Source organism: Lemur catta, chromosome 10 (assembly GCF_020740605.2).
Source record: "Lemur catta isolate mLemCat1 chromosome 10, mLemCat1.pri, whole genome shotgun sequence".
Taxonomy (NCBI): domain Eukaryota; kingdom Metazoa; phylum Chordata; class Mammalia; order Primates; family Lemuridae; genus Lemur; species Lemur catta.
The window spans coordinates 1,712,169-1,773,116 of record NC_059137.1 but is presented as its reverse complement, the minus strand read 5'-3'; the positions used below and the strand labels follow the sequence as shown (position 1 = coordinate 1,773,116).

General features: G+C 59.4%; 2 protein-coding genes across 2 annotated transcripts; both read left to right on the top strand.

The window, feature by feature from the left end:
• Nucleotides 1–974: 974 nt before the first annotated feature.
• Nucleotides 975–35,566, top strand: QSOX2 (quiescin sulfhydryl oxidase 2). The gene is made up of 12 exons (XM_045563171.1): nucleotides 975–1,518; nucleotides 16,076–16,176; nucleotides 18,021–18,069; nucleotides 18,756–18,861; nucleotides 19,011–19,101; nucleotides 21,512–21,657; nucleotides 23,136–23,270; nucleotides 23,466–23,595; nucleotides 25,517–25,639; nucleotides 27,105–27,255; nucleotides 30,048–30,236; nucleotides 32,807–35,566. Exons 1-12 carry the CDS (start codon nucleotides 975–977, stop codon nucleotides 33,352–33,354), a joined length of 2,313 nt encoding a protein of 770 aa, XP_045419127.1. The 3' UTR covers nucleotides 33,355–35,566.
• Nucleotides 35,567–38,873: 3,307 nt separating this feature from the next.
• LHX3 (LIM homeobox 3) lies at nucleotides 38,874–44,794 on the top strand. Its single transcript, XM_045562320.1, has 6 exons — nucleotides 38,874–39,116; nucleotides 41,124–41,295; nucleotides 41,980–42,182; nucleotides 42,762–42,913; nucleotides 43,125–43,293; nucleotides 43,973–44,794. Exons 1-6 carry the CDS (start codon nucleotides 39,023–39,025, stop codon nucleotides 44,389–44,391), a joined length of 1,209 nt encoding a protein of 402 aa, XP_045418276.1. The 5' UTR covers nucleotides 38,874–39,022; the 3' UTR covers nucleotides 44,392–44,794.
• The last annotated feature ends 16,154 nt before the right edge of the window (nucleotides 44,795–60,948 follow it).

The following is a 60,948-nucleotide window of genomic DNA, read 5'->3' as shown; positions in this document are numbered from 1 at the left end:
ATCACATTCTCTGTGGCCTAGATGGGGAGGCCCCTCGGTCTGGCCCCCGGCTCCCTCCCTCAGCTCCCTCTGCCCAGGCAGCTCAGCTCCAGACAGACTGGGCTCCTGCTGTTCCTCCAGCAGTCAGCACCCTTCAGCCTCAGGGCCTTTGCACGTGGTGTTCCTCTGCCCGGGCCACCTCTTCTCCACTCACAGGTCACCTTCCCAGGGAGACCTCTGGACCCTCTGGTGTGCAACAGCCCCTCCCCACCGCCTGCGCCCCGCCCTGCTCTGTGGCTTTTGTAGGTGTATTGGCCGCCTTACCGTTGACGTGTTTCAGGTCTGTCCCCCAGATGCAGACCCGAGGGTACCTGGGGCTTGGTTTTGTCCTTGCTTTGTCTCCCGGGCTTCGCATGGAGCAGAAGCCAGGAAATGTGAGTGAAGGAGGGAAGAAAAGGGAGTAACCACCTCCCGGGAGCACAGGGCGGTCTGGAACTTGAGAACCTGAGCTTCAGGCCAATGGAGAGCCATCGCCGGCTCATGTCACTCGCATCCATTCCTGTTCTTGCTTGTTTTGGTCACACAGTTGTGAGAAAATCTTGATGTGTATAAAAATTAGGAATTGCAACTAAAACGCCAGGTCTCGTACTCAATTAAGCAAAAAAGTCGCACGGAACTTCCTTTCCTAGGTTTGCATAGAAACGAATGAATCTTGCAGCCAAAGTAGACTCAAACGTCTAACACATCCGGCTTTGCGTGGATGTGTTGCTACATTTTCTCAGAGTAAAATCGCGTATTAGAAAGTCAAGGTCAAGGTTGCAGCCTCTCTGGAGCCCCAGGTGGGGCGGACAGGTAAAACACAGGACGCCCCTTACCTGGATTCCAGGTAAGAGATTAAGTCTGAGACTGTCCCATTAAATTTGCATTTCAGGAATGGGACAGACTTGGACTGAAAAAACCACTCGCTGCTTGTCTGGAAGTCACATCTGACCTGGATGGGAGACCCCAGCCGGCTCCCGGAGACGGCCTGCCGCGCGTGGGCGGGGCCTGCCGCGCGTGGGCGGGGCCTGCCGCGCGTGGGCGGGGCCTGCCGCGCGTGGGCGGGGCCTGCCGCGCGTGGGCGGGGCTCGAGCGGAGTCTGCCCCCCGCGTGGGCGGGGCCGAGCGCGCGCGCTGCGCGCGACGGCGGTTGCCAGGGTGAAAGGTCAGCGCGCCGGCGACACTTCCAACATGGCGGCGGCGCGCAGCCCGGGAGGCCGAGCGGGGCCCGTGCCCCGAGCCTGGCGCCCGGCCCCGCCGCGGGCCCGGCTGCCGCGGCTGCTCGTGCTGCTGGCGGCGGCGACGGCGGGGCCGGGCGGCGGCGGCGCGGCGCGGCTGTACCGCGCGGGCGAGGACGCCGTGTGGGTGCTGGACAGCGGCAGCGTGCGCGGGGCCACCGCCAACAGCTCGGCCGCGTGGCTCCTGCAGTTCTACTCGTCGTGGTGCGGCCACTGCATCGGCTACGCGCCCACCTGGCGGGCCCTGGCCGCGGACGTGCGAGGTGAGGCGCGGGTCCCGCCGCCCCCCAGCCCCGTGGCCTCGCACCGCCCCGCCCCTGCGCCCCGAGGCGCCGCTCGGCCGACTGGCTTTTCCAGGGGAGGGGCTGGGCCAGAGGCTCCCCGGGTGTCCCCAGGTAATTCCCCATTGGATCTGGCGAGTTGGGCTGTCTCAAGTCAAAACGAAAAGAATCCTCCTCCCCAGCCCCACTCCGCAGTTAGGGGCGGGGAAGCCCTCCCGCACCCTCCCAGCTCTCCAGACGCCCGCGTTTGAGCCCCCAAGTGCTTCATTAACCTGCTGGGCCCCCTACCTCGGCTGCTTCCGGACACACATTTGGCTGCACGTTCACCCCCCTTCCCAGTGACTTCATCTCAGTGTCTGGAGTCCCCGCTCCTGTCCCGCAGCCATAGCCGCCTTTTCCCCTTTAAATCTTCGTCCTCCTCTTCCTGGTTTGGACAGCTGACCGCATGACGGATGCTGAAAGTGAGCCCACCGCTTAGAAATGCAAACCCTGCAGAGACTTCCCTGTAACTGCAAAAAAAGACTTACAAAGCATTTCATTGGTGGGTTCCTTGTTCACAGACACAGGTTTTGAGAAAACGGTGGTTCACTAAACTACTGGTAAAGTTCCCACACTTTATTGTTGTTTAGCACGTGCCTAGTGCCGCACATTGTTAATCAGTCGCTGAGTTATTCTCCTGCTCTAAAGGGTACAGTTGCAGTGGGTGTGGGCATTTGCAGCATCCCACACCGTAGGTCCTTTAAAATGGTATTTAAATCTCTGAAGTAGGAGCTCGTCTGGGCAAGAGTGAGGTTTGGCAGGACTGTGTTGCTAGTGTTGCGCTAACCTCTAATTACATGTTTCAGTGGGCAAGAGTGGTAACAAATTGCTACTCTTTCTTCCTGCACCTTTGTTTTCATGTCTTTTATCCAACTTTGTTGTATTTTCCTTATATCCAGACAGGTTTATAAAGAAACTTTTCTTCAAGTCTAAATAGTGCTTATTTATGTACTTGTAAAGTATTATATCAGAGTACTGGGCTTTTTGATTCTATTGGGTTTGTTTTCCTTGGTCTACTGTTTTCTTAAGTTCCTGGTGTTCCTCACTGGTCAGAACTGAGGTCGGAGACTGGAAGAAATGGACAGAAAACTCTCTAGTGGGTTTTTGGGTTTTTTGTAGACTTTGCTTTTAGAGAAAACAAGCAATTCAGTGATACAGAGAACTTTTCAGTTGTTATTTGGTGGCAGAAACGTAGATATGTACATTAAAATGCAGGTGGCCCAGGCAAGACTGTGGCATTATTTGTGCATTTGGTTTTGATTTTTTTCAGTTTAGTATCTGAAGTATAAAAATTGTAAACCAGATTCAAATATTGGAAACTATTTTGTCTTTGAACCAGCAGGGAGGCAGCCTTGAAAATTGCCCCTGGAGGCCCGGCACAGTGGCTCAGGCCTGTAATCGTAGCACTCTGGGAGGCTGAGGTGGGCGGATTGTTTGAGCTCAGGAGTTCGAGACCAGCCTGAGCAAGAGTGAGATCCCGTCTCTACTAAAAAAAAAAAGAAAGAAAGAAAATAGAAATTAGCTGGACAACTAAAACTATATAGAAAAAATTAGCTAGGCATGGTGGCACGTGCCTGTAGTCCCAGCTACTCGGGAGGCTGAGGCAGGAGGATCACTTGAGCCCAGGTGTTTGAGGTTGCTGTGAGCTAGGCTGATGTCACGGCACTCTAGTCCGGGCAACAACATGAGACTCCGTTTCAAAGAAAAAAAAAAAGAAAAGAAAATTTCCGCTGGAACTTGGAAGGAAGGTTATTTTTGAAAGTGAAACAGTAAAGTCCATACCTAATGGTGTGATTAATTTAACTAAAAAGGGTTACTTTAAAAGGGCTGGCCTGCTTCCAAGTTGAGGCAGGAAGAGTGGCCTGGGCCTAAGGCTGAAAGGGGATGTGGCTGAGAGTAAAAGACAGCTGTGACCAGATGGGCTGCAGCGCACCCAGGCAGAGGGTCCCAAGAGCCAGGCTGTGCCAGTGAGGCTGGCTGAGGCAGAGGCGTGGTGGAAAGGGGCCCAGAGCCCTCAGTGCTGAGGAATGTCTTGCTCAGGGTCCCCACAGCTCTTTGTGAGGCTGGGGTTCTCAAAGTAGGGGTCACCTCAGGACTGTTAGAGATGCTTGTCTCATGGTGCCCGAGCCCAGGCCTGCTGGGTCAGAAACCCGGCGGGTAGAGCCCAGTATCCCGGCAGCACAAGCTCCAAAGTTGGAGGATCCCTGCTCTAAGGGACACCAACCCTGCAAGACACTGCAAGAAAGAGCCCTTGGCCAAAGGAGATGGGAAGTGGGGCGCACGAACTCCACCTCATGGGTGTACAACACAGATGAGAACCTTAAAATTGCAGAATTTGTTAGTAAAGGAGCCTGTTAACTCAGACCTTTGCCTCCTACGTGCTTGTCCGCAGGACTCTTTGTGCCTAATTTCAGCAGATTCCTCATGGAATGTGGGGAAGGGCTCTCACTGTGAAGATGGGGCAGCCCCTCTGCTTGGCACTGGACTGTCCCACAGGGAACAGGGTGCCCCTCTCCCACGGCAGTGCAGTCGTCTGATCCTCCCACAGTCATCATTCCCAGTTAGCACTTTGGTCCTGATCAGTCACCTGTGAATCAGGTCATCCTGCCATTCCTTTGGGGCATGCAGACCTTGGATTGGACCCTCAAGGGCCTCTTCCTGTCCTCCCCTCAAAATAGTGTCCAGCCAGCTTCCCTTATGCATCCCCCTCCCAGTCTCTGCAGCAGCAGAGCTTCTAGAAAGAGGGGGTCATGGTGCAGCTCTGTCCCCAGCCTAGATGCCGATAGCGGGGTGAGCCTGAGCTACCACATCCCTGCCCCTCCTCTGTAGCCTCCTACCTGGAAGGGGCAGAACGGGCACTGGGTGGGGGTCCTCCCTGGCTCCTCGGGGCTCTCTACTCACAGCTTAAGGGCACCTTCATTTTCCTAAAAGATGTGGATTGAACTTTCTTTAGCTCTCTGCTGGCTTTTTCAGATTTTGGAAAATAAATGTTTTTCCTTATAAGAAGGTGGCTTATCAAACAAAAGGTCTCCTGTTTGGTGTAGGCAGATGTCATCCTAGTGTTTGTGTGGATTGGCTCAGGCCTGTCACTTCTAAGCAGTTTGTGAAACAGAGCCCTGCTGTGTTCCTGAAAATGGTTTGGCCAGTGTGCTGGAGCAGTGACATACCTGTGGCCTGAGGCCACACTTTGATCTCTTCACCACCGAAATCTCTGAAATCGCAGGGCCTCGAGTGGACAAAAGCAGTGTGCCCTTGTGCCCTAATGGTACAGCTTGTGTTCCGTGGCTCTCTGTGGCAGAGCTGAGGGTCCAGGGGCCGCCAGACACTCGATGGACTCAGGAGGCGGGCGGAGAGGGCAGAGGGAAGGAGTCGGGCAGTGGTGGCCGCCTCTTATACAGCCCCTGCTGTCACGGCCACATGGTTATTTTACGGAAAGGAGGATGTGTCCCCCAGCTGGGGCCCCCAGGGTGTGGCCTCCCTGAGTAGCCGCCCTCAGTGCCTCTGAGGCTCTGCTGGGACCCAGCTGCTCACATGTCATCAAAGTGAGGACCAGCAGGGTTTGCTGAGAAAGGCCTTAGAGACCATGTCCAGGGGACTGTCACCATGGTGTAGTGCTGCAGTGGAGTGACCCAGGGCGTAAACACTGCCGAGGTTACCTGACGGAAGATGAGTTGGGGGACGCAGTCATTGTCTAAGCTGCTCTCTTGTCTCTGTCATCGTGATGCTTCGACATTTGAGTGACGAGAGATGACATCATTGGGAATGCTGTTTACCCCTAAGCACCCTTGAATGCTGAGGACCATCTGCAGTTCCGATTCAACAAAACTGGGCTAAATGCTGGAATGAAGAGGCACAGGGCCCCAGACCCACCCACGGTAGCAAGACAAGGCTGAAACAGCGGCCTGGGTTTTCTCAGACCAGCCCTTGGTGACTCTCAGACACTTTGTATTAGGTCTCCTGGTTGCTATGTGGGTTTAATTTCTACCCAGGCCTGTTATCCCAAATTTGTGGCTGGAACTTATCTAAGAAGACGTTTGCTCAGCCAGGAGGGGGCCTGCACCTGGCAGGAATGTTCTCCAGCGGCTGGAATGTGGGATTGGAGACCCCGACCATGCCCTGACTTCATGAGGGTGAAGAGGCCATGATGGACTCTGTATCTTAAACACAGCACTGTAGTCGCATTCGTGTAAACCTTGGAGGTTAATTAATCTTTACTGTAATCATTTTCCAGAACTAATTGATGCCTGGCCATAAATTGGACTTTTATAGACTTCTTCATTAGAACATGACAAGTAATGGCAAAGGATTTAATCTTGTAGGTTCAGTAATAGTTATTTGACAAGTAAATTTGAAATAAATTTTAGTCTACTCTGTATAGAAGCTTAATTATTTCACAAGTATTTTTAAGCCTGTGGTACTAAAATAGCCACACTCCTGAGCGGAAGTGAGAAACAGGCACGTGGTTCGCTCTCTGCTTCCCTTTCGGGCCCTAGTGGCCCTTTTCCGGGACTCTGCATGCCTCCCGGCTGGCGCTGCCTCACCCAGTGTGCGCGGGCGGCCCCTCAGGGCTGCAGAAGCAGGCAGTTTGCATTCAGTTTAGAGGTTTCTTTCCTTTGTCAGCTCAGACCCAGGCAGGTGGGAAAGGCAGGAGAAGGGGAGGGTACTAGTTGAATGAGGCAAATGCCCTGAAGCTAAAGCTTTTAAATGTTTTGCATTTTATTTGATAAAATAGACTGTCGTATCTTTTGTGTGGCTGTGAATACCGTCCATCTGCCAGGGTCCTTGCAGGGACTGCTGGTGCCTGCTCAGCTGCTGGGGGCGGCCCGGGTAACTGAAATTCTCCCTCATCCACCGGCCTTCCCGATGCGCACAGGCTGGCGTTCTTTCAAAGACAGACAAAGGCCTGGTGAGGTGCCACTTCACCAGGGCTGTATTTTGTTGGGAGTGTAGCTTTGCAGGTGACTTGTTGATTCACAGGAATCTGAAGAAGCTGGGGCAGTCGGCGCCTCTGCCCGTGCGCACCGGTGGAGCCGGACTGTCCTCTTCTTCCTGCCGGTGTGTTCCGGCCAGAACTTGATGTCTGCTTTGCATGAACTCATGCACCCATTGGAATTGTACCAGCTCATTCCCTGCCCCAAGCTCTGTGGTAGGCCCAAGAACAGCAGCAAACAAAACACTTCAGAGGGAGGAGCAGGCTATAAACAAAAACAAATAAAATGAGCAAGTTAACGATAGATTGTAAGTCCTAAAAAAATAAACAGCCTGATGGGACAGAAACTGGATTGGCACAGGGCGGTGGAGGATGGTCTCCGGGGGACAGTGTCCCAGACTGGGAGGATGGGGTGCGGCTGAGGGAAGGCCCCGTGCAGGAACAGCACAGGCAGGGCCCCGAGGCAGCAGGACCACTGTGTCCGGAGGCTTTTTTTTTTTTTTTTTTTTTTTAGAGATGGGGTCTCACTATGTTGCCCAGGCTGGCCTTGAACTCCTGGACTCAAGTGATCCTGCAGCCTCAGCTTCCTGAGTAGCTGGGACTACAGGCGTGAGCCACCACATCTGGTTAAAAGGCCTTTGAAAGGGCCCCTGTGGCTCAAGGTGGTGAATGGGGAGGTTCCTGACGGGCAGGCGTAGGCATGTGCTGGCTCTGGGCTCCTGGGCCTCTGTAGGCAGCGCTCACTTCTCCCTGCGCAGCAAGAAGCCACAGCACAGTTTTAAGCAGGAGGCCTGGTTTCTGTGTAAAAATTCTCTGGCTGCTCTCTGGAGACCCGAGGGCTGGAAACCAGCGGAGGACCAGTTGGGCCAGTTGGGCCTCCATGAGTGATGCAGGGCACCCCCAGCAGCTGCGGCTGTGATGGGACTGAGGGAGGGGGCCGCCCAGCTTGCCAAGGGCTGGGATTTGGGGGGTGAAGAAAAGAAACATAGTAACACTTGCCTTTTGATGTCAGGTTTGTGAGGGTTTCCCCAGTGAACACAAGGGAAGACTGCTTTTCCCTGTTTAGGTTGTGTAGTGTTGGGCAGAACTTACCAAAGGCCACATCCTGTCTCCTAGGAGCATGAGAGAGCGCAGGGCAGTGGACGCTCACCCAGGATGTTGGGCGGCCTGGTCACCCTGGCCAGTCAGTGCCCCCTTCTGGCCAGTGTTCATCTACATCCTGCCGTTAAGGAAAGAATAGTTAAGACTCGGGAATGACAGCAAGGTGGGTTTCCTGTCCTCTCGGTGCCATGTTGGAGCATCGTCTCACACGCCCACCCGAGGGCTGGTTGTCCAGGAGGATGGTCGTGCGTCTGCCCTTGGTGTCACTGCAGGGGGAGGGCCCGGGCTCTGAGGTCACAGGGGAACTCTCAGACCTTTTGTGTGAGAGGTGCAGACAGCCCCTGTCCCGTGGAAGAGGGAACCCCAAAGGTTGTGGCTTTCTCACCCTGTGGGACATCAGCCAGCGGTGGCCCCGGCAGGCCACGTGGCTCCACTCTCCAGCACTCTTTTACCGGCCTCACCATCTGGCAGTCCCGTCAGCTGCCGGTTGAAGAGCATCCTTGACACGTGTTCATTCTGCATTTGTATGAGAATCATGCTTTTAGCTTTTTGAAAATTATGCTTTGACACTGGCATAGAACAGACTGAAAGTGTGGACCCTCACGCTGGCGTTTTACCTGCTGGAGAAGTCACAGGTGGTCCAGTGCAGGTTCCTTTCACAGCCTGCAGGCTGTTTGCCGGCGACTGTGGCCTGCCCAGTCTGCACCCCAGTTTTGGCTCTGTTCCCCACTATGCTGAAGGCGTCATATTGGTTAAGACTGAGGGAAAGCTAAGGTGTTTTTTTGTGTGTGTGATTTTGCTTTTTGGGTTTTTTTTTGAAACACAGTCTCATTCTGTCACCCAGGCTGAAGTACAGTGGTGTCATCCTAACTCACTGAAACCTCGAACTCCTGGGCTCATGGGATCCTCCTGCCTTGGCCTCCCAACAAGGGGGGACTACAGGCTCTTGCGCCGTGCCCAGCTTATTTTTCTAATATTGGTAGAGACGGGTCTTGTTCTTGCTCAGGCTGGTCTTGAACTCCGGACCTCAAGCTCCCACCTCGGCCTCCCAGAGTGCTAGGGTTACAGGCATGAGCCATGTGCCTGGCCTCGTTTTCCTTTTTAAGCTGGCAGCTGCACCCATTGGATGCCTGGTGAGGCTGAAGGAGAAGAATCCAAATTGGTGACTGGAGTCTGCACTGCGTGTGCTTTCCTGGCCCAGCAGCATCTGTGGCCCAGACCACGAACTTCCCTGGGGGCCTGTGCATCACCCCCTCTCTCCTTGGGCAGCAGCTCCCCCACGGAGGAGCACTGTCTCCATGGTTCTCAGGGGTGCAGAGGCAGAGGATCAGGAGTTTGGGGAGGGATGCCTGGGATGGCAGAGGCAGCAGGTGGCCGGAGAAGACATGCAGAGTCTGGCCTGGGGGTAGGGGGTGGCTGGAAGAGGTCAGGGGGTTGACTTTGTGGTGGGTCGGCCGCCCTCAACCTCTGGCCTGACTGCCAGTGACATAGGAGAGGGAGGGAAAAGGCTGCCACTCTGCCAGTTACTGTGGCTGTGAGCGCTGCTTGTGACGGAAATGCTCTGAGCAGCCCCGTACCTGTGAGGCCGGGCAGTGCTGTTGGTTGAAACGTTAATATCAGGAAATGACCCACAGGGCGCTCAGCTGGTGAGGACTGTTCCTCTTTGTGTGCCCAGAGTCTCTGGCGTCAGACCAGAGAAGAGCGGTCTCAGCCTTGCGCACCATCCGGCCACGCTGTGCCTAGAGCCACCAGAGCTCTGTGGGTGGCTGTGCTAGGGCCAGGTGGTGACCCTGTTACAGTATCCCTGACACAGAGCTGGAGTCACCATGAGTTTCACCTGTGTGTGTGTGTGTGTGTGTGTGTGTGTGTGTGTGTGCACCTTTGTGTGCACGCATGTTGGGCCCAGCCCTGCCCTGTCGGCTGCAAGAGGACTTTTTCACAGCCTTGTACCGCCAGCACCTCGCGAACACCACTGCAGGCTTGATGGCGTCCGTAGCTTTTTCTGAAACAACAGTGGCAACTTCGGTGGTGGAATCCTCCCAGACTCCCATGGTGTTCTCTCAGCCGGGGTTCTCCTCCATAGCGCTGACAGTCCTGTCCACGAGCACCGTGTGTGATGTAGGTCCTTAAATGTCCTTATGACCCCATGACCTGGAGGCTGAATTAGAGACACTGTGTTTGGGGGCAAGTAGACCAACGACACCTTTGGTACTAAACCCACAGGGTTCTGAGTGGCCAGGGACAATTCCGATATCAAAAGAACTGTGGAAGGCAGTCCCTGACTGGCAAGGCTCTTCCTGACTCCAGGGACAAAGCGGCAGTGGAACCACTCCAGAAAAGGCGCTCTTGTCCCACCTTCTCGTTTTGCAGCTGGCAGACTGGCAGCTGCTGTCTGTCTTTCCCTCCAAGGCTTGGGGATTAGCAGCTTTGTAGAGAAGGGGTGGTGACCGTAAACCCAACAGTGTGGGCACAAAAGGGCAGAGGTATCCCTTCCTGCCTTAAACCCCGGGGGCTCGCTTCTCTCCCTTACTAATAAATGCTCTTTGTGGCCTTTTTTTTCCTGAATAGGGCACTTTCATCTGCATTAGAAACCTGTTAGGCAGGTACCTTTCTCCTCAGTGACTTTCTTCGGGCCATCTGGGAACCTGTCTGCTGCCTCCTGGTCAGCAGAGGCTGCGTCTCCTGTTATCTTGACATTTTTAAAAGCAAACGTCTTTCTAAAATTGTCAGACCATCCTTTGCTGGCATGAAATGCTCTGGCTTTAGAGCCTTTGTCTTCCTTTTGCTTTAAGTTGTCGTATAGTGACTTCACTTTTTCTTGAGAGTCCATAGAGATGCCTTTCTCACGGCAATCCTGCACTCACGTAAAAGCTGCGTTTGCAACACGAGGTATAAAGGTATTTTGCAAAAAGTGCAAGGTTTTCATGCCTGCTGGCGTAGCTGCAGCGGTGGCTTCACGAATTTCCTTTTTTTTTTTTTTTTTTTTTTTACGATGGTCCTCAGACTGGATTTATTTATCTTGAAATGGTGGCAACTGCAGACCTTGGTCTACGGCATGTATCGAGCAATTCTGCTTGCTCTCGGGATGTCAGGACTTTTCTCTGCTTCTCGGGAGCACTTCCAGCATCATTGGTAGCACCTTGTATGCGTCCCGTAGTTAATTTTAGGTTTATGGCGTTATGAAAAATACCCAAGAACCAGGAGAAGTCCCCTGTCACTGTGATGTGCGGTTTACTGGAGGGACAAACTGCCCGCAGGGGTGATTAGCGTCACACAGTGTTTCAAGCAGGTACTTGCAGCACTTGAGGTCACAACGGCAGCGACAGGAGGTGGCTGTGGAATCATCACACTAGGACAGTGCGCGCTACAGGCCATTTTATGCAGCTATGTGTGGTTTAATACCGCGTCTTTATATTTGTTTACGTTTCTCACGACGGAATGGTACCCTGTGTGGTCTGTAAGTGTGTGCGTAAGTTTTGATAACTTTTAACTTTTTATAATAGATTTGTGCGTATTTTATGGTAGTAAATGATAAAATAGACTAGTATCTGCATATATTTTATGCAAATATTCATGACATATCTTTTTCTTAACTTTTTTTGAGATTTCTAGGCTATGTGGTTCATCTGAGAGTTTTTTCAAATTGTTGCATATCTCCAAAAATTTTTTCAATACAGTTACTGAAAAAAATGCTCATATAAGTGGCCCCAGGCAGTTTAAACTGGTGGTGTTCAAGGTGACCCTTTGACGGATGTGATGAGACAAAGGGGCTAGGAGGTAAGGAGGGTCCCCCCTCACACCAAAAGTCCTCCTCGATAGGTTCTTGGAAACTACACCTTTAAGCAAAATGACAAGCAGCAGGTCCTCGAATAATGTCGTTTCCTTCAACATAGTTTCCCTGTAACGTTGATGAGGGAAACAAATTGGTTTCCTCAAACCTCGTTCACCTAAAGCTGCAGTTTCCGTGAACTTACCCCAGTGTTGAGGGAGGACTTCCTGCGGCTTTCCGCGCCTCCCCGCTTGTTGGAAGCTAGAGAGTGGGGGGTCCCAGAGCCAGGGCTCACCTTGGCGGGGACGGGTGCAGAGGGGCGGAAGGCTGGGGCTGAGGCACAGCTGTGCCCTCACCCGTGTGGGGACTTGGAGCTCAGTGTGGTCATCTGCAAAACAGGAGTGGCGACACTCACACCGCAGGCTTTGATGGGACGTTCACGTGGGACAGTGAGGGTCAAAGAGTGTCCTAGACGTGCTGCAAGGAGGTCACGCACAGCCCTCGCTAGTGGACAGCGTGGTGCTGGGCCAGGAGCGATCAGAAAGGAGATGCGCAGTGGGACAGGCTGTGCCCTTTTGCTGGGTTGCTTTTCTCCACCCCATGAGTGTTGCCAGAACCTTCCATGCTCAGGGAGGGGCACTGAGCTGATCCCAGTGGACTCCTCCCTTCTGAGGGCAGGACCTCGCAGACAGAGCGTGCAACACATAATTTGTTTCCCCAAAGAATTTATTTTCTACATGTTTAAGAAGGCAGAATGCCACGTGGAGGCTTTTAAAAGGAGTGGGCGAAACGACTTATTTACTCTGCGTGTGTCTAGGGTGCAGAGGGCGTGTGTTTGGGCTGCAGTGCCTGAAGTGACCTGGATGACAAGGAGGTCTCCCCTTGGCGGCAGCAAGACGGGGGTGGGGGGGTGGGGGTGGGTGGGCAGGGGAGGATATTCCGCAGTGCGCTGTGAGTCAGGTGCTTCTGTGATGACGTTGCTGTCCTCGCTGGGGTGCGTGTTGTGTGGAGGTGCAGGCTTCGGAACCAGCACGCAGACGGCGAACGTTGGGAATGTCCCTTGGCCTCTGCTGCCTTCAGCCTCCTGTGTTTGTACCAGGTGCACTCCCACAGTAATTTGGTAAGAATGCTTTGTAAACTGTAAAGTGCTTTGTCTGTTTACCTTCTTTGGAAGCCAGACTGCAGGGAGCTTTCCTCACCAGTGAAAGTGACTAGGCCTGGGCAGGGGTCCGGAGGTGGCATTTATGTCGACATTGATGGGAGCGCAGCCAGGACAGATCAGAGGGCAGAAAGCTCCACCAAGGCGCCGCAGCGGCCCTGGGTGCAGGCGGCCGAGGCATGGAGGGCGGTGAGCCGCGGGGTGGGGCGGGTGCTGGATCTGGCCAATGAGGCTGCACGGGACGTGGTGTTGCTCCAGCACGCGGGCACCTTCCAGCTGGGCTTGGGATTTTAAGACACGTGCTGAAATCTTGATTTGAATGTTTGCTTTTTCATCATGGAAGAATAATAGGTGGACACAATGAGCAGGCGTTTGGTCCCCGGGAACTGGAAGCCTAGTTGGAAGACAGAGCCTGTGAAGGGTCCGTGACAGGTGTGCTTGTGCCTTGATGTGATGGGGCTATGTCGGCAGACCCGAATGTTGACAGTCACGTATTTCTGGGCAGCGCCCTACAGTGGGCGGGATGGGTGGGGTGTGGCCACAGGATTGGGGAGCAATGACGAGGCCTCGCTCTGCTCCAGGCCCGCGGCACCGAGTCTGGGGCGGAGGTGTGGGGCAGCAGGTCGAGCTCTCCTTTCTCACAGAGTCAGCTTTTCGGCACCTGGGACTCCTCATTCCGGGGTCGTGACGTTGTTCGCGCAGAGCCGGCGGCCGTTCCTGTCAGCCACATTTGAAACTAACACACTCACCTTTTCTCTGGTGGCTGTGCTGGGTTCCGAGGGTTATTTCAAACAAGTGGTACCACTTGGCCTTGGTTCAGACTGTCCAACACTTTTTTGCCTGTGACATTTGGGCACAACACACAGGTGACCAGCGAAGTACAAATGTGTGGTGCACGGTGTCAGCGAGTACACAGGACAATGGAGGTTTTTTTATTTTTGTTTTTGTAGGTAGCACATACATAAGAAAAGTCTGAAAAACAAAGTAGGACCAATTCCCACCATGAAAACTGAACCCTAGTGAACATCTTTGAATGTTCTTCCCATCCTTTTGTCCCTGTTTGTAGTTTGGCTTGATCGTGTCACGTAGTGGGGACTGTTGTAGGTACAGCCTTGGCTCTCGGCGCAGTTGCTCATTTTCCTATGTGCTGTGGGCACAAGGGTGCTTTTTTCCTTGTTTAACGTGTGGAGTGAAAGCCCGTCATGGAAGTTCGCAGTGGTCGGGAGGAAACTGCACGCAGCCGTGAGCCGGGTGGGAGGCAGCAGCAAAAGAGGCTTTGCCCGGATGCGCCGAGGGGACGGGCTTGTGCTCGCAGCCAGCGGTGATGCAGCCCGAGCCGAGCGCGGGAGAAGGCGCAGCCCAGAGCTGCCAAGACAGCACTGCCGCTGGAGATCCGTTCTGTTGCTGCGTCCTCTGCGAGCGTGAGCTGCTCTTCCTACGCGGTGGCCTGTGTGTCAGGACAGTCCGAGGTGTTTCTTCCACCTGTCCACAGTGGCCTCAGGCCGTGAACTGTTTGACGTCACCAACGTAAGTGGGAACAATAGTTGGTCATTGTTTGTGAAAGACGTTTCTTCTTCTTTTTAATTAGGGAAGAAAAAGGCTTAGGTGGTGTGTTCGGTTGACACATAGCAGTCGCTGACTTACTGACACCCACCAGCCTAGCGTCCCGTGATGCTGCGTCCTCGCCTTCCAGGCGTGTTTTTAGCACAACCTCTGACGTCTTGGATCATAGCTGACACTCAAAAAGCAAACTCATTTGTACTCTTTGTACTTGATTTTTAGCGAAATCACTGATTAGACCCATGTTAACGGATCAGAGCACAAGATGAGGAAGAGCCTTGTCAGCGCCTCAGGGACAGGCGGATGAGCTTCCCATTCAGAGCCCCCGGCTGCCCACCAGGAGGCTGTGCTGGAAGGTCATCGGGTGGCACACCTGGGTCTCACCAGCGCACCGGCCTCTCCCACGGCGCTTGTGTCTGCTCTGCTGCTCTGTGACCCCGGAGAGGTCACCAGGCCGAGCGCCAGGCCCTCATGCCATCGTGCCGCCTCAGGCCATCTGCACGTGGTCCCAGGGCCCGGGAGAGACACCGGTGGGCGAGGAGCCACCTGCATTCGGGTCTAACGTCCAGGAGAAAGGGCACAGATCTTTCAGAAAGAAACCCTGGCCGGTTACATTGGGGGTGCTGGCGACTAAAGCTCGAGTCACGCGCTCCCCTTTCCCATGGGGACCACACTGCTGGGTCGCTGGGAGGCAGGTCTCTCCCTACAGAAGTGTCCCGGCTACAAGTGCGCAGCGGTGAGAGATGGCACCTCGTGTTTGGCTGCAGCCTGGCGAGTCAGTGCGTGTAGGTTGCGGTTGTTAAGAAGGGAGCCAGATGCACTTCACCAGCCCCCCAGGGGGAAGCGCCCACGCCACCTGCAGCGGCTCACCAAGGCAAGAAGACGCAAGTCTAGATCCAGGTGCCAGTTCACAGAAGATCCAGGGCCGGGGATGCCCTCAGCAAAACCCGGCATGGGAGAGAGCAGGACAGGGGAGCTGGGTCTACCAGTGCGAGCCGGGCGGGGGCGGTGAAAGGCCAACCCACCAGCAGCGAATGGCCTGATTGGGGTCCGACTCAAACACACTGCAAATGGAAATGAGATAGGGACAGTTTAATCCTGACTAGATCTCTGAGCTGCTGAGCAGCATGTGGCTGGCCGTGACGATGGCTATGACGATGGCCGTGCAGTGGTGTTGGGAAAAAGTCTTCATCTCTTAGAGAGACACAGGGTCCGTTTCACGAGGAAACAAAGTGCTATCTGAGATTTACTTGCGGATCATTCTGGAAGTGGTTGGAGATTTCAAGCTGTGAGCTGATAATTGCTGACACTGAGATGAGGGACACGGGGCGGGGGGTGTTCTATTTTGATCTCTGTTTATATGTTGGAAATTTTCCATAATCAAAACTTTAGAAACTTCCTTTTCATCTCCTGAGAGTGGCACACGTGTTCCAGGGTTGTGGGGGGCGTCTTGGGATAGTAGCAGAAACCACTTCCCACGTGTGTTCACAACAGTGTCTTTGGGGGCTGGGCCGGAGCTGCCTGGGCCCGCTCTCCTGGACTGAGCACGTGGGAATGTTCTAGCTACGCGGCCTGGACCGTGTCCGACTAATCCGCACGTGCTTGCCGCTGTCGCCGACCAGGGGCCGCTGGCAGCCGCTTCTGTTGCCAGCACTTTCGTCCCTCAGGGTGTTGCGTAATTAGGAGGTGGAGCCTCCCGAGCTGCCAGCGATGTGCAGGCCCAGCACAAAGCAGTTCGCTGGTACCTGGTGGAAGGTGGTGGAAGGTGCGTCGTCCTGTGGGTTGAAATCTCGTTCCTCTTGGCGGGCTCCACACGGAAGTACCGTGTCTCGTGAAAGGGCCTAACGCAGGACATGAGGGGAGGCACGTGGGCTGATTTCTCACGGGGCAGCGGCCCGGGGTCTGGGGTGGGGTCGCTTGGTTCTGGGCCACAGGGGAGGCCCGTGCCCACCACGCTGAAAGTCACGCTCTTGCTTTTCAGACTGGGCCCCCGCCATCCGCGTGGCTGCTCTGGACTGTGCGGAGGAGAAGAACCAGGACGTGTGCCGCGCCTACGACGTCCACTTCTACCCCACCTTCCGGGTGAGCCTTGGGCCGTGACCTCTGACCCGGCCCTGCCTCTTGCCACCGGGGGCTCCTTTCAGGTTGAAATTCACCATATTTGTAGTCTAGATTTTTAGCATCTCTTGCTGGCTCTGTGAAACTTATTTATTTGTCACAGGTCACCCTTTTGTTGCACCCTGTTGAGTGTAGAAGTCTCCTGCGGCACCGTCCGCCCACACGGCCCTCGCTCCTGCTCGGGGAGGCGAAGGCGGGCTGCGTGCAGGCGTCAGGCGTGGCCCGTGTAATGCTGGGCGTCTCCTCAGAAGACACACACACGCACACGCACACACACGCGCGTGCACACACTCACACGCGTGGTCCCTCAGGGCAGAGCAGGGCAAGTTAGACACCCAGCGTGAGTGTCCCCAGCTGCAGCATCTGTCCCCGCAGACAAGTCTGCACCCATTTCTTCCACTAGGGGGCAGAGGCCAACGTGCCCCTGTTGCAGGTCACGTACATAGCATGTGTGCGTGTGCACGTGTGTACAGCCACGTGCCTGCAGAGAACACATCACAGTGACATTGGCCTCTCCAGACACATGTGGTACCTTGTGGAGGTCATTTCTCGGGAAGCTTTGTGATCCCTAAACTTTTCCAGCCCTGACGTCTGTGCTTTGTGCAGTTTCCTGACCAGGTGGCTTTTTCCCTCTGTCTGGGTTGGTTGTGGTCAGGTGACGGCACCTGTGGCCCTGCCATCTGACTGGCGCCAGGCTGGGTGGCGTGTGCCCGGCCCCCCGAGGACCTCTGCTGGTCTTGTGTCTCTGGTTCTCTTGCTTGTGCTGCCCGCGTGAGCGCATCGGGACCAAGTCCGTCTGTCTTTGCTGCAGCGTCACATGCAGCTCGTGTGTAAGCTTTGGGGTCGTCTTTCTTTTGCTTCATACGACATTGCCCAGGTTCACCGTGATGTTGAGTGTTGCGAGGGTCATTGGACCTGTGCCCTGTGTCCCTCGGGGGAGCGATGCCCGTCTTGTTGCCGGGTGCGGACTCTGCCAGGCTGGTGCTGCCTTGAACGGCGCCACTGCGGACACGCCCAGCACGGGAGGAGCCCCTCTGGGTGGGCCTGGGGGAGAAGCTGCAGGGCTGGAGACCCCGGCCTGGGCACGACCGCCTGCAGCGTGGGTGGTGTCGGGTGGCTTCGTGTTCGCCACGGAGTGGGGACAGCACAAGACACGTGGTGGTTTCATGGGCATTCCCTGGTGACCTGTGGTGGCCCGCACGCCTGTGCGTGGAAGCCATGGGCGTCACTGTCTGTGAACTGTGTGTGGCTGTCATTGCCATCCCCACGGGCGTCTTCTGTGCTTTCTCACTGATCTACAGACGCTCTTTGCATGTTCTCAATATCAGACTCTTCTTCAGCTGTGCGTGTCGGGCGTACCCCACCCAGTCGCGGCGTCTTGCCACTGTCCGCAGCGTGGGTGCGTTTTCATCTGCGCAGATACCCCCGTGTCTCTCCACCTCTCCATGTCCTTGTGTTGCCACAGCTGACCACTGGGACACGTGTGATACCGAGAGTCAGGAAAGGGTCATCGTCTATGACTCCAGCCCCTTTCAGGGTCTCGCTGCTGGCCCTGCCAGGTCAGAGATGTGTATGGCAAAGCCCTGCCTGGCACGGCCCTCGGCCCACTCCTGCGTCGCCAGGAGGCACCAGTGTCCACAGAGACGCTGGGCACTCGTGTGTTTGTCATCGGTTCATGGAAACTCTCTGGAGGAAGTCGACTAAAGCTTCTCTCTAAGATGATGGTCATTTTGTTGCTTAAATATTAAACATATACACAGACACCCACACAAGGCTATTTCTTATTTGTTTTGTGTTTTTCCTCTTAGTATTTTAAAGCATTTACAAAGGAGTTTACAACTGGAGAAAATTTTAAAGGTAAGGACATAGCGTTATATTTCAATCTCTTAGATTCACTTCATAAACCTATTAAAATAAAAATGGCCTCAGTAGACCAGAAAGCTCGCTGGCCAGGTCTCCCCGGCCCACGCCGGCGCGTGTGCGTTGGCGCTGCCCTTCCCACCTGTCTGTCCTTTGAGAGTTCAAACAGTAATAGCTTCAATGACAATTTTTTATTTTGTGTTTTATCTTGCTTGGCAAATGTGGTAGTGAAATTTTTTTAAGTGAATTTTTTAATTGAAAAAACATTTGGAGAAGCACGTGGATTATACACGGGTGGCCGATGAGTTTTTACAAACAAGCCTGGCTAGGTGAGCAGACCCCCCCAGGGCAGCACCACAGAGGTGGTCTTTCTGTGCCTGCTGGTGTGGGTGGACCCCCGAGCCTGGCCCCTCCGTGCGTGTGTGTGCGTCCTCCTGTCACTGTCCGCAGCCCACTCGCGCTCACTCCCTGCTGTGCAGTCTCCCCGGTCCCCCTGTGTGAATCCACCGCTATTTGTCCCATGCCTGCCGAGGGCCTTGTCACACCCAGCTGGGACTACCGAGGACGGTGCTGCCAGCCTGCCCCTGTGGTCTTTGGGCCCTGGGTGGGGCAGGGCTGGCAGTCCTGGGTTGGCATCTGCTCATGAGGGCAGACGCAGCTGTGACCGTGGCGTGTTTCCCCAGGACCCAACAGAGAGCTGCAGACGGTCAGACACACGATGATCGACTTCCTGCAGAACCACACAGAGGGGAGCTGGCCTCCGGCGTGCCCGCCTCTGGACCCAGTTCCGTGAGTAGCTCCATAAGAAAGGTGGTGTGTTGTGACTCGAATTCAGTGTTGCAAAATCCAGGTTTGCACTTAGTGATATGGCCCCTGGCATACAGTGGCCAGCTTGCTGCTGTCGAAAGCACTAAAAGCCTCTTTTTTTCTCTTAAAAGGCCCAGTGACATTCTCTCTCTCATTGACAACCGTGGTGGCCGTTATGTGGCTATTTTGTTTGAAAGCAACAGCTCCTACCTTGGACGAGAGGTACTGCATCTTATCTAGTTGCTGCTACCTGGCACAGCAGGGCTGGGGGCCACATCACACTCCCGGGAGTAGCAACCGCTGTGGCATCGTTTGTTTAGTTCTCATTAGTTATTGGAATCATAGTTTGTGTCACTCAACTAAGTCAACTGGCTTATAGAAGAGAATGCTGTTGGCAGATTAAGTTATTAGTAGATTAAGTTCGCCTTGGAGGACAAACCTTGGTAGGATTTGGAAGTGCGGTCTGACCCTAAGTTTGAAACTGAGAGAGCTTTGCAAAAAAGCGGGTTTTCTTGGCATGCTGGATCTTACCTTGAGGTCGTTCTTTATTTCTTACACATTATTGCCAAGATTTTTTTCTTTGCTATATTCTGAACTCCATACATTTTTTGCCAAATCCAAAATTCAGGAAAACATTGTGTCGTGAAACGTTGTGCGTCCATATCACACGCACGGTGCTGGAGCCTTTGCCTTTGGCCCAGTCTCAGTCACATCCAGGGGCCAGACCCGAGTGTGAACCTGGTCAGTGCCCACCGTCTCCTTGGAGACGAGAGAGGTCTCACCTGCCCACATGCACACTCAGCCCTGACCCCGACTCATCCGACTCTGACTCCTCCTACCCCCCTCCTCCCCGTCCTCCCCGTCCCCCTCCTCCCTGCGACTTGACAGGAGCACCCTGGCTGCCCTCCCGCCACCTCACTGCCCCTCCCTGTCCAAGTTTGGCAGTGACATCCTGCCACCATCTCTGTGTGTGGCCAGGATTCTCTGTGGAGGGGCCGAGGAGCCACTAGAGCATGTCATCCTCAGAGTCCCAAGGCCTCCTAGTGTGCTTGCTGTCCCCGGCAAAGCCACCCCCGTGCACACACACATGCACACGAAGACCAGAAGCAGAGCCTCCTCCACCATCCACGCTGCCTGTTGGCACATTCAGGGCAGCCAGACTCTGCCCACCAAGGGGGGTGCCCTTCAGCACAGGCCGATTCCTGGGGTGGCCTAGACCAGTGGCACGAGCATGCTGATCAACTTTTAGCCACCACGTGCGGTTCGGAAGAGGCACAGTCTGCTTGGAGCATACCCAGTTCACACTTCAGCCAGGGCCCTCGATCCAAGAAATGGCTGGTTTTGCTGACACCAAAGAGAAGTAAAGAGAACTGGGCTCTGTATCTGAACGTGGTGCCGGGTCACACAGCATTTGTTCTAGAGCCTGAGATGCCACTCCTGTGGTCTCTGCCATGGAGACCCCCATGGCAGCACCGTCTGCCTCAGCAGGACAGACAGGCACAGCTCACTCAGGGAAGGACAGACGCCCTGAGGCCTGCTGCGCCCGGCTGCACGCGGGGCTGTGTTGCCCCCGGGGGAGGGGACGCTGGCCTTCCAAATGCGGGTACTTGCCTGCCTGACCTCACAGCCGAGCCTTCAAGGCCGTTGGGGCGTAGCTGACGGGTGGTGAAGGTACTTACTTGACTAATGTGAATTTTGTGGAGGTTACACTGGTTTAAAAAAGTAAAAAGTTCATTGATACATGTTTTCTTCAGTAGCCTGTAAAGTTGCTAAATGAGATCGTAGTTTCTGCCCATGGGTCTGCGTCTTGTTCAGTTGCCTTAAAGTGCAATAAAAGACACTTTATTAAGATGCAAATGATGGTCTTGCTGGTAGAAGGGTAAATGTAGATTTATTCCAAACCATGTGGTGTATAATTTCTGTGAGCATCGTGCTTTTGTGCTTTCGTTAACACTGAAGATGGAATCACCTTTGACACTAAGCCCATTGTTTCCTGCGGAGGAAGTCTCTTTCGTGGTGCATTGCATGTTGCCTGGTGTGGGCCGACAGTGATCCCCTCGCAGCACACTCTTCTCTTGATGATTTTTGTTTCATTTTTTAAGAGGCAGAGTCTCGCTCTGTCATCTAGGCTAGAGTGCAGTGGCATCATCACAGCTCACTCCAGCCTCAAACTCCTGGGCTCAAGCGATCCTCCTGCCTCAGCCTCCCGAGTAGCTGGGACTACATGTGCCACCATGCCTGGCTAATTGTTCTTATTATTTTTTTAGAGATGGGGTCTTGCTGTGTTACCCAGGCTGGTCTTGAACTCCTGGGCACAAGGGATCCTCCTGCTTCAGCCTTCCAAGTAGATGCAACTATAGGTGTCAGCCACCACATCAGGCTATTTTTTTTGGGGGGGGATGGGGGTCTCACTGTGTTGCCCAGGCTGGGCTTGAACTCCTGGCCTCAAGTGATCCTCCCTCCTCAGCCTCCCAAAGTGCTGGGATTACAGACATGAGCCACCGCCCTCGGCCTCTCTTGATGATTTAATGTGTGTGAAGGGTTGCCTATGAGGTGTATGTCTACACATTGTGGTATTTTCTGAGAAAACAGCCATTCTCAGTGAAAGTAATGTGATTTTCTCATTACACAGGTGATTTTAGACTTGATTCCGTATGAAAACATCATGGTGACCAGAGCACTGGATGGGGAGAAAGCACTTCTGCAGAAACTTGGTGTTTCTTCTGTTCCTTCCTGTTACTTGATTCACCCGAATGGGTCACATGGATTAATTAACATGTAAGTGTTAGTTGGCAACTTCTGAGGGACCCACGAACCTCGTACAGTGTTGGGTCGTAGGGCAGAGACTCAGAGTGGACGGGGCCAGCCTGGCCCTGCCACGCGCCCACCCTGGGCGGATTTCAGCCCTGGCTCCTGGCTCTTGGGTGTTATTAATCGTTGTCAAACCCTTCTCTGTGCATGCCAGGCTCTGGGCCCAAGGTCGGTCTGGGTCTGCTGGTGGCTGGTAAACTCCCCTGTCCCCGACCTGCAGAACAAGAGCTGGGGACCAGCAGAAGCCCTCGAGTGCCCTCTGCCTCTGCAGCGAGTGCCTGCATGCCCCTAAGAGAAGCCCAGCTGAAAAGCAGACAACGTGAATAGAGTTGGAAAAAGCAGAGTAGATGAGAAAGTTAACTAACATCCTGAGGCTGAAGGGGAAACCTGTGGCAGCGGCTCTGGTCCTGTCCTCCTCACTGCCCTGCCCTGGGCTGCCCCCTGCCCCCGGCCCAAGGCCCCGTCACTAGCAGCTTCTAGCATGTGCTCATTAGTGAGTCACAATGTCCGGCACCTTCTAGGTGCAGGGGATGCTGCAGAGGGAGGACAGGATATGTTTCCTACTTCATGGGGCTTCGAGTTCAGCATCTTCCAAGATTGGCTAGGGCCGTGAGGGAGCCCTACGCAGAGGCCCTGAACACACCGTAGTTGCCTAGGTAGATTTCTATTAAGAAAGAAAATGCTGGGATTCAGGGCAACCGAGGAGGTCAGTGAGCTCGTTGGGTGTCTGAGCCCTGGGAACACGGCCCAGCAGCAGGGTGGCCCCTCCAGGCAGAAGCACGGCGCTGCCCTCAGCAGCTACCTTGAGCGGCTGCCGGCTGTTTAGCATTAAAGTGTCGTATGTACAACTTCTTAACATAAAGTAATATTTTACAGATATTTTACTATTTTTACAAATGACACTACCACATGCTCTCTTTGGAAATTACAACAAGCTCTGAGTTTCGGAGGAAGTGCTCAGTGATGGTGTGACCACGTCCTCAGGCCACCGCCACCCTCTCCAAGCAGGGCCAGCACTGCAGGAAGCTCAGGGACCTGGCGTGGGCGGGGGGGGTGCCCGCAGGCCCCGACTTCCAGATGCCCACTCAGAGCCGGCAGATTGTGGGTGAGCCGGCGAAGGCTCTTAGGCATGTCGGAAATCACAGTCGGAATAAAGCTGATCTTGGCAGATGCTCAGACCAGCTTTGCGAAACGTCTTAAGGTCCCCACCAGGCATAAATGAATCGTAGGACTTATTACAAGTGGGCCAGCGATTATCTGTGGATTTGGTTTGGGGCGTCTCACCCTCTCAGGTGGGAGCTCGGCCCCCAGGGTCCAGGCTGTGGCATCACCCACCCAGTGGGAAAGTGCTGGGGAGGGAGTCGGGGGAGCTTTCCCAAGTATGGGGGGCAGCCCTGATGTTGTGACTCGGCGATGCTTCCCCATGGCCCTCTCCTTTCATGCAGCGTGAAGCCTCTCCGATCGTTCTTTTCCTCGTATTTGAAGTCACTGCCAGATGTGAGGAAAAAGTCCCTTTTCTTGCCGGAAAAGCCAAACAAAGAAGAAAATTCTGAAACGGTAGTTTGGAGAGAATTTGACAAGCAAGTATTCCTCCTGGACTGGCGCTCGGGGGCTGAAGGTAGACGCAGGGCTGTGTGTGTGCAGGGCGGCTGGCTCCCCTCCAGCGAGCCCCAGGCCACGCGGAGACCCCTGCGGCCCTGGGAGTCCTGCAGGGGGCGGGGGGGGGGGGTGCGGTGTCGAGGGTGGGTGGCGCCTGACTCTGCCGCTTCTCCTAGGTCCAAGCTGTACACGGCTGACCTGGAGTCGGGCCTGCACTACCTGCTGAGGGTGGAGCTGGCGGCCCACAAGTCTCTGGCGGGAGCGGAGCTGAAGACACTCAAGGACTTTGTCACTGTCGTCGCCAGGGTGCGGGCTGTTCTCGTCTTGGCTGGGTGCGGGCGTTGGGCTCTGTGAGGAGCACCCATCTGGGAACACTTGTCTTTTGATGGGGGAATCGGCCGATCTCAGTCAGACACTCTGGACTTTTCTTTCAGCTGCTCGAGCCTGCACTTCGGTTCAGCCAGCATTTCCCGAGCACTGGGGCTGGGGAATTGCAGCTTTCGGGTAGACAGTGGGCATGTAGAGGGGGAAGGGCTTGGGCAGGGGCCGAAGGTGCAGTGTGGGCACCGTTCGAAAGGCTCAGCTCTGGCTGCCTGGAGAGGGCACGGCAGGAGGCTGTGGCCGTCCCCTGCTGGGGGCTGGATGGACCTCGCCTCAGCAGCCTCTTCAGGGGCCCATGGGCAGGGCAGGAGACAGAAGCAGAGGCCCCGGCAACCCAGGTTCAGGGAGTGGTCTGGGGGCTCCACCCTTGGGACCATCACCACACAGATGTGGTGTCTGAAACTGCTGACTGGGTCACCAAGGAGGGCAGAGATGTGGCCCAACGGGGCTCAGGCCCTGCCGTGCCCAGGGTCGGCTGAAGAGAATCGGCCAGGGAGATGGTTAGGGGCGCCTTGTCGAGCCCAGGCTGTGGCCTTGTGCACGCTGACCCCGGACAGCCCAGCCCCAGGCCCGTCCCCGAGCCCTGGTTGCAGGAGGAAGCATCTTGCCTAGTGGTCACCAGGTATAATGCTGTGACCTACATTACTTGTGTCGTCTAAAAGATAAGGGGGCTACATTTTAAAAGATTTCTCTGGCCAGAAGTAAGGCCCCTTATAGAATAATGTATATTCAACACTTTGGGCTGTCAGAGTTTACTTCTGCGGTGGGATTTTTGAAGCATGAAGGGGGTGAATTTGTGTCTCAAGGAGTCGTGTGGTGTTGCGGACGCTTTTCCCCCACGGTGTCGCTGAGAATCCAGAAATCTCCAGCTGGCTGCTTTCCTTCAAGAAAGTGCCCTGCTGGTCTGCCCGTCACGTTAGCGCTGGGCGGCGTGGCCCTGGCGACAGCCGCCGGCTGTCAGCAAGTCAGGGCCGCCGCTCTGCCCTCCCTCCCGCCCTCGCTGTGGCTGCGACCTCCAGGTCTCACGCACGGCGCAGGGGGCTCCGTAAGGCAAGGTAGCGACAAACTGTTCTTAGTGATGTTTCTGAAGTTTGCTGAAACATCTGAAGGTACATTTTTTAGAGGGTAGTGGAGGAATTGGTAAAAAATAAATAAATAAAAAATAAGACGGTAAATTTCGTGCTGGTGGCTTGGGGGTGGTGCTTTGGAGCGTAGGTGGGGACCCTGACTGAGCAGAGAGTGTGCTGATTTGAGTCGGGCTGTTTTAACGTCATCAGTAAGAGTTTAGCTCAGGTTTTAAGTTCTTTTGGCAGCCTCTATTTGTACGTTTAATGAGGCAGCTTCTACTCGGGTTGCTTATTAAAGGAGGACAGGACCCGGGTGTCTAGCTGGATGCTCCTCCCGGCTGTGTGGTGCCGGTCAGCCGCCCAGGCCGCCCGGTCACGCGCCACGGCGGTGCAGTGAGGGCCAGGGGAGCGGGCGGGGCGGGAGGGCAGAGGCAGCCATCCCTTGCCAGCTTGATACTGAGTCACACACTGGGACCGGTGGCCTGTCACTGTGCAGTGGCTGCCTGGCGGGAGCAGGCGGTGGGGCTGGGCGGGGGCACGGGCGGGCACAGGAGGGACGCTGCCTGACACCGGCCCCGCAGCACCTTGGGCGTCCCACCTGTCGTCAGGAACCCTGGTTCTTACAGAGGCCTCGTTCTCCGTCAGCCGCGGGCCAATGGGATCCACATCCCTGGAGCTGCTGCGTGGTGGGGGGGCAGGCACAGGGCCTTGGGGAGCGCTTGGGCTGCAGATGGCACTTCCCCCAGACGGTCTCTCACGGCGGGTCCTTCCTCGTCCAGCTGTTTCCAGGCCGACCGCCGGTCAGGAAGCTGCTGGAGATGCTGCAGGAGTGGCTGGCCAACCTCCCCCTGGACAAGATCCCTTACAACGCTGTGCTCGACCTGGTCAACAACAAGATGCGGGTGAGCCCCACACCCTGCCCAAAGGTTGGGCCCTCGAGCGCTGCGCTGTCCCCTCACCTGACTTGCTTCCTTCTGCCTGCCTGGTGCTCAGGAAGAGGAAAGCCACACTTTGCACGTGGACGGTCACCGTGGCTTTGCTGTCAGTGCTCTGTGGCCTGTAGCACAGGGCCCCTCCTTACCTTCCGTGGCTGAGCCCAGCAGTTCATCCGCTGCTGTCTCCAGACAGCTTTGTATCCACCCTCATCTGTCTGACGTGGCAGCATCATGCTGGGACTTTAGGGACAGTTCACCAGGCCAGGCGTGGTGGCTCACGCCTGTAGTCCCAGCTACTAGGGAGGCTGAGGTGGGAGGATCACTTGAGCCTAGGAGGTCCAGGCTGCAGTGAGCTAGGATCGCGCCACAGCACTCCAGCCCGGGTGACAGAGCAAAACCCTGTCTCAGAAAGGAAAGGCAGGATCTGGGGCTGATGGGACTGAGGACAGGTCCTGTGCGGCAGGACAGTTCACCAAGTGTTCTGGGACAGCCTGTCCTATGGAGGTAATTTTCGGAAGCAGCGTAGCACTAGGGTTTTGTTTTTCCGTTTTAGTAAGCCCATCTAAGTTTCATACCTCAAAATGACTGAAAACGTTTTATTCAGGGAGTGTGGCAGCCCTGCTGGAGCTGCCACCAGAGGCCAGGTGCCAGCAGGTGACTGTTTTCCTTCAAGGCCTGGGCACTGCCTCCTGCCGGTCCCCACAGTCCTAAGGAAGCAGCCCCTGGAGTTGAACAGCAGGAGGCAAACCTGGCGTTCTGTCTGCCGGAACGTTCTGGGGCAGCACACTGACCCCAGCGTGGGCAGGTTGCCAGGAACCCTGGTCAGGGCGGCTGCTGTGTGAGGTTCTGTCGGCTCCGCCACTGGCTCCCGGCGGCTGAGGAGCTTGTGGTGCCTTCACTCCGAGCTCCAGGTCACAGTGCCGTGGGGTCTCCCTCGCCACAGCAGGTCCCGGGCTCTCGAGCCCTCAGAGCGGAAGGCTGGCAGAGCGGGAGGGTGAGGCCACGGCCCCGTGCGGGCGGAGGAGCCTCTGACTGCAGCGATGGCGTCTCCTGGCCGTGCCCGCCCTGGGCGAGGGCTGCTGAAGGTTGAGATTTTGGCTAGTTAGTTGCCTTTTCTCTTGGGACTTGCACTGTAACTAAATCTAATTTAACAGAAAAGGTGCTCTCTTTGTGTTTAATGCTGCTGTTTGTCAAGGCACAGACGGACCCTCCCGCCCAGAGAGTGGAGGACTTAGGCTGCATCTCCAGGGTTTGAGAGCCCACTCTGCTCTCAAGTTTGCTTTGTGTTGAGTTTAAGTTTATGCGTGATTTGCATAGATCTTACGTGTACAGTTGATGGAGTTTTGAAAAATATACACTCCAATTGAGATAGGGGAAAATCCAAGAATTTTAACAATTTTCTTTTATTCTTTGTGGGGTTTTTTGTTTTTAGATTTCTGGAATATTCCTTCCTAATCACATAAAGTGGGTTGGATGTCAAGGAAGCCGACCTGAGTGGAGGGGCTACCCATGTTCACTCTGGAAATTGTTCCACACTTTGACCGTTCAAGCCTCGACCCACCCCAAAGCCCTGGCTGGCACAGGTGAGCTGTCCCATGCGGGCTGGGGGCGGTGGTCTGGCCGACACGCTGCCCGGGCTGGCGCCTGCCAGGTGCCATCAGAAGCACGCGGGCAGGTTCGTCTGCGGGGGGGAGGCAGTGTGTCTTCAGGGTGCCCGAGGCCCCTGCTAAGGAGAGGACTTTGGTGTCTCCTCTGGATTCACCCGTGCCGGGCACGGCCGTGGCTGCAGGAGCGGGACGCACGTGGCCGACCTGCAGGAAATAATCAGAGAGGGCAGGGGTGCTGGCCAGGACTTTCTCTGCAGTGTAGACGCTCCTTTTTTGCTTTGAGAACAATAAGAGAATAACACGTGGGGCGTGTCTGGAGAGGTCCGTGCGGCCATTGGCAGGGCCCCTCCGTGGGCAGCGCACGTGCTGGCGGCTTCTTCAGAGTGAGCCCACGAGAGAGGCTGTCCCTCTGCCACCTTCTGCCCCCGCGGGCGCGCTCTCGCCTCTCACAGGTGTGCGCGGAGACAGTGGGCCCGCCCTGCTGGGAGGCGACCTGCCACGGGACGGTAAAACTACAAAACTCGGAAGTCAGGTTTAATAATTTTCAGTTCTAGGAAATAATTAAAATCAAGATTATGTTTCTGTCCTTCACAGAACAGTAAAACGCGCGTTGGGTTCTCGTCCACTCTGGACGGTGCGCAGTGCAGGCTCCCCCGGTCTTGCATTCAGGTTCACTGGTGCTCACGGTCCGTCAGAAGTGGAGTCTTTTGACTCACAGGCCAGTGTTCTTTGCAGTGAAGTTGTAAAGTTCTTTTGCGGGTATTTTTTGGTGCACAGGAAGCTAACACAAAATGCCGTGGCTTAGAATAGCCACCACTTGCGTGTGAGGCGGCGCCTGGGGCGGGCTGCGCTGGGCGGCTGTTAGGGCTGGCGCTCGCGTGGCCGTGGCCGTGGTTATCTGTGGCAGCCGGTTGGCCCAGAAGCCCCCACGCCTGGCCAGGACTCGGGGGGGGGGGCGGGGGGGGGGAACAGTGGGAACATGGCGGGGCGTGTGTCCAGCCAGGGGGCTCCTGCCCTGGGCCCTTTGGGGTGACGCCAGGTGATTGCTCCTGAGGGTCCAGCGGGAGCGGGCATGGGTTTTAACCTCTGATTCTTTGAAGAATCATACAGAAAAAAGAGTAGCATGTTTTTGGGGAGAAACCTTGGGAACTCTCCGAACAAACTGAAATCAGAACATTGGCGCTGCCTGACCTCATGCCAGCCAACCTTTTAAACCCTCTCCGGAAACGTGAGCCTGCGGGATCCAACCCTTGTGCTGACACGGGGCAGGTTTCGGTGAGAAGGACTGTCCTGGCGCTGCGTCCTCCCTCCGCCCGCCCTGACAGCACGTGCTCAGGGGGAGTGGCGCCGTGGGCAGCGTGGGGTGCCGGGGCAGGAGGCCGGGTCACCAGTACAAACAGCACCAATGCTGGTGCAGTGCCAGCAGCAGCCACCGGGACGCGGTCACAGGGTCCTCAGCCTGCCGGCCTCATCAGCGTGGGTGGAAGCCGTCCCTGAGGACTGTGTCTCAGACGAAAGAATTGGGTCAGACGGGACTGTGGGATTAAGTGTGGAAGGTTTTTCTTCTCCTTATTGTAGTTTAAACCCCATCCCTGACACGCCTGCCGAGTCCTCTAATCCCCCAGGTGGAGGTTTATGGTTCTCGTCCACTTTAAAGATTAGGGTGGCCCTGGCGAGCGGCGGTTTGCGGGGGAAGAGGAGGGGATTACCCGGGGACGCGCGGCAGCTGTCTGGCGACCCACGCCGGGGAGAGGAGGGCGCGGCCGGCCAAGGGGGAGCTGGCACCACGCTTGACGTTCGCCGTCACGGGTAAAGCAAATGGCAACTGTCGGGGTTCACGGGAGACCAGACACTTAGCCGGGGCCTTTGCACAGCTGTCCCTCGCAGGTGGCACTGCACAGGTACCAGGCCTGGGCCGGCGCGTGAAGGAGGAGACCCCCCCGGGGCCTGCTGTTGCCGAAGACGGATTCGTTCTCAAGAGCATGTCTTTTTTTGATATTTTGCCACATTTCTTGTAACGATGACATTTAATCTGTTTTGATTTCACGGGTCCCGGTCTCCGTTGCGCGGCAGGGACACACAGGGCTCTCACGGCTTCTTCCAGTGCCCGCCGCCCCTCCCGCCTGCGAACAGAGCTACTTTCTGGACGTGTGGTGTGTTACTCACACACAGTGTCTGTGCTCGGGCACACACTGTCCCGGCAGTATCTGTTTTATACACAGTGACATAAACTCTGTGTGGCTTGTCGGTGCCGGAGTGTTTTCTCTTAAAACGGCCACTATTTGAGGTGGTTTGGCCTCTTTAGAAAGAGGGCAGGCCCTCCTCACCTCTGCCCTGCTTCCCCAGGAGGAGCCCTGGCAGCTGCCCAGTGGGTCACCGTCACTGCCCACCCCGTGGAGGGTCCTCACGGCACATGGCCGGTAGCAAGCGTGGAGTCACTTCCCAAGGCCACGTTCCCACGTGGCTTGTGCTCTGCGAGGATGTGGAGCGTGACATCTGCAGCTGGAGACCGAGCGGTGCCATTGCCCCGGGGATTGCTTGCGGGGCAGGAGAGATGCACACAGCCAGTGGTCCCCTCTTCTGAGGGGGTCACACTCTGGGTCGTGAGGCCAAGGGCGGGGGCAGCGTGGTCAGGAGGTTCGCTCCTGGAGCACAGTGGAGCCAGCGATGTGTCTGCCTCTGAGGGGACACAGGGCAGCCCGTGTGCGTAGGGCGTGGGCCGTCCCCACCCGCAGGCGCCACCCAGTCTCTGGCTCTTCCCCGTGCAGGCTTTGAGGACGACCCCCAGGCCGTGCTGCAGGCTGTGCGCAGGTACGTGCGCACCTTCTTTGGCTGCCGGGAGTGCGGGGAGCACTTCGAGGAGATGGCCACGGAGTCCCTGGACTCGGTGAAGACCCCGGACCAGGCAGTTCTCTGGCTTTGGAAGAAGCACAACGTCGTCAACGGCCGCCTGGCAGGTGAGGAGAAGCCACACCCGGGTCCCCAGCCCTGTGGGACAGAGTGGCACGAGCCTGGCTGTGGTCAGCACAGTGCAAGGCCCAGCAGGCACACCCTGGGCCGCGCCCTGTGGACAGTGAGGACAGCATGGCCAGGGGCAGGGGTCATCCCTGAGTGCCTGCAGTGCTCACGTGACCAGCGCTCCGGGGGGCTCCCCGCTAACCGCAGCCTCCCAGCTCATACTCCCACTTCGGGACCTGGAGGAACGTGGTCTGGCTGTTTCTTCCTGTTGTGCCCTTTGGTGGCCACTAGACCCCAGTAAGTTTGATCCTAGACAACTTGGAATTTGTTTAATTTGGGGTAAGGAATTTTAATGTCCTTAAAATCTATTCTCAGATTGTGAAGCAAACCTCTCAAAGTGATTTCATTTAGAAACGCTAAATGAGGCACACGTATCTCCTCAGAGTTAAGTAATTCAAACTGCTCCTAAATCAATGGCAGATTAAATCAGGCTTAAAATAATTCCACTGAGAAATAAGTCTTAATAGAGATGAATAGGAAATGCCACTAAACTATTGGTTTTTATTTAATCCACTGTATTATAAAACATATTACAACTGAAGCACTAAAGAAAATTGGTTTTCTTTGCACTCGGAGCTGATGTTGTGGCCTGGGCCACATGGCTGCAGGCACCTTCCTGTCTGCCAGGACTTGCCCCGTCACTGTCAGCTGTCATTTTAAGGTGCTTCCACTGTGGCCCTAATACGGGGATTTCTCCAAAATGCCTCTCGGGTCCCTCCCGCCCGGCTCCTCACGGAGGCCCACGTGATTATCCCTGGAGCAGCCAGGCCTGCTGTCGGCCTGTGGCCCCCACCTGCATGTGTCCCCACGTTGTTGGGCTGCAGCCCAGGGTGACAGTGTCCCTCCTGAGAGTCCTGTGCACCCCCCATCCAGCCCGCCTCCAGCCTGTGGGTTGAGACCCAGACTCCTGGAGTCCCTCAGAGATGTGGGTGGGAGCTGCTGTCCGGTGCTGGCTCCGCAGGCTCTTACGTGAGGACGCTTGGTCTTTGCTCCGTCTCCCCCTGGCTCGTGGACGGCATGAGGCTCGTCGTTGGCAGGATCAAGGAACGATCAGTGAACGGGCCAGAGTAGAGCGACTGCCGGTTTCGGGCACACCCGAAGTCCCATAGACAGAAGTGATCGTATTAGCGTTTACTTCCTTCTGGAAACACTCCGAGGGTTGCCAGGCATCGGCAAGTCAGGTCAGGGGGTTCTGAGACCTGAGAAGCGCCACGTGCCACAGCTTTCTCCGTGACAGAGGCCTGTCTGGTCCTCGTGTCTGGTTAGCCAAGAGGTCCCAAGGTGGACAGTCAGGTGGGCTGTTAACATGTCCCTCGTGGAAGGAAAACAGTCACACAGTGCACGCTGTGAGCGCAGGTACCTCTTCGCCCGTGTCCTGTCCCCAGGGTGCGCGTGCATGTGTGCCAGTCCCCCTGCTCTGCCAGGTGTCTCCCCAGAGCTGCGCTGTCAGTGTTTATTGATCCGAGGAATGAGTGAGCACACAGCCGTGGGGAGACGGGGACGGAAGCTCTGGCATCATGCGCAGCCAGAGGGAGTGTAAATGAGCCACCCTTGTAGGGTGGCTGGGCAGGAGGCATGGAAACCTCAGCGTTGGGGGTGCTCCGAGTCCCTCCACCTGCAGAAGTCACCGGCCCGGTGCACGAAGCTACGTGGGCAGGAATGTTCACCGCAGAATTGTTCATGTGGCATCCACAGGAAGCTGGCCAGATAAACAGCAGGGCTCCGTGCGGCACCGCGCAGCCGTCAGAAGGGCCGTGGTGGGCTCGAGTTGGGGAGCACAGGTGGGTGGGAGCTGAGTGCGAGTCCAGCTGGAACAGCGTGGGCCGCTCTGTCGGGAGAGGCGTGTGCAGGAGACAGCCACGGCCCCCACCGCAGTGTCTCTGGGGGTAGAAGCAGGAGCGGGCTCTGCTTTGCACATCAGTATTTCTCAGTCTTTCTAGCGTAAACATGTGTCACTGCTGAAATGGGTTTGGGAGATCTTGAGGGGATTTTTGGAGTCTGGGAGGGGCCCATGTGCCTGAAGCACAGTGGAAACGCCGGACAGCGAGTACCCAGGCAGGGGCGCCCCTGGCGGCCAGAGCGGTCTGGGCTCTGCAGCGGAGGACCTCAGGTGCACCTTGAGGCAGGGCAGAGAGGTGGGGCAGGGCACGCAGGCCGCGCTCCTGTGGGCGGAGGCACAAGAGGCCCCGCGGCAGGCGACGGCGGCAGGTGCAGCCGAGGAGGGGCCGGTGGGCCGAGCGCACAGTCTCTTGCTCCTGGGCCCAGGAACCCGCTAGAGGCCGACACGTGCACGGGGTGCTTTAGAAAGACGCCTGAGACCCACAGAAAGAAGCAGGTGTCATCTGGGCTGCGCTGCAGGGAAAGGCGGTGGGAACGGCGGGGAGAGGGACCCAGCAGGGCCCAGGGTGGAGGCCCCGGCGGGTAGAACTGGGGCCGCTTGTGGACGGTGCCACTCCTGGTGCTGATAGGCCTCCTGCACTGAGGCTGTCCCTCCGCCTGCTCTTTCTAGGCCATCTGAGTGAGGATCCCAAGTTTCCAAAGGTTCCGTGGCCCACTCCAGACCTCTGCCCTGCCTGCCATGAGGAAATTAAGGGCCTGGACAGCTGGGATGAAGGCCACGTGCTCACATTCCTGAAGAGGCACTACAGCCGCAGCAACCTCGTGGACACGTACTCTGTGGACCAGGGAGACCCTGGTGCAGGGGGAGCCCCGGCCAGGGGTGAGGAGGAGGAGGAAGGACTCACCCCCCCAGAGAAGGCCCATAGAGACCACGATCCCAAGAGCCTTCCTCCGCCCAGTGTGCAGGGTCCCGGACTCCACCTGTCCAAGAGCCTGCACCACAGGCTGGACATAAAACTCCGGAACCCGCATGCATCCGGCGTCCACAAGGAAGCCGAGGCAGCCGTGCCCTTCCTCGGGGTCGGCTTCTCCAGCCTGGACATGAGTCTCTGCGTCGTGCTGTACGTGGCCTCATCCTTGTTCCTCATGGTGATGTACTTTTTCTTCCGTGTGAGGTCCAAGCGCTGGAAAGTCAAGCACTACCACCCGGCCGTGTAGTGTGTCCCCCAGCAGCGCCAGCAAGGTGGTGGGTACACCTTTGGGAACAGCCCGCCCCGCGCTGCCTGCAGCTCTAACATTCGTGATCAGGGATCTTACACACACGCCGGACCTGGCTTCGCATCAGACGGCGCCTCTCGGCTTCCGAGCCCGCGTTTTGCAGACGCTCCTCCAGAGAGAGGAGGACTGTGGGTGTTCTTGTGTGAATATTTGCATTCCTGGTATGGTCTGCCCTTTGTGGATCCCACGGCAGAAAGACTCCTGTGTTTCCACTTTCCCAGATGTCAGACAGAGGGCGGGAGTCCAGGCCCGACGGTGTCCCCATGGGCTTGGCTGGACTGACCCGTCAAGGCCTCGCTCTTGCATTTGGGGAAAAGCCTACCTCCCCCACCCAGGCTGCCCTTGGTGACAGAACAGAGCCGGGAGCACTGTGGCCTCTCCAGACACTCTCTGTGCCCCAGCCCCTTGGAGCAAGCATGGTCCTCAGTGACTTGCCTGTGCCATGTGCTTTTCAGCTGCTTGGTGGCTTCTGCTTCAGCAAGGGGACACTCTGGGGGGCTTGCGGAGCTCAGAGCCAGAGAGGAAGGTGTGTTAGTCCCCCGCGTTGTGCAGGTGGCTTTCACTCAAAGGGAGACCTGACTGCCAGGCCAGGAGGAGCCAGTGAGTTTGTGGCTTTGCTGCGTTTCAGGAAATAACCCCAGAGGCCTTATGGACTGGACTTAGGGTGAGCATGGTGGCCCATTTTATTCCTCAAAGGCCATGCCTTTGTTTGCTGATCTGGTGACAGAGAGAGGAGCAGATGAGGGCCCTCCCGGGGGGCAGAGCTGAGGCAGAGGCCACGGGAGGGTGGTGGGGAGTGGTCTGCTCTGCTGTGGCCTTTGTTGGCCGCTCTTCATCTGTCACCCTGGGAGGGACCTGCAGGTCCTGCGGCCGCACATGCCTCCCTCTGGGCGCTGTGCTCTGTGCCCGGCTTTGCTCACGGAAGCTGTTTGGGGACGGTCTCCACACGGGCACCAGCCTCCTGGGCTTGGACCATGTTTTTTTTACCATTTAATTTAAACATGTTTTAAACCCAAAACATTTAGTGGTGAATTTGCCTCTGAGGACTCAAACAAACAAAACAAATATACTATTTCTGGGAACATTTGTACTGAGATCTCTGTGGCTGTTGGTTTGTCTCACAAGCTTCATTTTATTTGGGTAAAATAGGCTCAGATTTATTTGTGTACCCGTCTGTGTGTGTGTGAGAGACAGAGACTGTGAGAGTTGGAGATGTTTTTTCCACTTTGCTACTTTGTATCTTATGCTCACGTTTCCTGACTACAGTTGATCGTGGGGGTGTGTTTATAAGACGCTGTATCGCTGATGTTACTGTTGCCGCTGGAGAACAGCCGTCGGCGTGAGGTCGTGAGGTCGCAGAGAGAACCACCTGGAAGCCGTGCAGCTGGCGGGAGGGAGGGGCCTGATGCCTGGCGGAGCTCTGACCCCCCTGTTTCACTTCTGCTGCTAGAGTTTCTTCTTGTCTGACACTTTTCAACCCCAGAAGCCTCTGAATGTCAGCACGAGCTTGTCTTCGTCGCTAGTTGTGCACCTTGAATATTGAAGTCCCGTGTTGTTTCTCTTTCAGCTTGAAGCCAGGCAGGCTCACACGGTTGAAAGGGAAATGCTTGGAGCCCTTAATTAAACTGTGTTTTGGGTGGTGTCAAATGCCTTTTTCTCCCTCAAGTTAGTTTCTCTACCGGTATGAGCTGGGAGTCTGCAGGCTGCATCCTGGCTTCGGGTTTACAGAGCCGCCCGGAGGGCAGCGCTGGCCACCAGCTTCCACAGTCAGATTGCAGTTGGAGCTCCCCACTGCCTGGGACAAGCTGGCTGCTTCCTGAGAGGAAGGGTGGCGCTGAGCCGCCATGGGGGGGCACCGAGGTGGCCGTGGGGACTGTGTAGACGTGGGGACTGTGTAGACACCGCCTCTACCCCACACGGTCTGCTCAGGTCTGAGGTCTATTTTCTAAAGTTTAAAGTATTTTCAGAGGTATTGAGACTACTGAAAATAATAGTTCAGTAATTTAAATGTTTATTTATTTTTAATGGAAGGATTTTGATCAAAAAGAAGCTAGTTGACATGGAAATGTCTGAAATTTCTTACCTGCAAGGAAATTGAACATTTTGTATTGTGCACATTTTAAGAATAAAGAAACATGACATTTGAAAAAAATTGTAATTCTCTTAATCTCAGGGTCATGGGTTAAGAAAAAAATTAAAAATACAGAAACAAGTAATAAAGCTAAAATAAAACAAATTTTAAAAAAAGAAAAAATTGTTATTCTCTTGAAATGCCAACCAGCTCCACTGCTGAGTCGGGGTGGGGTCCAGGAGGGTGCAGAACAGGCCCTGCCTTCCTTTATAGAGTTTATGGACTGGACATCTGAAATTCGAGAATTTCTTACATGGAACCAGAGGCTTTTTGGAAGGCAGCCCAGGGGTCAGATGGAAAGTAAAAGATGGAAAATTGATTATAGATCATCCCCTGGAGCAGATCTGACTGATACAGCTGCAGAGCAACACCCTCCGTTTTACACGCTGGATTCGTATGCGAGGTACGCGTGTGTAGCCGAGGTACACATATGCAGCCGAGGTACACGAGACTGTCTACACGAGACCGCCTCACCACGCACCAGCGGCAGCCAGCTGAGGGGAAGCTCAGAGGACCGCAGCCCACTCCGAGGCCAGCCCCCTCCCTTCAGTGGGCCTGTTGTTTATGGGATGTGCTTTTCCTGAGGCTGCCCTGGGCAGGAATGTCCAGCTCTTGTCCTGCAGCTTCAAGGTCGCAGCTGAGTTTGCTGGGCACCCTGTGAGGTTTGCCCCCTGACACCTTGTTGGCTGTCCTGCCTCTGAGCTGCTTGGGTTTCTTCTGCCCCAGCCCCACTCATGCCAGCAGTCTGTGGCCTCCCATGGGGACCTGTTGGCTGCAGATTCCCCTCCGCAGTGGGCTGTGCAGAGGCGGGTGGGTAACTCAATCCCCAGTCTTGGCACAGGACACTCCCACCCAGGGGCACAGGCAGCCCCCACGCAGGGCACTGAGGAGGTGCCAGCCTGGGTCTGGTGTAGACCCTCACCATCGGTGCCCAGGGTCTGGGGCCTCAGGCTCTGGAGTCCTGAGCAGTGTGTGTTGGGGGCACTGCAGGTGCCCTTCCTCCTGGCTGCCCTGGGGGACAGGGTGAGGCTGAGATCTGCCCAGAAGTTGAGAGTTGGGTCCCAGGAGTTTGAGTGCGGGAAGTTCCCCTGGCCGGCAGCAAACTCTTGCAGGAGAGAGCCCCGGGGGCCTGGGCTGGGGGTCACGAGGCCTGGGTCCACCGCGGGCTGGGAAGGGCAGGGTGGGCGGCTCTCGGCCCCACGGCTCCACAACCCGCTTGCTGCGACTCTCGGCCCGGGCCTGGAGCTGGGCGGGGAGCGCGCCCGACGCTGCGGCCCCGGCGCGGGGGGTGCGCGGGGGCGGGGCGGGGGCGGTGAGAGGGGCCGGGGAGGGGGCGGACGGCAGGCGGGGCGGCGGCTGGTGGCTCCTTCAGCACCGCGGACAGCGCCCGACCCGGTGGCTCCCGGGTCTGCCTCGCGCGGCCGCGGCTCCGACGCCCCAAAGGCCTGGGGAGCCCCGAGACCTCCGTGGACGCGGAGCAGGGAGAAGCGCGGCCCGCGCCACTCGGCCCGGCCCCGCGCCGCGATGCTGCTGGAAACCGAGCCCGAGCGCGACGGAGAGAGGCCCGGGGCCCCCGTGGTCACCGCTGTCTGCGCCTTCCGCGGGACTCGGGGTAAGAGCCCAGCGCGCCCCAAGGTCTCAGTCAGGGCAGGAGCACCGCCGGACAGGAACCGCAAGGGCGGGCAGAGGGACCCCGATAGCGGGACACCGAGCTGGGAACAGCAGAGGGGAGCGGAGTCTGCAGCCCCCAGGGCACAGGGAGGGCCTGGTGCTGGCCTGAGAGGGTGCCCCGCTGTGGTTGAAGCAAAGGCCCCCAGAGAAGACGGGGGTATCAGGTGTGGCTGCGGGCGATGGGGTGGAGTGAGAGGCACCAAGTTCCCCCGGAGACCGATGCCCCTCAGCTGCCTCAAAGCACCGCCTGGGTGTCTGGACCCCAAAGCTGGGACCCCAGGCCGGGTCTCCTGCCTGAACTGCCCTCCCCAAGGGCCATTCCATTACCGCGGACGTTGGGAAATAATGGAGCCATTGTTGGTGGGCCGGCCAGATGCCCAGCGGCATGGGGCCACCTGCTCTTTGACCGGCCGCCTGCCCCTTCCCCAGTTGGGCCACACAGGGACCATGCCTGACTCTGCAGCAGCTGACACTCAACAGCCCACACCCAGCGCCCGCACCCACTCGGCTTCAGGCTCATGTGCTCTGGCCCTGTCCCTTCTGGGCAACAAGTGTAGTGCAAAGTGAGGGGGCAGAGAGCTGGCGCCATGGGCTTTTGCTCAGAACCGAGACGGTTGGGTCTGCTGGGCGCTGGGGGGTGGGGCTGTGGTTTTCCTGTGCTGTCCCTTGTGGGCCTGGGCCCTTAAGGCTCGCTGTCTGGAAGCCCAGGGCAGGGTGGACAGGGTATTACTGTCGGCCCCCAGGTAGAGGGCCTTGGAGGATGGCATCGACCTGCTAGGACCCCAATACTTCCTGGGTGTCTTTGCTCATTGCTGTGGGGGGCTGCCCTTTCTGTGCCCATGCTGCCAGGGCTTGCTCACCGCTGCATTTTGGCCCCGTGGCTGCCCAGAGCTGGTGCTGGTCTATGGCTGGGTGCTGGGGACCCTCTGGGCAGGGGTGGGTGCATCCCTCGACCTACAAGGACAGGTGGGTCCCATTGGGCTCACCTGTTTGGATTGGGGCAGATACTGGAGAATCAGGCAAAGGGACCATGTTCAGGGTGGGTCAGAGTGCTGGGCGGGCGGCAGAGAAGGATGTGTCCTGGGGCTTCCCCAGCTCGGCTCCTCCTAACCCGAGCCTGGACTGTGTGTCAGGCAGAGGACACTCGGCCTCTTCTCTCCCAGGAGTAGTCTCCTTCCTGTGCCCACTCCGGGCAGCCCATGAGGGTCTGGGATCGTGCCTGGCTCCCGTGGTTCCACAGGAAGCCTTTGGCGCCACACTCGCCCTTTCTGGGTTTCAGGTTGTGCTCCTGCCACCAGCTCCGGCTCCTCCGGAGGCCAAATCTTAGCGGCGGGGGGAGCCGGCTCCCTCTTGACTCCTGAGCCCTCCCAGGAACCCCAGCCCTCCCGGCGCGCACAAGCTCAGGCCGAGGCCCGCGGCCAGCGCTCGGGCGGGAAGCGGCCGGGCCGGGGTGAGCGCCCGCGGGCGACGCTTACCTGCATCCTCCCCTGCCGGTCGCGCCCTCGGGCCATGCACGCGGGCCCGCGTCTGGGCCGCGCAAGTCGGGCGCAAAGGCACGAAGAGCCCGCGGTCGCCCCGGGCTCGTCTCGGCGACCCCCCGGCCCCGCCCCGCGCTGCGGCCCCGCCCCCCGGCCGCCCCGCCCTCCGCGCGGCCCGCGGCTCGGGGCCCCAGGGCGGCCCGCGGGCGCAGCGCCCGGCGGCGCGGGGAGTCGCTCGGACGCCGGCTCGGGGCCACTGCGGCCGTGGCGTCGCCAGGCCCCGAGAAAGTTCGGGGCCGGAGGGCGGTGGCGCCGGGCGGCGGGACCCATGGAGGCGCGCGGGGAGCTGGGCCCGGCTCGGGAGTCGGCGGGCGGCGACCTGCTGCTGGCGCTGCTGGCGCGGAGGGCGGACCTGCGCCGAGGTGCGTGTCCCGGCCGGGTGGCTGCATGGGCCTTTTCGAGCCTGGCCCGGGGTCAGCAGCAGCCGGGGACCTGGGTGGGAGTGGGTGCGAAGGCCCCCGCACGTCTGCGCCTGGGCGCCCCAGCCGCCAGTCTGTGTCGGGGCCCCAGGCGCTGTGTTGTCGTGTCGTGTGGTCCTGGCGCTTCGCTGTTCAGGCCGAGGAGCCCGCAGGGGTCCAGGGTGGGCTTAGGAGACCCCGAGCTGGCCTCCTGAACTGGAGGGTGTGCAGGGAGCAATCGCGGGGCCCAGGGACCACGAGGCAGGAGGGTCCCCGAGAGGCCCAGGGGAACAGAGGCAGAGACATGGGCCAGGGTCGAGCTGGACCCCGCCATATGTCACCCCTAAGCCGGGTCTCGGTGTCTGCGTCCGCACGCACCTGCTGCTTGCCGCCTGGGCTGACGGTCAGGACACGTCTACAGGAAAAAAGCTCCCAATTTCCTGGTGGCACCATTCTTGCTACCAGTGCCTTGGCTCTCGGGGAACCTGGGCGATTCTCGGCGGGCTCCCGGGCGGGAGGGAGGCGCCTGGGCCGTGCGGGGTGGGAGAGACCGAGCAGGCGGGAAAGGGGTTACATCCAGGCTGTGGGGTCTCACGTCCTCCACTTATTTATTTATTTTCCGATGGTTCCTGGGAGGGGTGGCCGCAGGGCTGGGAGGAAGAGGTGGGAGGCGGAGGGAGCGGAGGGAGGGAGGGGGCTGGGCTCGCCTGGCCCGGGAGAGCCGGCGCAGCGGGCGGGCGGGCGGCGCGGAGGGCAGGAGACCCGCGGGCTGGAGTCGCCATGCAGCGTAAGGCCGGGTGGCGGGCGCGGGGCGGCAGGGGCGGCTTTGCCCGACGCGGGCGCGGGGCTGCGCGGCCCAGGCGCTGTCCGGGCCCCGGTGCTGAATCCGCGCTGCGCGGGGCTGTCGGGACGCGGGGTCTGGGCCGAGTCCTCGCCGCCGGATCGCTGCCGGCGACGGCCACCTGGGCCGCGCGACGGTCCTCACACTCCGCACCCGGAGCCGCGGTTTTGCCAGACACGGGACCGCGTCCACCGCGAGTTTCCGCCACCGCGGGGAGGGCCGGCCCGGGTTTCGCCGGGGAGCCCCTTCGCGGTCCCTCCGCAGTGAGGGCCGGCGGGCGGCTGGCGGGTCGCAGCCGGCGAGGCTCGGTGTGCTCGCGAGGTGGGCGCGCTTGTGAACAGGTCCCAGCCCCGTCCGGCTCTCACCTCTTCCAGAGACCTTTGCTAACTTGGCAGGTGGTCCCCAGCCCGGGAGCTCCTGGAAGAGCTACTCACAGACTCGCGGCTCCCGCGGGCACCCCCTGGCTTCTCCGCCGTCCCCCGGGGGCCTGCAACCCTTGGGGGCAGCACGGGAGAGCCCGGGGTGCGTGGGTGCTGTGACAGTGCGACTGTGCGCTCCAGCACCCGTGCTCGCACGCCGCAGGGACGCCTGTCCGGCTGTCCGGTCCTCACAGATGCTTCTGCCGCCGCCCGAAGACAGGGAGGGCACGGACGTGCACCTCGGAGGCGGCAGACAGCCCGGGCTGGGCGCCACACTTGCAGGAAGTCTCTGGAAACAGGGGCCGGACGCCGACCTGTGCAGGTAGTGAAAGTGACCTGTGCGGGGGCCCTGTCTCCCCACTTTCCAGCCCAGCTTTTGAGAGCGGGAGGGTTTTCCTTTGCAGTCGGCGTGGACTCTTCTTGGCTCTAGGAACATTCGAAATTGACAGTATTGGGCTTCATGGGGTGGCCTGGGCCACTCTCCTGCTCAGGGACACATTTCCAAACCTATTTCAGTTTTCCCTTAACGGAGGCGGTGCCCGCGCACTCCTCAGCCGGAGCCAGGCAGCTGCTGGAGCCGGGCTGGGGAGGCGGGTGGCAGGGAAGGGGCCGGGTGTGGCAGGGGAGGCGGCTGGGGCCAGGGTGGGAAGGAGACCCCACTGCTCTGCGTCTTAGAGCGGCCGGTGACCTGGGGGCTCCTCCTGCCCACAGAGGTCCCGCTGTGCGCCGGCTGCAACCAGCATATCCTGGACCGCTTCATCCTCAAGGCCCTGGACCACCACTGGCACAGCAAGTGCCTCAAGTGCAGCGACTGCCACACGCCGCTGGCCGAGCGCTGCTTCAGCCGCGGGGAGAGCGTTTACTGCAAGGACGACTTCTTCAAGTGAGCCTGGCCAGCCGGGGGCGGGAGGGACGGAGCAGCGGCACAGCCTGCCCTGCAGGAAGGAGGCTGGGAGTGCGGCCACCCGCGGTTCCCCCAGCCCCTCACGATAGCCAAGTACTGGGGATCCCAGCCTCTCTGGTCACCCAGGCGGGCACCCTGGGTCCCAGCCAAGCACAGGGTGGACCTCTCCGTGGGTGCTCCCTGGGTAGCTGAGACTGGCTGGGACATCAGCAAATATTTTTTGAAAAGAAAGTAATTCATTTTGTGATTCATGGAAGGAGTCATTAAAAAAAGATAAGCTCAAATTTGTGGAACTGTATTGGACTTATTCCCTCTAAAATTGTTGTTTAGTCCCCAATGCCGGGGAGTGGGGGGGCTCTGGCCCACTGGCCCTTCCTGGCTCGGGCCTTGGCGTTTGGGGGAACTGCCCCAGCGGGGCCTGTTCCTCCCAGCTTACCTTCCCTGGATCCAGCAGGAGCAGCGGCTGTGCTCCCCACGGTCCCCCAGCCCCGAGGTTGAGGCCCCTTCTCAGAAGTAGCGGGCAGCTCTGCCCCAGTGCCCAGGCTGGTGCCCCAGAGGCAGGGCCCCCTCCCGGAACCTCCCGCCAGGTGCCACGCTCTGACCCGCTTGGGGCGAAAGCAGCCACCTCGCTGCTGCGCTGAGCCTGCCCTGTGCGTCCCGCAGGCGCTTCGGGACCAAGTGCGCCGCATGCCAGCTGGGCATCCCGCCCACGCAGGTGGTGCGCCGTGCCCAGGACTTCGTGTACCACCTGCACTGCTTTGCCTGCGTCGTCTGCAAGCGGCAGCTGGCCACGGGAGACGAGTTCTACCTCATGGAGGACAGCCGGCTCGTGTGCAAGGCGGACTATGAGACGGCCAAGCAGCGAGGTCAGCAGGAGGGGATGACGGTCACCAGGGCTGGCCTCGGCAGGGCCCCAGACCCTCCTTTCCTGGTCCGAAAAATGGGGCTAAGCCCAGTCTCGGGTGGGGGCTTGGCAGAACCCTCATCACCGGTGCCTATGGCGGGACGCTCACCAAGGGGACCGGGGGACGCATTTAGGTCCCTTCCCTCTGGACCAGGGCGGCACCGAGGGCGGCACCAGACTCAGAGAGGGATAGTTAACGGAGCCGCTGCGGGGAGGCAGGGTCTGCGGTCTTGGCGGCAGCTTCGTTAGAGGGAAAGTGGTTTGAACTGCTCAGATTATCGCCCTGGTCTGAATTATCCCCTAAATGCTTGACTGTGAACACCTGGCCTTACACGCACCCTTAGAATAAAGGGCTGCGTCCCATTTTCTCCAGCTGAACCCAGTGCCCTGCCCCCGACACGGGCTGTGACAGGTCGTCCTGGAGCCCCTGGCGGGGATGGGGGAGTGAGCATCTGGGGCCCGACGTCCCAGGGTGGGTCACGGTTGGGCCGGGCTGGGGGCCGGAGGGGGCAGCCGGCCTCACCGCTCGCCCCACACGCAGAGGCTGAGGCCACGGCCAAGCGGCCGCGCACGACCATCACGGCCAAGCAGCTGGAGACGCTGAAGAACGCCTACAACACCTCGCCCAAGCCGGCGCGCCACGTGCGCGAGCAGCTCTCTTCCGAGACGGGCCTGGACATGCGTGTCGTGCAGGTCAGCACTGGGCGCCACCCAGGCCGCGCCGGGTCCCGCTCCGTCCCTGCTGCGTCCCCGTCCCGCCACTCCCAGGGCAGCAGGTGGCTCCCCGGCTCGCGGCCCTGCGACCGCCCAGCGGAGACCCTCCCAGCAGAGCAGGGAAGCCGGGTGCCCGCGTGTCCCAGAGACCCCGGCCCCCTGGCAGCCCCTCACCCGCCCCACCCCCCAGGTTTGGTTCCAGAACCGCCGGGCCAAGGAAAAGCGGCTGAAGAAGGACGCGGGCCGGCAGCGCTGGGGGCAGTATTTCCGCAACATGAAGCGCTCCCGCGGCAGCTCCAAGTCGGACAAGGACAGCGTGCAGGAGGGCCAGGACAGCGATGCCGAGGTCTCCTTCACTGGTATGGAGGACCCCGGGCCGCACCGCAGGCTGCCACTCGGGCGGAAGGAGCTCGGGGAGGGAAGGGCATGGGTGGGGTTGGTGGCAGGGAGCCTGGACGTCTGAATCCCCTGGTTAGTGGATTCTGGGGCTCTTTCAAAAACATGTCACTTATAGACCCTTAGGCCCCCATCCCGAAGGCCCCAGTTGGGCACTCGGGACCACTGCTCTTCCCCTAGCGGGGGATAGAACCGCTGTGACCCACCTGTCTCTAATTGGGCACCAGCTGGGCTTTCTCACGGGGGAGGGTCCCGACTGTGTCTCTGGCGCTCAGCCCTTGCAGAGACTTTTAGGAGAAAGAGCACCACGTTTTAGGGGGTGAGTTTAAAGATAAGTCCCGTCTGCTTGGTGTTGGGGAGGGAGAAGGTTCCAGCCTCCTCTGTGGGACTGAGCTACTCATCCCGCTCTGGCCCCAGGGATGTGCATCCCGCCTCAATGCCACCCTCAGGGTGTGCACAGGAAACTGTCTCTGGGCTGCACCGTGACCTTAGGCTACCCACCCAGCCTCCCTGGACAGACATTTCCTCGTCTGCAAAGTGCAGGTGGTGGTATCTGCACCCCTCCCGGGCTGCTCTGGGGACTGTCCCGGAGGGGCACGGCTGGGGGCTGGCACTGACTGGAGCTCTCCGCTTCCGCTGCAGATGAGCCCACCATGGCTGAAATGGGCCCCGCCAACGGCCTCTACAGCAGCCTGGGGGAGCCCACCCCAGCCTTGGGCCGGCCCTCGGGAGCCCTGGGCAGCTTTTCACTGGAGCATGGTGGCCTGGCTGGCCCAGAGCAGTACCGAGAGCTGCGCCCCGGCAGCCCCTACGGCGTCCCCCCATCCCCCGCTGCCCCGCAGAGCCTCCCGGGCCCCCAGCCCCTGCTCTCCAGCCTGGTGTACCCTGAGGCCAGCTTGGGCCTCGTGCCCTCAGGGGCCGCAGGCGGGCCCCCACCCATGAGGGTGCTGGCGGGGAACGGACCCAGCTCCGACCTATCCACGGGGAGCAGTGGGGGTTACCCTGACTTCCCTGCCAGCCCGGCCTCCTGGCTGGACGAGGTGGACCACGCGCAGTTCTGACCCAGGCCGGGCTCCACCCAGCACCGGACATGAGGGGTGTTGGCGGCACTGGCCGTGGGTGGGCAGCTTGGGGCTTCGTGGACCGCCGAGGAAGGACATCGGTGGGGGCTGGTGTCTGCAGAGCCCCCCCACGGCCCTGGGGCTGAGGGACTCTCCGGCCCCTCCTCACCCGGCGTCCAGGTGCGTGGAGGGGTCCCCAGCAAGCCAGTGACTCTGGGGCCTTGTTTTGTAAGCAAACTGCTTCTCTTTATCAACCGACCAACTGGGCACTTGCTGCTGTTTCTAGACATGAAATGTCACCCTCGAGGCCAGGCCTTCGGGATGGTCAGGCCCTGCCCAGACCAGCACAGCCCAGGGGCTGGAAAATGCTTTCATTTCTAAAATTAAAAAATAATAATTTTGCTTTCACCCCCGGGCTCTGTATGTCTGAGTTGTTGACCTTCAGCCCACACTCCAGGTCAGAGATGTGTCTTTCTGTCCAGGGGGGAGGCGGCAGCGAGGTACAGAATGGGGCCACGTGTCTGCTCTCCGTGGTCACCGACAGACTCCCTGCCACCAGCCCCTCCTCCCCTAGGAGCCTCCACGTCCACGTGGCCTGGTCTCAGGCCTTTCTGCTCCTGAGCACCCGGGAGGAGGCGGACATCCCTGGCCCCTCCCTCCAAGATCCCGTTCTTCAAGCCCACAAGGAGTTCCTCCCCCAGCTCAGACTGTTCCATTCGTCCCCTCCCCCCGAGTCAGAGCCGTCCCAGGGCCCCCTTGTGCAGGCCACGCCTGGCGGTCTGGGCGGGCTCCGCCGGGGCAGATTGGGAATTCTCCCCCGCTGGAGGGGGCGGGGCAGACAGCTCTTCTGAGCCCGCCCTGCCTCCGCCATCAGACACTTTCAAAAGAAGTTTCTGGGAGACGCCTGCAGCTGTGCTTGCCCCAGACACAAAGGCTAGCCCGTGTGCAAGTCAAAGCCATTCCCGTAAACCTGAATCTGAGCTACCTATTGGTTTTGCGAATGCCCCAAATCTTTTATTTATTCTCGGGTGGTCAGATCTTTCAAAGACTTCAATAAATTTGTCGGTTGTAATACAGTCAGTGGAAGGGCTCTGTCGTTGGTGAGGCTTGGCGGGGGGGGGGGGGGGGGGGGGGTGGTGCTGGGTGGGGACAGTTCTTTGAAAGTCGAGACGCAGTGCTGGCCGGGAGGAGCCGCTGGTTCCTCGCCTGGGCACCTGGCATGGGTTTGGGCCCCCTCTCGCCCCTGGATCTCAGTCGCAGCTCCGGGCACTGGAAACAGGTGTGAGAGGACAGACTCCACCTGTGCTGGAGGGGAGGGGCTGGGGTCTCCCCACTCTGTCCCTGGAGAGCTGCTCAGCTGGGCCAGGGACTATGTGCTGCTCAAAGCTTACAGCTGGCACCAGCCCCAAAACAGGGAGCGCTGGCGTTGACGGGTAGGGTGACTCAGGCACAGAGGTCTCTCCAGCTTGGATTCCAGTCCCAACTGAGCTGCTAACGTGTTGTGTGAGCCTGGGCTGGTGACTTGGCCCCTCTGAGCGATGCTCTCTTCCCTGTAAAGACAAGACAGTCCTTCGAAGGGGAGACAGGTGAGTGCGCCATGCGGCAGTGGCAGCCCCAGTCTTCCCTGCTGCAGGATGGGAGGGTCTCTCCCTCTCAGAGTCTCTCTCTGGGGCAGAGTGGGGGCCGGAAGGAGGAGTCCTGTTGGAGCCTCTTTCTCAGTGGAGGAGGGAGGGAAGCTTGGCTGGCAGGAGAGGCTGGGAGAGGAGCTCTCTTGGCGACCGTGGAGCTGTGCCCAGTCCCCGCTACTACCCAGGGTAGGGAAGCCCTGTAGGGCGTGGCCAAGAGGAGCTGCTCTGAGCCGCTGGGCCTGAGTCTTCCCCCTCTTTTGCCCCCCAAGTCTCCCCAGAGCCAGCCACATTCTGGGGGGACTGTCAGGCACTTCCTGAGTCCCACAGCTGCTGTGATGTCCCTCTCCACCCATCTCAGGATGAGAAAGCTGGGGGGGGGGCCAGTCCCCAGGGCATCCAGGCTTGGGGTACTGGGGCCTGGCAGTGACGGAATCGGGGAAAATGGCTCTGAGAGACATCACGGAGAGCAGGGCTGGCCTCCAGGCTGCCTGGCCACCACTGCCTCTGGGTGTCCACAGACTGCTGTCCCCGGGCTGAGCCTGGGCGGGAGCTCGGACTGTTCATTCCACAAACTCGATTCCAGACTCTGCCTGCAGAGAGACTGAGGCTCGAGGGGGAGGGGCCTGTCCCGGCGGCCACCGGGCTTCAGCCTGGTGCCCCCAGCCCAGCCCCCAGCGAGGACCCTCCCTGCCACCCCCTGCCGCGCAGGCCCAGGAGTCGGCGAGGAGGGGACGCGGGAGGGGACACGGCAACGGCCTCGGCCTCCCCAAGGGAGAAGACATGGGGGGAGCCAAACCGCAGCCCAGCGGAGAAGCTGCGGGACTGGACGTGGGTGGCCCGGTCGGCGGGAGGGAGGCGGCCGCGAACCCGGGGCGGGCGGACCCAGGGAGGGTGCGAGCTCCGGCCCCGCCCCGCCCCAGGCCGCCGGGACTCTGGGCGTTGACAGCTTAATAAAGTGCGGGCGTCCCGCGGGGCCCTCGCCCGTTGGCCGCTCGGCCCAGCCCGCTCCAGCTGGCGGCGGAATCCCGAGCCGATTCCCGCGCGGGGGTGGGGGGGTGGCTGGGACAGGCGGGGGGTGGCTGGGACAGGCGGGGTGGGGAGGGAGGAGGGACAGGCGAGGGGAGGAGGGAACTGCACCGAGGCCCCGCCCGGGAGCGGGCTGGGGGGGCCTGGCCCACGGGGCTCGACTGTGTCGGGTCTCTGTCACCGCAGTGCCGTTCCCATGACCTCGCTGGCCTCAGTTTCCCCCTCTCAGCGGAGCGGGCGCCGCCTGGCCTAATCCGGTTCGCCCCGCGCCCCGGGGACAGAAACGCAGGCGGATCCCTCTGGGTCTGGTCCGGGCCGGGCGCGGCCAGAGCTCAGACCGCAGGCAGAGAGACCTCGGACGGCGGGCGGCCCAGGCCAGCTGGGGACGGGTGGAAGGGAGGCGACCTGTCCAGCCGGTCCGGGCCCGCCGCGCTCACGTGGAGACGACTCGCCGCGACAACCGAACGCGTCAGCTGCGGCTCCGCGCCGTCGGCGGGAATCGGGGTTCCCGGCGCCCCGTCTCCCCGCGGAGCCAGGCCCGAGGGCGGCGGGGGGCGGGGAGAGTGAAGTCTGAGGTCCCCGGGGCCTGGCGGCCGGGTGGTGGCGGCGGGAGAGGTGCCACCCCGCGGAGGGACCGAGCGGGCGAGGGCTGCGTGCGCCCTGCGCCCTGCGCGCCAGCGGTTTTGCCTTTTCCTCCGGATGGTCGCGGCAGGGACCGGCCCGCACTGCGGGGGCAGCGGGGTCGCTGCGGGGCTTCGGGCGGGGGTGGGGTCCGAGGCGGGGCCGGGGAGGGGGCCGCGTGCACCGCTGGGCTCGCTGAGGTCTGAGTCCGGCTGCGGTATTGCATCAGCAAACGTAGATACCCGAATAATAAAAATAATTACAACCGACGCATGAAAGGGCTTCTTTCCTCTTAAATATAAAATTCTCATAAGGGGCTTCTTCTAGCCCAACGGCCCCTCCCAAATCAGGGGTCCCTGAGGACCCCCTCCCTCCCTGAGACCAGGGCCACGCCCCCTCCCCCCTGCCATCTGCCAGCGCGTCCGGCCCCAGGCGTGGATGGGCAGGGACTGGGGGGCGCAGACCTGGGGGCTCGCCGGGTTGAGCGGCAACACTGATAAATCCGCCGGTTTTCAAAGGAATCAGTCCGGGTCGCTAAGTCCCAGGAGCTGTAATGATCAATTCTTTAAGCCCATAATTGTTCAGATTACTCTGAGCAACATAAAACATTAATTTTAAGAAATTTAATAGAAAAAAGCTCTTTAAATCCACGACGAGATAAATGACACCCAGTATGCGACCTTTTTCCATACCTTGGTGACATTGAATAATCTGAAAGTTATTTACATTTTCATTCTTTGTGGAAAGTGTTGACAAGCTTTTGGCCGTGGGTGCGGTGCGAGGTGGTGCCGGGCGCCCCCTCCCCCCTAATTGATGGGGGAGCTGCGACTTCATAAGCAGAACTCTCATCCGTCTGCCCGTGCGGCCTCGGTGGCGGCTCCCACACTCCTGGAGCTGATGCAACCCGGCTCATTTTTTACCATAAAAATATTCCATCCTGACCAGCGGAGCCCCCTCTCAGCATTCAAAAGTAGGGAGAGATTAAGAAGCAGCTGTCACCTTGGGGCATATGGATGGAGTCCAAGGCCAAACCTGGGAGAAAACTCCGGTTCTGCAGCCCCCAGAGCCGGCCACGCTTGCGTGTGAGGGTGCACGCAGCTTGTGTCGTCCCTGCAGGGGCAGCTGTGGCCCCTGACGCCACACGGCCTCCAGTCCTGAGTTCCATGGCTCCCCCGACGGGCCTGGTGAGCCGTCCTGGAGCCTCAAGTGGTCCACCCGCCGCATCGGCAGAGCTGGCCTGGCTGGGCTGGGTCCCGGAGCCGGGAGACCCGGTGGCCACTCTGGGCTGCCTGTGGCCCCACACGTCCTTCATCGAATGTCCGTCGCTAGCGACCTGGCAGAGCCAGGCACCAGAGCACAGGCTTGGGCAATTCCCCCCTCAGCCTTCTCATCCAAGCTGTGCGCTCAACACGCTGTGTGACCTTGGGCGAGTCACTCTGCCTCTCTGAGTCTGCAAAGAGCAGCCAATACAACCTCCTTTCTGGGTTTCTGGGAGGCCTGCTGAGGCAAAGTCCAGGACGAAGTACACACAGTGACACACTCATGCACGTGTGCACACTCACCGTCTGTAAGAGGTGACACCCCTCTGCCTCGCGCTCAGACTGGCGTCCCACTCACACACTCCCAGAGCGCAGGCACGTGGGCTGTGGTGGCTGAGTGTCCTTGTGTGGGATTCTTCCTGCTTGCTCATTGTCACAGAGGCCAAAGTGGCTGTGGGTCCCCTGCCCCAGGCTGGGTCCGGCCACAGCTGCTGGAGGCAGGAGCTGTATAGGGAGACCCGGGGACTTGCTTCCTAACTGGCGGGTCCAGTCGCTGTCAGTGAAACAGGTCCGCATGCTTGTCCTCAGAGCTTCTGAAGCAAGTGTTTCCAGACCTGGTGGCCTCAGACTCTTGTGCCAGAGGGAAGGCAGGGACAGTGGGAGCAGAGGGTGCACTCATGGGGCATACTGGGCCGGGCTGGCCTGGAACCTGAGGGTCCAGGAGAGAAGCCGTCGTCCCTCCCCCCGCAGCCGTGGCCCAGCCCCAGCTCTGCCCTTGGCCGGCGTGGTTCGGGCAGTTGGCCCCTATCTGATCCTCGTTTTGGGACCAATCATGGCCAATAAGCACTGAAGAGACGCCAGCAGCGTCAGCCACCAGGAAACTGCAGATCACAACCACACTGACCCCACACCCGCAAGGATGGCCATAATAACAATATATAATTTAATAATATATAATATAATATGGACAAGCGTTGGCGAGGCTGTGGAGAGACTGCAGCGCAGGTGCCTGCTGCGAGAACGGGAAATGGAGAGCGTGGTGCATCCTCAAAACCATAAACATAGAGTCACCGTGTGACCCCGCAATGCCACTCCTGGCACAGCCCCGAAGAACTGAAGCGGGAACCCACGCGGACCCGTGTGCACGCTCAGGGTGGCCCTGCTCGCCGCTAGCCGTGCAAAGGAAGGACGCTCTGACACACGCCACAGCACGGACGAGCCTTGGCACATTGCGCCAAGGGGACGAAGCCGGGTGCAAAGGCCACGTGCTGTGTGATTTCGCTGACACACGATGTCCACGACGGCAAGTCCCCGGAGGCGGAAAGTGGATCCCGGCTGCCTGGGGCTGGGTCAGGGCTGAGGGCTCCGGGTTTCTTTGGAGGTGATGGAATGTTGGAGCTCGTGGTGGTGGCTGTATAGCGTTCACTTTCAAGGGGTCAGTTTTGTGTTTCAAGAACTTCACTTCAATTTTGAAGAGGGAGCCCCTCCCCCCAGGCTGCCCTGCGACGCAGCAGGCAGGAGCCTTGATCAGGACCGAGCGCTGGGGACGGGCTGGGTGGGGGGCGGTGCGGGCCTGCTCTGCAGCGGGAGGGCGTTAACCCACCTCCGCCGCCCACCCGTAAGGCCTGGGGGAGCCCCGCCGGTGGGGAGGGCCAGGCACAGCTGGGACATGAACCTCCAGTGCCCAGGACCCACCAACCCCAGGGCCCGGTGGCCATTTATCAAGCGGCTCTGTCCTGTCCCCAGCCTAAAGGTCTCAAGAGGCCTGGCCATTGTCCCTGGGCTGGCCCGCCCTGACCACCAGCCTTGTTTGACCTTCAGAGAGGTCAGAGGTCGAGACCTCTGATGTTCCAGGGGTGACACCATGACACATGCCCCCCATTTTCTTTCTCTGCTTGGGGAACAATGCTGGCTGCAGACAGGGCGGGTGGGGAGCACTGGGGACAGCCCCAGGCTGGAGGGCAGGGCTGGCCCCTGGGGATGAGGCAGGGTGAGAGGACACAGAAAGGGCCGGAGTCTTCCCCAGCCGGCCTGGGCGGGCCCCTCCTGAGGCGTTTCCCCCTCCCGCAAACCTCGGGGGTCAGTGAGGCGGAGTCCTTGGGCCTGGCTTACAGATGGGGGTGTGGCGAGGCCCCTTAGCACCATTTGCTCAGGGCGACAGCCCCCAGCCAGGCCTGTCCTGGTGGGGGGCCCTGGGGCCATGAGACTCCAATGCTTTCCAGAAAATTCCTTCTTGGCTAAGTCTGTGGCCTGCAACCATTGGTGGGAGCAGATCGGTGGGCCTTGCCAGGCAGCCCTTCCCGGGGAGGGTGGCTCTCTCCCTCACTCTGACAAATGCTTTGTTCAGAGCCCGGGCTAATCCTTGGAATGACAAGGTTTAAAATTTAATTAGCAGGTTCCTCTTATGCAAACTCTCCTCATTAAACTAAGTGTCCTATTAGTTAAAATGAAGCCGGAGGGGGTGGGATTGGGCTATCTGGGGAGATGGATGACTCCGCAGGAGTTTTATGGGCAGGGTCTTTCCAGCCGCGTCGGCTGCAGCAGAGTTGGTCACCCCGTGGGCGGGGCGGGGTTCACTCCTAGTCCTTCTGGTGACTTCGGCCTCAGGGCCTGGAGGGAGGAGCTGGGCTGTCAGGGGGTGGACTGAGGGCGGTGTGGGACCTTCGTGGCCTGGGTAGGCGGAGACACACCCCACACCTGGAGAGAGGATGTCACTGGCGTGGCACTGGGCCTGGGCCCCACCGGGCATTTGAAGGGCCACAGGTGGCTGGTGGTGCTGCTTCCATGCCCGCCGGGGGCCACTGGGTCCTCCTGTTCCGGGGCCTTCCCAGGGTCCCTCCTCGCTAGTCCCGTCTCCCAGGGTTGAGGGCTGCCCTGGTCACTGTCACCTGAGCCCAGGCAGAACAGGAGGCCACTTCTAGCATTTATAAACTCACGTGCGTGGCTCCCTTTGTGTTACAAAAGTAATATTTGCTTATTGTGGAAAATCTGGAAAACCAAAATCCCCTTGAAATGAACCCATATAAAGATACCACTTGGTGCCCCCGCCACCGTGTGTGCGCCGGGCACACGGACGTTTTGCCCCATGGGGTTTATATGAGGTGTATTGTTTTGAAACTGCTTCTTCACTTGAGTGTCACACTGTGACTATTTCCCTGCCACCAGTGACCCTCAGAGACACGGTGGCAGAGTTTTCTGAGGTTGGGCTGGCCATTTGGGCAGCTGTGCACGTCCACCCGGGCAGGGGGCAGCTCACCAGGCTGACCGGGCCATGTGGGTGGCAGCCGGGCTCATCTCGGACTGGAGTGGGGCATGGTGGCCCAGGACCCACCCAGGGACGATCAGCACTCCCCCTCCCAGGGCCAGGCCTGCCCAAAGGAGCAACCCCTGGGGGCCCTTCCGAGTGCAGGGGTCCCCTTCCCTTCTGGGACGTCCCCATGCCCAGGGCACTCCCCATCCGCCATCCGTACTCCCGCCTCTGCTGGGGACCCCACAAGGTGTCAAAATTGTGTGTAGACCTGTCATTCTCAACCCGCCTGAGGGCTAGACACAACCGGCTTGGAGGCTGGGACCCCCACCCCAAGACCCCAGTCCGAGGCCGGGCGCTGCGGTCCCTAAATGCTCCCAGGGGGACCTGAAGACGGTGGGCCCGGACACACGCGTGGGCGACGGATTTCTCCGGTGTGGCCCCGGGACAGCGGGGGAAAGAGCCTTCCTGGCCTTTGAGAGGATGCTGCTAACTCAGTTCCCAGTGTTTGGGTTTTAGAGTTGAAAAGCCAACAAACAAGGGAACTGTCTCCACTTTCTCATTTTCATATATTCAAATTATGATAAAGACAGCCGAGGTCACCTGGGAGGATCTGAGAGCAGTTTCCCCCTAAAACAGTGTCGCCACCACACTGAAGTTTCCGAACAGTCTCTTGGGCTCAAGGGACCTGGTTCACTATTGATTTATGGATCCACCTCTGGTCAGCTCCCGACTCTCCGAAACCCCATCTTCTCCTCCCTCGCGGGGCCCCGCTGGGGCAGGTGAGCAGACGCTGCTCTCCGTCCAGGGACAGAGTCACCCTGAACAAGGTGGCTGCCCTGGGGAGGCTCTGCCGGTGGGAAGGAAGCAGGCCTGCCCCGCCCCCACCCCTGCCCCCAGCCCATCCCCCTAGCCCATCCTCCCAGCCCCCGCCCCACCCCTACTCCCCCACCCTGCTCCGCCCCCACCCCAGCCCCAGTGGGAATTCGGGCAAAGCTCCAGCCAAAGACAAGGCCGGGCGGAGGGTGCACCGCCCCATTCCCCCCCACCCCACCCCCCAGACAGGCCGAGTCAGCCCTGGGTTGAGCAGGGAGCTGCTTCCTGGGGGTGGGAGCCCCCCTGGGCTTCTTGGAGGAATGTTGTGCCCACCGGAGGAGTGTCCTGTCCTGGTCAGGGTGGGCACTGGGGCCATACCATGCCGCCTGGTGGGGGGTTATGGGCTTGGGAAGGATTTGGGGGTACCGAGAGAAGCTAGGGGTCTCTGGGTGGGGGGAGAGAGACACTGAGTGGAGGCTCCGTTTTACCCCAGCCTGGGATGGGGGCTGGGGACAGGGGGGAGTGTCGTGTTTGGGGTTAGATGTTGGGTCTTGGCAGTTTTGAGTCTGGAGTCCCGGGCACAGCGTGAAGACGTTCCAAGGCGCGGCGCCCTGGGGCGTGTGCGTCCGGAGGGCGGGGTCAGAGGTCCAGGACCCGGGGAGGACCTTGGGTATGTCCCAGTCCCTGAACCCAGAGAGGAAGTTGGAAACGCTGGTACCCAAAACTGTTTCCCACGATAATGGCTTGAGAACAAAATGGCGGCTGCTGCCCACTGTCACCACCAAGTCTCACTAGACATTGACACCTTCCTTCAGAGAAGTCGCCCACCTGCCCTCCTGCCATGGGGTCTCACCTCCAGGCTTTGGGGGCCCCTCCCCCCTGCCCTGCACCCGGGCAGGTCCCTGCACGGTGGCTCAGGGTCAGCCTCCAGCCTGGTTGGGCCGGTGCTGGGCGGGGGAGGGCAGGCAGGGGGCGGGGGGCTGACCCCAGAGCCTGGGCTTGGCCGCCTTCGGGGCTCGAGGAGGGCAGGCGCAGGCCACCCCACCCTGCATCTGGCCGTCTGGCCCTTTGTGTGCGGGCCTCCGGCTGGCGGGTGCTGCTCCAGGGCCTAAGAGGGTCGGACCCCCAGGCGGGGCAGACCCACCTCCTGTCACTGTTCTTTAACAAACCCTCTGAGGAACTTTTGAGCAGAACCGGCTCCTTCAGCTGCCCTGAGTCAGGCGGGTGATGAGGGCTAAGGGCCTGGGTCGGGGGCAGCTGTGGGGATGGGGGCTGAGACAGCCAGGGGCCTGCTGCCGCTTCCTCCCCGCCCGGGGAGACCCAGGGACACTCCGCCTGGCCCGAGCCCCACTCTCCCGGCCCCATCCGTCCAACCTGAGCCCCAGCCAGCAGTGAGGACGACTGAGGCACTGACCAGGAAGGGGACAGCCAAGGCGTCCCGGTCGGCAGGAGATACTGACAGGTCAGGCTGGAGCAGCGGTGTGAGTGGGGAAGGGGGGGTCCGGCCAGACCCCAGGCCCGCTCTGACCCGGGACCTGGCTGCCAGGTGGTGGTCCCTGTCCTGAGAAGCGCCGACCCTGGGCATTTTGGAAAAGTATCCGCTCACCCAGTCCCCGTGCTTCCTTCCGCGTGGGCATAGTTTCACTGGGAAGGGTAGAACTAGGGATCGGAGTGTCTGTGCGTCGGGGCGAACCTGCCTGTTGCTCACAGCTGCTTTCCTCTCTGCTGAAATGCCGGCACAGTAGCAGGTCAGCCTGGGATTCCGGCTACGGTGTTTAACTAAATAATTGATTAAACTTTTAGGTCAATCTCTTACCGACTTTGCAAACTATATCAGAAATACTAGGGCACTGGAGCGTCTGTGTTGCGAGTGGACGTGTGTTTCCGGTGTGTGAGGGCGGTTCCTGGCGGGAGAAGCTCCCTTCCTCATGTCCAACAACTGAAGTGATTAAAAAGGAAACAAAATCCGAAGTTTACACTTGAAGGGAATTTAATCGAGCTGTGAAAGTTTCTTAACATTGTTCTTAAAATTTGCTAAGCTTCAAAACAGAATCATATTTGCAACCTAAATTCAAAAGCTTAGTGAACTAGAGCTTAGAGTTAATTAAATATTTCAAAAACTAGAGTAACTACGCCGACTAATCTTGTCTATGCAAAAAATCCCCAAACTAACAAACACATTCCAGCGTGCAGAAAACTGATACTTTAACGAATTAAATTTTCGTCGCCCAACTCCATACTCGGGGTCCTGCATGCTCTGAGCGTTCTATGGGCGCAAGATGCCCCCACGCCATCCCACCCCCACTCCGTCCCCCTCTGCTGGGAGTTGAATTGTGTCCCCCAAAAAGACAGGTGCAAGCCCCAAGCCCTGGTCCTCCTGAATGTGACCTTGCCTGGCCACCCGGCCTCCGCAATGTGCTACGCTAAGGGGAGGTCATGCGGAGTGGGGGGGCCCTAATCCCACAACTGGGGTCCTTCTAAGAGGAAATTGGGACAGAGGGACACAAAGAGCCGTACGAGAAGGCACGTGAGCACAGAGCAGATGCCGCCACAGCCAAGGGACATCGACACCTGCCCCTCAGACCCGTGACCTCCGGAGCCCTGAGAGCGTGTGCTTCTGTGGCACGCTGTCCCGGCAGCCCCAGGACACTGAGGCACCTCTGGGGGCGAGTTCTCTCCGCAGGCCCAGGCCGGCTCCTGACTGGGGCCTACTGATCCCAGGGCCGGGACATGGGGCATGGGTGCTGGGTCCCTTCTCCGTGCAGGGCACACGGAAGAGCAGGACCCCTGGTGGTCCTGAGCAGGTGTCCTGGAGGGGCAAGCCCAGGGTCCCTGCTGGGGGGTCCTCATGTCCCCAGGGCCTGGCCCGACCTCCCGGCACAGCGCAGCTGTGCTGACCCCTCCTGCGGGCTGTCGTCCCCGTGCAAGCCTGTGTGGGCATCCGCCCCGAGAGGCCACCTCTCCCATCAGCTTTTACAGGCAGGGGGCTGGGGGGGACACCTCGGCTGCCCCCCAAAGGCCCCAGCGACCTTGCCCTGGCCCTCCCAAATCCGCCAATATTAGAAAGGATTTGTGTCCCCGATAAATAATGCAAAGTTAAATTACATCCGCTCCGGCTTAAATTTTCATATTCCTGTTTCTCATCTCCATAAAGAACCCCGTGCGTGGACCTCACAGGGCGCCCTCCGCCAGCTGCCGGGAGGGACACTCCTAATGAAATTGCTGCTCCGGGAGGGGCGGCCCCAGGCGGGGTGGGCGGCGGCCGCCCGCCGGGGGAAAAGGTAAAAGGCCGGAGTTCAAATTATTTATCTCCCTAATAACCTAACAGATCGTGTGCGTTATGTGTCAGGGGCCGGCAGCCGGGCTGGGGTGGGTGATCCCCGAGGAGCTGGGACTGGGCCCTGCCGCAAGGGCACAGCAAGGACACACCTGCAGAGCTGGGCCCCCCCACACGCTGGGAGAAGTGGGGGTCCTGCGAGCTCCGCCCTCACAGTGTTCTTCGTGAAGCTCAGACCAGGGACAGGAGCCTCCGCGGTGGCCATTGCTGCCCTGGCCGAGTCAGGGGAGGCTTTTGCAGACGTCCCACGGCTTTCCCTGGGCCTGGGATGTGGTAGGTGCTTGGGCAACGTGGGAGGACCCGTATCGCCGGGCCCAGGGGCCGTGCAGGGGCGCAGGGAGGAGGGGAGGCTGGGCCTGCCTCAAGGGTGCTGAGGGTCCAGACAGAATGAACTAGAATCCAGAGCAGAGAGAGGGAGGCCCAGGGGGTGTCCCCTGGGAGCATCCTTCAGGGAGGCTGTGGATGGGCCTGGAGGGTGTGGGGACAGCTTGGGAGGAGGCAGGACAGGTCTTGGAGGCCCCGAAAACCAAGACGAAGAACCGTAGCTCAAATTTAAATTCTATTTACGATGAGAACAAATGTGCACAGCCCTCCCGGTGCGCTTGCGGGCTGCAGGACGCCCTGGCACATGGGCTCGCGGCCTCGCTCTGCCTGGGCCGGCGTCTCCGGCAGTTTCCAGCCTCCCAGGCCTGGGCGCCCTCCCGCTGGGCTCCCACACGGGGAGCCCTACACACCCCCAGGTCCAGCCCCTCTGGGGCCCCGGGTCTCCTGCCCCCTCCGAGGTGCCCACCGCCCTCACTGCGTATTTATGGCCACTTAATCTCTGTGGGCAGCGGCCCCCAGCATATCTGCAAGTATTGATCAGCTCCGGCTGATAGAAGTTCAAGCTCACGAGGTCTCGCCCCTTGACCCTCAAATAGGGTATGAATCTCCATTGAATGGACTGACGTTGGCGCCTGGCTCCTACCCCCGCTGGAGGCTGCAAGAAAATCGATGAGAGCACTGATGACCCACGATTTATAGAACACCTGCCGTTTTAATATTAGAATAAATGCTACATCGCGCAGGGAGGGGGACGTGGGGGTCGCAAGGAAAATATTTCTTAGCCTTTTCTGTTGGAAAATGATGTGCGTGGAATTTTATGAAGTCAAATTTATAGACTTCATTTAGGCTGATAATTTAAAACTGCCGATGAGAAAGACATTAAGTAGAGTGCTGGGCTGGGGGAGGCAGGCTGGACACGCGGGTGGGGGCTGGGCCCGGAGCCGGAGGGGGAGCGGCCCGGGGGCAGGGGCCGGGCGGGCCGCAAGGGTAGGGTTGGTGACTCGGGCAGGGGCCACCAAGTTGTCCCCATCCCAGGTGTCAGGATTCCGGAGTCCCCGAGGAGGTGAGCCTGCCCGCAGGTGTCCACACGCACCCCTGGCATGTCCCACCCAAGCGTGCACAGTGCACAGGCCACGCACACGAGGCCCACGCCCGCACGTGCACACTCACGCAAAGGCCTGTGCCTGAGGACACGCACACGCCTGCCCCTTGCCAGGCGACCCTTCGCCCCCTCTCTCCCCCAAGGCCACTTCTCCGACTTCCCTGCACCGCTGCGTAGTGGAGGTCGGGGGACACTGTGCTGTAGAAACTGGCTTAAGGCCAAGAAAAGAGCGTCACCCTGGGGTCTGACACCACAGCAAGAAGCAAACGCCTGCCGGGGACTGGGCCAGAGGCCACAGGGCCCCCCAACCCCGCCCCCCACCCCGGCCGCCTGCCTCCCAGCAGAGGGGTCCCGACGGGACGGTGGGTGGGGGAAGAAACAGTAGGTCATGCCCAGGGCCCCTTGACCTGTCCTAGCCAGAAAGTCCCCTCCAAGGTCTGTCCCTCTTTGGAGACTGGCTGGGGGCATCTGCGGCTCTCAACTTCCCACGTGGTTCGAGTGAATCCCTTCCCCTCTGGGCCTCAGTTTGCCCATCTGTAACGGGAGGCTCAGTGTCTGTCCTTCCTTGCCGACTGTCTGAGAGCCCGAGATCGCAGGCCCCAGCCCTGGCACTGGAACCTCCCCAAGGGGTCAGCTCACGAGCCTGCCCTGAGCCCCCGAAGCCCCTGCCATGTCGGGCCCTGGGCACCCACACCCCTGCCCAGCCTGCTCCTCCTGGACCACAGTTCTCCCCGAGGCCCGGGGCTCGAACTGACACTTCCTGCCGGGGGTTCCCCACTGAGGACAGGGGACCCTGTTTGCAGGGACAGGGCTGGGGCAGCCCACAGATGGGGGCCCCACGCACCCAGCAGGCTGGGCTCCTTTTGTGCACTTGAGAAAAACCCACTCACTGGTGGTTTGTGCCTGTCCCCGGGCACCAGGGCTGCTCGTGAGCACAGGCCCCTGCACACCCGGGAGGGGGGCCCTCACCCCACACGGAGATCTCTGAGCACCCCACGCACGTTCACGGTGCCCCTCAAGTGGCACCAGGATCCCCCCAACTCGAGGGATCTGGGGTTTCCTCTGCCCCGGCCCTGCCCCTGGGGTCAGGGCTGACCTCCGACACGTGACTGAGCCCTGCTGGGTGGAGGTTGGTGTGTGGCACCTGCCGGGACCCAAGGCCCACAGGGAGAGGCCAAGGGCCGGCATCCTCGGGTGGGGACCTGGCCAGGCTACAGCGCCCGCCTGAGACTTGGCGCCCTTGCCTGTAAAACAGGGTGTAGGAGGGGCGCGTCCCGCCTGGCGGCCAGGACACTCGGAGGCGAGAGGTCTGTCTAGCACAGCGCCCAGGAGGTTCCCCCGGCACAGTGGTCGCCAGCTCTGATGGCTCCCCAAATGCCACCTGGGCTGAGAGTCTGGCGGTTTCCGCCCCCCCGTCTCGCCCCAGGGGTGATCCTCCGGGAATGCACGTCTGGCCGGTGCCTCCCCAGCCCCCACCGATTGCCACGCTTCCCGGGCCGGCTCAATGCCCGCTCGCTCTTAAATCAGGAGTGGCCGAGCGGTGTCCTGGGAGGCCCCTGCGTCTTTCTCCGTGAGGAGAGGACGAGCGTCTGCGCTGCTTCCTCCATAAACCTGGGTGCTGCCCACGGCGCCCGGTGTGGGACGGGCATGTTTTACGTTCTCAACTTTATTAAGGGAGCGAGCCCGGCCTGGGAAGGCCACCTTCTCGCCGTGGTCAATTCCGCCCCTGGAGGCGATAAATCTCCAGGCCTGTGATTTGTGGCTCTGTGCGCCCAATAAATTAGATCTTTCTTGATGAAAAGGTTGGAGTTCCCGGCTCTGCCTTAGGTCACTGTGTCTGCCCAACGTGAGTGGCCAAGAAGGAGCTGCTGGACTGGGCCCGCTGCCCACCCCCTGCCAGACGTGTCCCCACGATAGGGGCTCGCTGGGCGGCAGCTAGGACGCGGCGGACCTGCGGCAGGGCCGGCCTCTGCAGTGAGCCATTCCCGGACGTTTGAGACTCCCCAGATCCTACACCGCCATTGACATTTTGGCTCTTGGTCTAAAAGTTCCAGAAATCTCTGTAGCAATAAAGAACAAAGCCATTCTTGCCTTTCTCAGATGGCAGGATGGGTGGGTGGGAGCTATGCAGCCCAGGCCCCTCGGACCCCTGGCCAGGCCCTGCCTGAGGGTGGCCTCAGGATCCTTCTGGACAGGGAACTTCCAGGTGACTGACATTTGCCAGGAGCGAGGCCACCTTCGGGAGTGGAGCGCAGGCACTGGGGACCACTGGGCTTGGGCTGGCTTCACCCTCCAAAGCCTCCCCGGGCCACTCGTGGAGGCTCCACTCCTAACCTGTGAGCGGGAGACAGAGCCGCTGGGGGATGGGTCGGTGCAGGGCCTGGGGCCTGGCGGGCGGCCGCCCTAACACACAGGAACGGGAAAAGCTGGACCTCGAATTTTACACCCGCATGTGTCGACCACGTGCTAGGCGGTCCCCTGCTAGCCCCGCTGCTGGCTAAGGTTGGAAGCTGGCACCCAGGACAGCTTGGCCCTGGGCTGAAGGTCACCTGGTGTGACCTAGAGGAGAGAGAACCACGGCCACAGGTTCGAGTCCGCCGCCAGACAGCGCCACGCGAGGAGGGCCCCCCCACACCATTTAGGACTTGGAACCCCACCTCCAGGCCCCCTCCGTTTAATTTACTGCAAATCTGTGTCGGAAACCAAAAGGAATGAGGTCTGCATTTTGGAACAAAAGATTTATGGCCTGGCTCACCCTCGCTCCCAGGGAAAGTGCCCAAGAAATCGCTCTGCACAGAACGAAACCTCGCCGGGCCTTGGCCCCGGAGCCAAAGTCCACACGGCCCAGCCTGTGCTCCGGTTTCAGGGTGGAGGGGCTGGGCTGGGGGCTGGGGAGCCCACATTCTTGCCCGGGAAAGGGGCTTAGGTGCTGGCACCGGAGACAAAAGCTCTAACCCTGGCTTCCTCGGACTCAGGTTGCAAAGCCATTACGCTGATGAATCAAATTGTTTCCAAAGCTCTCAGGCCTTTTTGGCTGATTGAATTCAGGAACCCCTCCTTGCAGGCCCCTCGGAAGGCCCAGCTATTTACTCTTTTTAGTTTTTGGCTGGGAGGGGTTGGGAAGCTGTCCCCCCGGGTCCCCCGGGCTGGGTGGGCCGGCGTGGGGTGGGCACGAACTTTTGACTGCCATCTGGTGG

Excerpts from the sequence above, each read along its gene's own strand:
- QSOX2 (XM_045563171.1), top strand. The coding sequence starts at position 975 with ATGGGAGACCCCAGCCGGCTCCCGGAGACGGCCTGCCGCGCGTGGGCG. Across the intron at positions 23,596-25,516 it reads TTGTCACTGTCGTCGCCAGG|CTGTTTCCAGGCCGACCGCC; the intron begins GTGCGGGCTGTT and ends TTCCTCGTCCAG. Across the intron at positions 27,256-30,047 it reads CAAAGCCCTGGCTGGCACAG|GCTTTGAGGACGACCCCCAG; the intron begins GTGAGCTGTCCC and ends TTCCCCGTGCAG.
- LHX3 (XM_045562320.1), top strand. The coding sequence starts at position 39,023 with ATGGAGGCGCGCGGGGAGCTGGGCCCGGCTCGGGAGTCGGCGGGCGGC. Across the intron at positions 42,914-43,124 it reads TGGACATGCGTGTCGTGCAG|GTTTGGTTCCAGAACCGCCG; the intron begins GTCAGCACTGGG and ends CCCACCCCCCAG. Across the intron at positions 43,294-43,972 it reads TGCCGAGGTCTCCTTCACTG|ATGAGCCCACCATGGCTGAA; the intron begins GTATGGAGGACC and ends CTTCCGCTGCAG.